General features: G+C 40.7%; 1 protein-coding gene across 1 annotated transcript; it reads left to right on the plus strand.

The window, feature by feature from the left end:
• Positions 1–22,191: 22,191 nt before the first annotated feature.
• Positions 22,192–30,001, plus strand: LOC110700070. The gene is made up of 2 exons (XM_021877572.1): positions 22,192–26,272; positions 26,833–30,001. The coding sequence occupies exons 1-2, from the start codon at positions 22,694–22,696 to the stop codon at positions 29,410–29,412; spliced, it is 6,159 nt and encodes a 2,052-aa protein (XP_021733264.1). The 5' UTR covers positions 22,192–22,693; the 3' UTR covers positions 29,413–30,001.
• The last annotated feature ends 42,088 nt before the right edge of the window (positions 30,002–72,089 follow it).

Here is a 72,089-nt window from a genome sequence, read left to right on the forward strand (position 1 = left end):
ACTTGATAAATGAAACCATGAATCATATAGATGGACTTGATTTTTAGAGAGGATTTAACCTACGTCGGAAACAGACAAAGCTCGAAAATGCGATCTCAAGAAGTTGTCAACAACTCAAGATGTAGCACCCTAGGTCTTATTTTGTTTCTTTCCTTTGTTTTTTATGATAGACTAAGAGATTCATGCTGTCGAATCTACTTATTTTTTACTCTCATTAATTAATGAATAAGAAATATATTTTCAAGTACGTCTATCTTGTTCTCTTTTCAATCTCTTTATTGTTATTGGCTCACATTAAATAAAATGTATACATACAAACAAGCAATACAAAAGGCATACATACTCAACACTTAAGAATCTTGATAAGCTTTGGCTTACTAGATTTATCGAACGAAAAGAGGCCCATCTTTGGCCCACAAAGAAAGGATATGATGATTTCACAAACATAGGAGGCAACTTGAAACTCCATAAATATAATCCCATGTTCTTAACCTTAGAGAAAATCAATCTTTTTGGCAGCCCTTTTGAGCCTTAGTTATTCAACCTACATTATTCCATACCTTGGGATGGGAATGGTGCAAAGATACAAATAGGAAATTGGGGGAACAAAACATAAGAGGGGGACACAAAGTTAGTCTAAACCTAAAAGGAAATATCAAATGAAAAAGAAGAAAGAAAAATCGTTCCAAACCCAAAACAAAACTTGTCAAAAAAAAAAGAAAGGAGAGATGACAAGGAAAAGGCACCTAATGTAGGAGTTGTCACACAAAGCAGAAAGGTTCTAATTTGATAAGCACCAAAAATAAAGGATTTTGGGAGTATACTTGATTCTGTCCATTGTTCATAACCCCAAGCCTAGCCACGTTACGACCTTGGAAAGGCCCTCCTTGAGGTAGACCATAACCATATATCAAAACCATCATTCCATGAAAATATGGCCAATCTTAGGCCTTTGCACATATGGACCTACTATTGAGTAGTCATGCCCATATATAAAATGCATGAAGTGTTGAGATATGATTATAAGATCATATAAAAAAATTCAAATGATTAGGATGATTTGATAGCCATTGGCTTGATTACATCATGTTAGTAAAGCAATCGAATCAAACTAAATTTGATGTTTTCCATATCTTTTGCCAAAGAAAAAAGAGATGATTATCACTTAAAAAAACAATCATCTTATTTTCTTTTAATAATAGGGCTATTTATTACCAAAGTAATTCAGGTTCTATATACATTGCCTAGAAAGAAAAAGAGTTAACACGATAAATTGATTTGATATATCGACAGCCTTGACGTCAACTTTAGATGTCTTTTACAACTCTTGAGCATTGGTCTTCTCACTTATCATGTGTAACTAATATGTCCACCTATGTGGGATATCTCTATCTTCTCTAAGCGAGGAACATTGATTGAACATGATTGCTACATGAAAAAAATGATCATTATCACTATCACACGTATACCTCACTGCCAAGTCATCACGATGATTCAAATATTAAGTCAATAATCCTTGCTTTTCGAAAACATGTCTAATTTTCTTTCTTTATTCTTCTATGGGAAAGTTGGATTCCCCTTCCTTTTTATACAAATCAGTCTTTTTTGTTCATTTCTTTTTTAGGGGGTAAGTCGGGATGATCCCTCCCATTTGGCAACTAAAATACTTAAAAATAGTATAATTTTTCCGCTCTTTGCCTCAAATTGGGGGCTTAAATAAGCCAGGACATCCCCACTTCTCTCTATTTACAGATTTGAACACGCTATTTATGCTGCAAAATCAATGTCATGCAAAGCTTATTACAAACCATCTTAATAACTTTAAATGACAAAGGGAAGAATACCACTTCATATTATTTTACCAAGATAATTAATTATGTTACTTGATCAAATAATTTATGATAAACATATGCAATATTCTGCAAATTGAAAATATAAATCTTGGAGCCTTAAATAACATGACAAACATCCCCTAGCATATGTATACATGAATTTCAAAATCCACCTAAGTCTACACTTGGGGGCTTCAAATTAAAAATATAAGTTTCACCTTAACTTTCATTTTAAAATGAGACTATATTTTGGAAAGTGATTCGAATGATTTTATAAATTATTCTAACACTTCACCAAACCTAGGTTTGATAAACATTCGTTTTCAAACTACGGTGCTTATTTAATTGAAAGAAATTCACTTTCAATTAGCAAAATGTGACAATGATGATAAAAAGTAAAACATAATCAAAATCAGATATACGAAAGCTTGCTCACATTTTCATATCTTTGTTGAAATAAGTTGCAAATTACAACTTACCTTCATCAATCTTGGACAAAAAAAAGTCACACACAATTACGAGCTAGACTTTTCTTTCTATTTTGGGTTCAATTTTGAAAAAAATATTATGTATTTTGCCAACTATAAAAAGTTTCTTTTCAAAACAAACTTTTATTTAAATTATTAGACCCTTTCCAAATTTTCAATTCTAGTTCAAAATAACCTGTCTCTAATAAATAATAGTATTCAAAATTTCCTTTCGGAATTTTGTTTCATTTCCTCAAATAAATAAATTTTCAGATTCTCAATAACCGTTTGGATAATACGTGTATGTACATTTATATTTTCAAAAGGAATGAACTAAGATTCGACTTCTTGGCTCGAACTTATTCTCATTGGCTTAGGGATGGTAAACAAACCACCTGCAAGACCAAAATCAATGATTGATAAGAACAAAGAAAATAATTGATGTTCTAAATCAACTTTGAGAATAAAATCACCACAATGATCTTTACAAACGTTTATACATTAGGTATGATATAATAAACCTTAAACACAATTGTTTTGGTTTATAAACAAGCAAAGAACTAAATTACTTTCTCGAACATGACTTTAACTAAAATGTGAAAGCCATGTCATTATCCTAAACATTTCAAAACAAAAACAGGACATATACATAGGTCCATCTCAATATCATGATTATATGAATGGCCTAAACAATAGAAAGTCATTAGAATTATCCCAAATTGGGGGCTCCAAGACTTGAGAAATAGCAAGAATGCGCATAACCCGAAACATGGGGGCTCCAATATCCACAAAGAAACAAAATGAGATATTCATGCCATTCGAGCTGCTTTCGTGAATCGCCAAAATAGTTGTAGATCTCGAGCCTTATAATTTTCAAATGCATCACAATGATTTAATAATCATTTTGTTCCTTTGAAAACTAAGTTTGCAACTAAACTTGGTCGTTAAACAGGTTACATACTCGAGCCATTTTCAAGTTTAAACTTCAAAAACTAATCTTAGTGCATAATTGTTGTTTCAATACTTCAATTTACTCTAGAGATTAGAGAGTATGACTAGTATAGAGAAAAAGAAACAAAATCATGATACATAGTTGCTCATATGAAAGTTTAGCACTCAATCATTCATCATGAAAATTGTATCAAGACACTTTATTAAAATAAGACAGACAATTTCATGAGTTAGAATGTAAACAAAAGACTCCTAAATTCTAAATTAAGGAGTCTTCATTTAAAATTATTCTCCATTGTTACACACATTGGAATTTTGCAAGGAGGATAACATTTACTTTCTCGAGATTCCAAATAGTGACAAAATTTGAACTTAAAAGAAAGAATTCAAAAGTAGCTAGAATAGACGAAAGATTTGAACAACATTTCATTTTTCCCCTTACTTGTTTTAATGAATGACCAATATTACTGGACTTAGCAAATTTCTTTGTTAAAACTATGAATGGTCAAAAAACGGTTTAAACACACTAGTTTAATCGTTTCCAAGATCCTAGTTGTTATCATAATAAGGTAAAACACGGGATTTATAGACCCATTTTAAGCAACGTGAAAGGGTCTAATTATTGACAACAAGCAAATCATCAAAGTCACCCAACATTGGGGGCTACAACATTCGAAAATGTAAAATGGGGGCTTACGAACCTGAAATATAGCCAAGCTACACCAGTTCGATGATCTCTTCAAGAATTTCCTAAACTAAATAGTTTTGTGCAAATCTTGAAATCACAGTTTTATAAGTGAATAATCATAACCATCGGTTATTTTTATCATTGATAAACCCAATTTTGCAACTTACGCATGAAAAATAAAATATATATGAGTCACAAGAACAAATTCTTGCTATTATAAAAGTTTAAAATTCCATTTATAATTTTAATGCATAATTGTTGTTCTAAACAGTTCAATTTACATTTAAATTAACAAGTATAGTCTATGTGAGCAAAAAAGGAGAGAAATAAAGATCAAGCACAAAGTCAAAATTAGAATGAACAAATAAAAACACATATATGCTTGACATGCTCATACAGGATCAATACTTTATCACTTCACATGAAATTTATTGCAATATATTGCTTAGACATGTCACAACAACAAACAAACAAATTCATGAAAGCAAATCGAATTGAAAACCCTAACTTTTGTTAGGATTCTTCATTCGATTTCTCCATTTTATTGACCAAGATCAAAGTCTGGTAGAATAAAAGGAGAAAGATTTACTTTCCTTCGCTTCAAACAACAACCAAAAATGGAAATAGATCAAGATTGGAGAAAGATGAGAAGAAGAAAGTGAGCTGGAGATCGCGCTTCTCCAAATCTTTTAATAATTCAAATGTTGCGCGCAACTCATTAAGTTGCGCGTGGCATCCTAGCGCAACCCAGTTTCTAACCTCGCTTGGCCACCGCGACCTACTGAGTTGCGCGTGGACACTGGTCACTTAAAAGACCAGTACTCAGATTTTGATCCGTTTTGATTTTTTTCTCAACGGTTTTGTACGTTGTTAGACGTAATAGCGAGTGAATTATCAAAATCTTTTAAAATTGCTTTGCATCTAGTAGTTTCTTTTCTTCTTTGATAGATTTTTGCATCATTTTGCATGCATACCGTGCTTTGTGCCTTCCCTAAGCATAAATTTTGAACGTTTTTTGTAAGAGTGTCTTAAGACGTTCCGTGGTGGTGCTTTACGTAAAAGCACCCATAGACAGGTTTGTCATTTACTGCACTGACGTTATAAATGCCCAGCTTTTCTTCTTTTTTCACATCTGAAGCAAAAAGTAAGGTGTTTTCATGCTGTGTAAAAACGCAAAAGGCGTATCTTACGGCGCAAAATTGTACGGCATAGGTGTTGCGTAAAATTTCACTTCAGTCCAAGATTTGCGAGATTTACCTCTCGGAAGTAAAAGGTAGAGGATTACTTTAGGCGTTAGCTCATGAGTCGACAGGCGCGCCGAACCATCAGAAACAGACACTTCTTGATTGGAAGAAAATACGGTAGTTAGCTTAGTGAACTTACTAGCTTACCGGATAGTTAGGGTGTTCGTCCAACCCCTGTATAAAGAAGCAACGAGACGATGTCGCACCTATGTAGTCATGTGCCCCCAATCTTGAGACATGTGTACTCATCTTGTGGACAAAAATGTTGAGAGAGTTGTTGACTTTCTTTCCTCTCACTAGATTTGGATACATTCCTCCAATTCTGAGACATGTATTTCTATCTTGTGGACATCCGGCTTGAATACCGGACCATTTCGGCTCGAAAACCGAAAACACCTTTTTTCATCTTTTTACTTTGTTAAAGTCAGGGTAAAGTTTCAATGACATATCGAGGGACTTTAAACCAACGATGACACGATTAAGAGGAAATCATCCCCTTTTATTCTTTTTTAAAACTGAGCTCTTCTCATGACTTGACATCACCCTAAACACCGTTACTTGTAAAAGCGTTCTACAATTGCAAAGGTCCAATCTATATTCTTTAGCGCGTTGAGACTAGAGATAACTTTCTCTAGCCTTAATAGCTACTTGTTTCAAACACTTAACGAACCAAAGATCATTTCGACATCCTTAAAATTTCTGAAAGATTCTCTATTCTTTGAGAACTTCGCGGAATGAGTCTCAGATTTATTTCCTTGACTAATTTGATCATCGTCTATTCTAGACTCGATCAAATTGGGGGCTAATTATAGACACCTACTTTTGGCCTCTTGTCCCGAAAGGAAGTGCGATGATGTTACAAAAATTCGTTCTTCATGTTAGATCAAAGTAGAAGTGTTTATGGGCTACGAAAAGCATTATGGAGTAAGTTAAAACCCATATTTGAGACCAATTTATCTTAGAGCCTTGTTCGATTACTAATTAGGCCTAAAACGTGTTCATACATGTTTAAACTTGATTAATAACGGACCCAAATGCGTCAAATGCAATGATTGGATCCAATGGAACCTACATTGTTGAAAACCGAGCCAAACAGATAAACCAACCATAAAATTCCCATGCAAGGACTATATAGATGGACGTTTCTATCAAATAGCTTTCCAACGGTATATTATAATCCCAATTCCGATCCAAAACGAAAAAGTTATGATCAAAACACTAAACCGGGCCCAAAAACCGACACCCTTGCACTCCAACGGCCATAACTTTTGATCCATAACATATTTCAACCTAATTTTAACGGCATTAGAAAGTAGACAATCATATATTTCCAATGATATCTTAAACCCCTTAATCCGAATCCGAAATCAAAAGTTATGGATGATTTAAAATGCGCTTTTGTATAAGGCAAACCGCAAACCAGCGCAACTCAAGTAGTTGTGCGCGCCTGGCGCGCGCGACTTATTGAGATGCGCGTGGCACCTAGTGTGACTCAGAGAGTTGCACGCGCCACCTGATGGCGCGGCTCTAAAACCCTAAACCTAGATCCCTACGCCTATTAATAGGGGTCTTCGTTCAACATTACAAGGACTGGAAAAATCAGAGTTAAAACCCTATTATTCTCAAAACCCTAATCTCTCTACTTCTCTTACTATCATAATACTTTTCCCTCTTTCTTCCCAACTACTCTTCAACCCTAATCTATCCATTGAAGCTCTTGAAGGTACAAAGAAGAAAGAAAGTCCGTAAACACATTAAACGGAGATATAACATAAAAGAAGAACAATTAGTTTCCTGAGCACTATCACTTTTCCTAGGATCTTGCTATTAATATTATGCTTTAACATGATTATTATAATTATGATTATGATTATGATTATTATTGTGTTGAATTATATAATTTAACGTAATTGTTAATTTACGAATTATTTCATGTTATTTGTTAATTGACGGATAACTTATATATAATTGATTATGATTATGTTGCTTGATATATATTTATTGTTATTGCTTGATCACACCTTTTATGCATGTTTAAAGGGAATTGATACTTGTAATCACGCTTAATAAGATAATTAATAATCTTGTTTAGGGTTAATATGATCATAATACAAGTGATCGCCAATAATAGATTTATTTGTAAACAGGTTTAGGATTAACCTATTGATTGCATATTAGTCAGAAAGCGCACATGAATACGATCAGAATAAAGTAGAGGCCTATTATTAGGGCAGGTTCAATCCCTTTTAGGTTGGATTTGTACATTCATCCCTGAACTACCAGTCATGGTTCCAGACCTATTGGAGTTAACGATCTCCTAGATCGTTAAGGGGTGTAACCTTCACCTCGCGAACGGTTTACAAGTTCCTAAAACTTGTTGGCAACTCTTTTGCTCTAGCTTTCTTCCTTTTTGACGCCATCGTACTTTATTAAATGATCACAGTGGGGTTCAAGTTTGGGGTAATGCTTTAAATACGCCCCACAGCTGGTTTACTCTGACCAATCATACCTGTTATATAATGACCATGGGGAAGGAGAATAAATGGAAGGACTGGAGGTCCAAATTTTATAGAGTCTATTCCCCAGATTTCAAAAAGAACAGGCGGTATAACCGCTGGACTAAGTATCCGCCCCTTCTGGCTGGGAAGAAAGCTCTTCCGCCTGTTCCCAGGCGGGAGCATGAGGAGATTTTTGATCGGAGCCTTTTTAATGTGGTCTTTCGAACGAAGAACGAGAAGGGGGTCAAGGAAGTTACCCCACAAAGTTATATTCCCTGATTCGAGTGGCTCTCGGACGGGACGTACTTGGCCGCCTGTGGCTTAAGTACTGAAAAGCTGAGAGGTAGCTAGCCACTTGAATTTATTAGCTATGTTACCCATATTGTTTTTATTTATTTCAATTATAACTCTTATTGTTGTTTGTTGTAGATGTAGCAATGGCAAAGCTTCCTTCTCATAAGAAGCTGGTTGTCTCTGCAGCCTTCTACCGAGTAAACGTCAAGCGCTCGGATGAGTAGTCGCCAAGCGGCACTCCTCAGGTGACAAGTTGTCCAATCTTGAAATTTTGTCAATGAATTAATTTACGTAATTTCCTCCAAGATCTCTCATATGAACTCTTTGCAGGGTGGCTCATCAAAGCCTGCCCCTTCTTCTTAGCCAAATCCCAAATTGCGTAAGCAGTCGGCTGGCAACGTTTCCTTGAGTCGCTGGAAACACATTGCCACCAAGCCAAAGAAGGGAACGGGCGCCTCTTCCCCTGCTCACACTCCATCAAAGCCGGACACTCAACATTGAGTGTCGAAGAGTGGCAAGCAGCCACTCACCACTTCTTGCGGCATAGCAGGCTGCAGTGAAGTCGTAGAGGGAGAGGGAGGTAACTCATCCGACCATCTGACCATACTTTTCTATTTTGAAAAATGCAACTGCCTTCGAAGATCTTAACTTATTTTTCTTGTATTTACAGATTCTCTAGCAAGGCCAACTGTCCTTCAGATGGCCAAGCGGATGCTCAGGACGCTTGATCCAGATGACAAGGCGACCGTTAAAGGAGTCGGCACCCTTGACCTTGACGTCATACTGGCGCTTCTCTGAGAGGTAAGACTTTATCTTATGACTTGATTGATGTCTTTTACCGAATGGTTTCTAATGAGTTCCTTTTCTTTGGGACGACTGCAGGCTATGCTAGGCGTGAGTGGTCTTAAAGGGCCTCTCAACAAAAAGACCAAAGAGGTAAAGGCAGCGAATGCTCGGGCCGCCTCTTCCATGGACAAATTTCAGTTTGAGATTGCTCAAAATGAGATTCTGACACTTGATATGTTATATTCCCAAGCATCGGCAAATCTACAAGTCAAGCAGAACTTGGACGCGGTGAGGTAGTGGGTGCAGGAACTCTAAGACGAGGTCAAAGCCCTTAAAGATAAGCAAGAGCCCCTCAAGGAGGCGGAAACCAAGGCAGCTAACCTTGGGGAGACGGTCAAAAGACTCAGAGGGTGGATGCAAAACCAAGAGACCCAACTTCGAACCAAGTATAGGTCCTTGACGGAGGAGGAAAAACAGGCTCTGGTCAAACAAGTGATGGATGACAACGAAGCCATCATGAGTGCGGCTTGGGCAGCTGTCCAACCGTCAGCCGATTATCAAACCTGGAAGGTTTAGTTTGATAAAGAAAATGATGAGTTCAATGCCCAATTCCTTAGGGAAGCTCAGGAGGCGGCTGAGAGGAAGGCGATTGCCAAAGATGCCCCGGAGGTATCCATCTCGTTAGGTGACTCGTCTTCTGGGGACGAGGAGGATGATCAGGGGGTGGACGAGGAGACAAAAGAGCATGCGCCGGAGGATAGGGCGGATGCCAATGTTGAGAAGCTCCCCTAATCTTTAAGCTTAAGTTCTTTTTCTGCGGCCGAATGGCCAAGTATTATGCTTTTCCGGCCTGCGCGCCGAGTAATCTATTGTTTTACCGATCGAGGGGTCGGGTGATTTAACAATTTCTGGCTATGACAGCTAACAATCGGAGTCGTCTATTTTGACGGCTGTTTTATTTATTTAAGCAGCATCCGGTCGTTTCCCGGTTTTATTCATATTGGCGTTTTTGCTTTAAAAATTTTCAAAGCTTTCAATTTTTATGCATAGAATTTTTGGCTAAGTATTTTAACCTGTATAGTATGCGAATATTCTTGCCCCTAGCCGGATGTCGTTTGGTTACAGTTGCATGGATTACTTGACTTAAAAAATTTTATACTTTAAAGAGTATGAATGGTTTTTGAGTTAATCAATCACTATGGTGATTGCCCCAAACCAAGCGACAGACGGCCATATAGAGCAAATAGTTTCTTAAATGCATCCGGCCAAAGGTCTGCAGTAATATAGAAAAGATGCTAAGTCTTTTAACTTAGCATATTCGTTGAAAACGGATTGGTCCGCCTGCCTTTCCCCATAGCAAGGACAGGCGGTAAAGTAGCTTCTAATCATGAAACAGTAGTCGTCTTCTGCCTGTACTAGAACAGTCGGAAAACTCAATGCTTTTTAAATTTCAAGTTAGATTAAATTTAACGACTGCGAACACTTCCTTATTGCATTCGGTAAGGATACTTGTTGTATTTGTAGAGCAATGTGCCACCTAAATGGGAGATGTTTCTCCTCGATGAATTTGCCCGGATAGATGTCGCCGGTTTTCTGACTCATGTTAGAGCAGACAGTCGTACTCACGTTGTTGCAGACAGTAGTTTTAATAATGTTCATCCGATCATTGGCCTCATTTAACGAATAAATAGTCACTAAGTCATTAACTTAGCTTAAAATAAAGAATAATTAGCTGCTAAGTGATAAACTTGGCTTAAGGATAGGTTTTAGGTCGACTATTTTGGTGCAGTCGGGTCCTTTCTTGGGTGTCTGCTGTTGGGGTAGACGGTCTCTTAATCATATTAAGTTTTAAAGTGTGCTTAGCCGTCTGCATATTGTGCAGGCTGTAGCTCGTAAAATCTCGACGTTGTCCGTCTGCACATTGTGCAGGCAGTGTTCGAACTTCATTATAAGTTAAAAATTAGTCCGTCTGCACGTTGTGCAGGCGGTACTATAGAGGGTAAGTTGGATCCGTCGGCACATAGTGAAGGCGGCGTTCTTCATTGCTGTGAGCATGGTCCTTCTGCACTTCGTGCAGTTGGTACTCAAAATAAAGAAAACATAGACAAGTATGAAATGAAGGCAAATTTTCATTAACAAGTCAAAAACTTTACAAAATTTAAGAAGTAATACTTCTTTAGGTTATCTACATTCCAGGTTCTGGGTAGCCTCCTGCCGTCTGGTGTTTCCAGGTGGTAGGTGCCGCCTCTTACTTCTTCATAGATTCGTTACGGGCCTTCCCAATTTGGGGTTAACTTCCCTTGTTCATTCGCCCTACCGACTGCCTCCATTTTTCGTAACACAAAGTCCCCAACTTTTAAAGGGCGCTTGTGTACTCTTTTGTTGTACGCTCGAGTCATTCTCAGGAGGTAGATCTCATGGAATAAGGCGGCATTGCCCCTGCGTTCTAGGAGTGAGTCTAATGCAAGGTGCATGGCCTCCCACTTTGCATCATCATCATATAGCATAATCCAAAGAGTCGGCTCATAGCGTTCAATGGGCAAGGCAGCTTCTGCCCCATACACCATGAGAAATGGGGTTTCTCTAGTTTCCCCTTTTGCTATTTTTCTGATGGCCCATAGGACGTGTGGTAGTTCATACGCCCACAGGCCGCCAGCTCTTTTAATTTTCTTCTTTATGCCATCTGAGATTAATTTGTTGAAGGCTTCGACTTGGGTGTTTGCTTGGGGTTGGCCGGCTGATGCGAAACAATTGGAGATCCCTTGATCTCCCAGCTAAGTCTTTAGTTGAGGGGTTTCAAACTGAGGACCATTGTCAAAAACCATAGACATAGGCACCCCAAAACGGGTGATGATATTCTTCCAAATGAAGGAAATGACGTCCTTTGTCTTGATGTTTTTGATAGCCTCCGCCTCATCCCATTTGGTAAAGTAGTCCACAGCCACTAAGATGTAACTCCTGCCGCCTGGAGTAGCCGTATATGGGCCCAAAATGTCCATGCCCCATTTAGCAAACGACATAGGACTGGGGATTGTTGTCAGGTCGGTGGCCGGACGATGGATTGGCTTGCCAAATTTTTGACACTTGTCGCATTTTTTAACCATCTCCATAGCATCCGCCTCAAGGGTAGGCTAAACGTAATGCCGCCTGGCCCTGACAGCTAAGGATCTGCCGCCTACATGAGAGGCACAGTATCCAGCATGCAATTTTTCAAGAGTTTTTTGCCCCTTTTCTGGGGTCACACACTTCAAAAGAGGCTTCAGAAATCCTGCTTTGAAGAGCTCTCCTTGCCTTATCTCAAATCTTGCAGCCCGTTTCTTCAGCACGACCGCTTCATGAGGTGAATCTGGGAGGGTGTCGTCTGTTAAATATGCTCGGATGTTATCCATCCAGGTAGAGATTCAATCAAGTACTCCAATGGGGTCTTCATCACATATAATTCTTTTTTCCATGACTTCCCAGAAGACTGATCAAGGCGTTTCACAGGAGGCGGATGACGCCAGTTTGGACAGAGCATCCGCCTAATTGTCTGCTGATCTGGGCACTTGACTTAAATTGAAGTCCTTTACCGCCTGAAAGTATTTGATCATAACCAGATGGGTGGCTTCATAGACACCATTGTACTGGCTAACGACCAATTGCGAGTCAGAGCAAGCGTCTATTCTCGTTGCCCCTGCTGCCTTGCACATCCGGATGCCGGCTAGCAGGGCTTCATACTAGGCCTCATTGTTTGAGGCTTGGAACTTGAACCGTAGTGCATATTCACATTTTTCCTCCTCAGGAGACTGACAAATTACGCCCGCACCTTAGTCGTTCATCGTGGAGCTCCCGTCCACATACACTTTCCAAACCTGATTGATATTGTCCGGCTTAGCCGGCCTTATCATTTCAACAATAAAGTCAATGAATGCTTGCCCCTTTATTGCATTCCTTGGTTCGAAAGTGATTTTCAGTCCCTGCAACTCAATAACCCATTTGAGCATTCAGCCAGAAGACTCCAGGGTTGTCATTGGCCGCTTGATTGGTTGGTCAGTATAGTCCGTGACCGGATGTGCCAAGAAGTAAGGTTTCAACTTCTTGACAGCCATGTAAAGGGCGAGACCAAAATTTTCAACCATGAGATACCGAAGTTCGGCATTTCTAAGAACGTGGCTAATGAAGTAGACCGGGAGCTTGATGTCGTCTCTTTTAGCTAAGAGAACAGCACTGAGGGCATGATCTGAAACAGCCAGATACATATAGAGTACGGGCAAGGGGCTGACCAACCTTGGCAAAGAGTGCAGATGCGTTTTCAGCTTTTGGAAGGCCGCCTTAGCATCATCCCCCCATTTAAATCTAGTCTTCTTCCTGATCGCCTGGAAGAAGTAGAGGCACTTGTCGCCTGACCGACTGAGAAATCTTCCCACAACTGCCAAATAATCGGTTAATGTTTTGACTTCCTTCACAATACGGGGCGACTGCATGTCGATTACCGCATGAATTTTTTTCAGGGTTGGCCTCTATCCCCCTTTGGTCAATCAAGAATCCGAGAAACTTCCCACACTCAACACCAAAGACACACTTTTTAGGATTAAGCATGACCTTGTGCCGCCTGAGTGTGGCGAATGTTTTTCGGAGGTCTGCAAGGTGATCCGCCTGTTGTTTTGATTTGACTATCATATCATCAATGTACGTCTCTACATTCCTCCTAATTTGATTAATGAAGACTGTATTAATCATGCGTTGGAAAGTAGCAGGCGCATTCTTCAAACCAAACGACACCACATTATAACTAATTAACCCCTGTTTAGTGACAAATGTCGTCTTCTCTTGATCTTTTTTCCACAGGGGAATCTGATGAAAGCCTGAATAGGCGTCCATGAAGCTAATCAGGGCATGTCCGGTTGTTGAGTCAACCAGACTGTCGATCTTTGGAAGTGGATATCTATCCTTCGGACATGCTCTGTTTAAGTCAGTGTAATCCACACACATGCGCTAGGTACCATTCGGCTTCTTTACGAGCACAACATTTGCAACCCATTCAGGGAAGTTACATGGCCGAATGAACCGAGCGTCTAACAGCTTTTAACTTCGGCGGCTGCCGCCTGACTTCTTTCCTCGCCATGGTTTCTTTTCTTTTGCCGAATGGCCTTCTTTTTAGGATTCACAGCAAGTTTGTGGACAGCAAGATTCGGGCTGATGCCTGTCATCTCTTCCACTTCAAAGGCAAAGATGTATTTGAATTCTTTCAGCAGTTGGTGCAAGCTTGCGCCCAACTTAGCAAAAGAAGCACTCCCCACCTTAACAATTCGCTCTGGGCGACTGTCGTCCAGAGGAATATCAATGTGTTCACCAACCGGCTGGGGACAGAGGTCGTCTAACCGCTCCCCAGTCAGTGATTGCTATTGCTTTTCTTTTTTGACCACCACCAGCGAATTATGTTTTCTTTTCTTGGCGGCTGGTGGGGTCGGATGGTCTTCCTTGATATCATCAAGGTCTATTGGCTCTTTTCCCTGACCGGCTGCAGCTGCCGCAGGCTTGACGTTCAAGAGGTAGCATTCTCGAGTCGTCTTCTGGTCCCCGTTCAGGGAGCCAACAGTCTCATCATCCTTCTCATACTTGACAAGCATGAGAGCAGGAATGATGAATGCCTTGCACTCGTTAAGAGTGGGTCGGCCAAGGATAAGATTATAGGCGGTTGGCTCTTCGAACACCAGGAACAAGATGGTCATGTGCCGACCGCTACCTTTTTGCCCCAGCTGGATGGGAAAATCAATGCGTTCGACTGGGTGCACAACTCCTCCCCCAAAACCCTTAAGGAGATGGGAGACATCCATCATACTATCCAGCCTGTATTTAAGGTTGGATAGATATTTGCGGCTGATGATGTTGGATCACCACCGGCGAATCCGCCTGCTATCGTATAAATCGGTTTCTCATCCGTTTCAGAGGTGATAAAAGATTAAGGAGTCTTTTTGCTCGACTTCCCAGGATTCGATTTTGAAGCCACTTTGGACTTCACATAGGATTTCAGCGCTTCTTTGTTGGCCAGACGGTCAAGTGTCCTCTTGAGGCTGAAGCAGTCGTTTGTGTCATGGCCGACATCGTCATGGTAGTGACAATGCTTGTTCTTGTTCCGATTTTCAGCGGAACCTTTCATAGGAGTCGGTTTCTCTAGAGTCAATCGATACTTAATCTCCATGAGGATGGAGTAGCTGTCCTTGTGTAACTCATACCTTGGGACGTACGGCTGATCGGAGTTATCAACCGCCTAGATCTGTTTTTTCTTTTGCTCTCTTCTGGCTTTAGAGACGGCTGAGCAGGTCGACTCTCCTTCTATCGGTCAGACTTCTAAGAGTCCGACTATTTATTAGAGGAGCAGAGCTCGGTCGCCTGTAGACCTGGCAATCCTAACCCAGACCCGATGACCTAACCCGAATGACTCGACCCATGACCCGAAATCGACCCAAAACCTAAATCAACCCAACCTGACCCATACCCGACCCGAAGTGGAACTGACCTGACCTTGACCCAAAACCCGAAATGACCCAACCCGAAACGACCCGACCTGAAGTTAACCCGAGACCCGAAACGACCCGACCCAAAGTTGACCCGACCCGAAAATGACCCGACCTTTAACTTCGTTTAGTAAATAATTATATAAGTTATAAAAAGTTTATATTAGGAAATTATACATTAAAATAGACCCAATTAACAACATCTTACATGACTACATTGACTTTCATATAATAGCTAAAAAAGATGGTCAAAGTGAGATGTGTGAATAGTGCAAATGTCAAATTGTTAAGAGTAATTTGGGACGGAGGGAATATAGGAATAATTCAAAGAAATTATTACAAAAATGAAAATGATAATAACTAATAAGAGTACGTATTAAAACTAAGATCAATAAGAGAGTGAGGTATAACTCAATTAATTAGAGCATCCCTCTTAGTTTCAAGAGATCTTTAAAGTGATTCTCAATCTAAACATTAAAAAAAAAAAGGTTAATAAAAGTCCAAACAATTACTATAATCCATGAAAAAAATAGCCTTAATAAATATAGTGAGTTTTTCGTCAAAAAATAAATAAATAAATAAATATATATATACAGAGTTGAATTTAACCCAATGAATCACCTGAATATGACTTGACTAGAAGTTTACCCGAAAATTGGACCAGAAAATTAACCCGACCCGACCCAAAAATTGACCCGATCCAAACTAACCCGACCAAAACTTGACCCGACCCGAACTCGACCGGAAGTGTTGACCCGATACCCGACCCGACCTATATATAAGTCAACCCGAAATCAACCCAAAATGACCCAACTCGACCCGAACTTGACCCGATAACCTTTTAACCCGACCCAAAATGACCCGACCAATACCCGACCCGAATGACCCATTTGCCAGGTCTAGTTGCCTGTATATAAGCGTCCGCCTCCATCAGGGCTCCTTGGAGGGTGATGATTTTCTTGCGGACGAGTTCGAACTTGAAAGTCGACCCGTCCTTCAGACCTTTGAAAAATTCTGTAAAAGCCACTTCGTCAGACAGTCCTTGGATTTGGATTCTCACCAGATTGAACCGCCTGACGTATGATCGCAGCCCCTCTCTATCTCCCTGCTGCACATGGCCTAGATCAAGGCTCGTTTTCTTTGCAGGGATGTTCATAGAGAAGTTAGAAGCAAACAAGAACGCAAGCTTCTAGAAGCTGTTTATGCAGCTAGCCGGCAGATTGCCGAACCACTGCTGGGCTATGCCCTTCAGTGTAGCTAGGATGCATCGACATCAGGCGGCATCATCCAACACTTGTAAGTACATGAGGTCGGTGTATGCCAAGAGGTGGTCTTCTAGGTTGGAGGTACCATCATAGGTTCCAACCATGACATTTTTCACCTTGGCCGGCAGTTCAGCCTCACCTATTTCCCTGGAGAATGCAGAGGGTTATTCCCCAAGGTTTTGTAGCCGAAGCTGCCAGTCTAAAGGCTGGTAGTTGTATGCCGCCTGTCCTCCGAAGAAGGCAAGCTGGATGTAGGGCAAAGCAGGCGGTCTATATAATGGTTGTGCCATATACTGCGCTGAGTTGATTACATGAGGCCCCGATTGTACGAGGGGGTCGCTTGAAGGATTCCCCGGTACTGAAGGAGTCCCCGGTACTAAAGGAGAGTTCCTCACCGAGGTATTCTAAAATCTATCGTGATAAGTCGACGTAGAAGTCGACTCCGACATCTGCTGATTCCTTAGTTGGTTGATGTACTAACGAGTATCAAGAAATGATTTTTTGCTACCATCTGGCTGTACATGCCGAATGACCTTTCTTATCACCGTTTTAGGGAAACGGAGTCTAGATAGATCAAACTAGGGTCGAGCCTTCTCCTTTGGAGCAGGATGAGGAGTCGGCTGTCAGTCCTAGACTGACTTCTGCATTCCAGATTTAGCAGGCTTGGTGGCCACTGTTCCTTTCTAGGAGCATTCGTCCGTTTTTTGATTAGTCCCTTAATTTCACCCTTGAGGATACTCATGAACTTCATGCGCTCATCAAGAGTGACTAGGGATGATCCTGCCGCTTAGGAGGCATTAGTCGGCTGCCCCGAGGGCTTACTTGAGGGTACAGGGGGCCTGTTAGGACCCGCCTGGTTAGCATTGCGCTCTTGCTTGTCTTTGTGACGAAGTCGCTTAGAGATGAGTGACCCGCCTTGGGCCACATAGGTTTCGACGTCTCCATCGTCACCTGAGTCATGGTCCGTCTGGACCTCTATTTCTTCCAGAGGCCAAGTGGTATCTGGAGGCGGCAAAGTTTGTTCTTGAGAAGCCATCTTTGAGGTACTTTCCCCACAGACGGCGCCAAATGTTTTGGGGTTTTTTGTGTCCCTCGAGAGAGTTACTGTTCTAGACTGGATTTAGCAAGGACGCCTGTACCTACAAAGCAAACGGAGCATCGAATGGTCGGTGGTCCGCCTTCGAAGATTAAGTTAGTACGGTATTCGGAATAAAATGTGCGGAAATTAAGTTATTTGCTCGGATTCCAAGCTTAGGTGCTGTCTGTTTCTTGAGAACGACATCTCAGTAATAATTGCAATAATTAACGTAACGTGTCCCCATAAATGAGGGGAATGTCCCTATTTATAGGGACCTTGGGAAGTGTGTCCTCCCTAGGGTTTGATGACATAGGGATTAGGGCACGCCGTTTTGCGGCGCCCTCAAAGTTTGGGCCTTGAAGGCCGCCTTTTCAGAAGGGATATCTGAGTGACACGTGTCACGCATCTGCCTCCTAGGGAGACACGTGTTGCTCTCTCATTGGTCCACTTGGTAGGGTATAAAATACCCAAAACATAGTATATACCATCTACTATAATTTATATTATAAAATCCTCATATTAGTCCCCCACTAACCCACTCTATTTCCCAATTTCAGTAAGCTTAGCTAGTTCAAGGACGCAAGGCCATACAAAGACTATCACAAAATGATGTAACTTGGTGGGCTAGTTGTACGAAATTTCATGTGTACCTCTTCGTCCATCCAAATGTGGGCCGATGAAGTTTGAGGTAATTCCATCCCGATTTTCTCTCAAAAAGGTTGTAAATTTGAGCGATGTAAGTGGGAGAAATTTTATAGTGCAAGATCTATTCGACGATCGTAATTTATATGAAGGAATTCTCAGTGTCGGTCCTGTGATATGGGCCCTATGCAAAACATTGGATAAGGGGCCCTTATTAAAAAATACTCGTAGTTAAAAATATGGAGTATATTTCCATTATCTTTTTTAATTTGCATATAATTGATCCAACATTTTTGTTTTAATCAATCGATCAATAATTTTTCATTTGCATGTAATTGATCCAACATTAATATTATATTGTTAAATTAATTTACATATAGGTCATGTTTATTATCTATAAATTCTTCTCACTTATTCATTTTCAAATAAGATTTTTTTTAGGAAAATTTTGTCAGAAAAAACCTTTTAAAACACTCTTTTTGTTGGAAAAATCCTTTTAAATTTTATTGGAAATCTAAAACCTAATTCCAAATTTTTTTTGTTGAAGACAAGCAAAAACTCTAATTACCCTAAATATCCTCTAATTTTCCTTAATTAGCCTTTTAAGTCTCAATATTTAAAAATTATACTAATTAAAAAAAATAAAACACCCAAACCCCCATCACACCACCAACCAGCCACCCCCTCTGGCCCTCCCCTTAGCAGTCGCGGCGGCTAGAACCCCCCACCCCACGCCGGTGCCGATCGATGCCGCCTCTACCCCCCGCTGTCACCCTCCCCCCTTAACTACCACTCCTAATATGCCTCTCCTTTGGGCATGAACTCATCCCCGAAACCCCCTTTTCAAAAAATCCCCTAATTCTCAATCATTCCTCCCAAAAAAAAATCAGAATAAGATTCTTAAGAGAGGCGAAGAATTAAAGGCCAGATTATTGTTTGCATGATGGAAAAAAAATCTTGATTTAGGGTTAAATTCTTAAAGATGTGCTCCACCAATCGATTAGGTTAGGATCTGGATGTTGTTTAGAACTAAACTTCGTCTGTGGCCTTGGTGGCGTCTTGCGTCAGATTTAGGGGTTTTTGTGGCGGTGAATTTGAGGAGAGAGAGTTTGGTTTTGGGGAGTTGTATTGGGTGGGGCATCAGAGAGAGGATGGGAGTTGCCGGCGAGGATGGGGGAAGCTGTTGAGCGTCGCCGACAGGGTGCCGCCAAGGGTGGCTAGGTTGGGGGTAAGGGGCTTGCTAGATCAATTTTATGTTTTTCTAATTAATATAACTTTTTAATAATTAATTGAGAGTTAAAAGGAAAATTAGGAAAAATTAGAGGATAATTAGGGTAATTGGAGTTTTTGGTTGTCTTCAACAAAATAATTTTAGAATTAGGTTTTAGATTGCCAAAAAAATTTTAAAAGGCTTTTTCCAACAAAAAGAGTGCTTTAAAAGGTTTTTTCTGACAAATTTTCCTTTTTTTAGGTGATATTATCTTATGTTAGCAAAAGGCAAAATCCATGATAAAAGAGGATAAAAATACATAATCTAATAGCCAATTAACATTTTACAAGTTTCAAACATGGTTTCTTTACAAAGCAACCTTAACATAATATCACCATCAAAACATTGTACTACGTAAATAAAAATCCCCTAATCAGTACAATATGATAATAGAGGAGTGAAATATTATTTGAAACCTTGAATTACTTAGCTTCCGTTTTTGGTGTTTATCAATAACTCAAAATTATGGAGTTAGTGCCTTAGTGGGACATGTGAGTTGTGAGACTTGTGACTATATCAAACTTGTTGAGAAAATATGATGTGAAATAATGAAAGCAGCCGTTCAAGTTCTAATTCTTTTTCGTCAAAAAAAGTTCTAATTCTTATATTGTACTCACTAGTAGTAGTTTTGATGGGAGTGCAATTGTGTTTATTGGTTTTATTTTTGTATTGGAATTTGATATCAGCTTTAAATCTTCTTGGAAACTAATACAAAACATTGAGAGCAAACCAGTATAATACATGATAATATTCTTGGAAATTGTAAGAATTAAATGCTCTTTTTATTTTCCCTTAAACACTAGAGGATGGAGTAGGGGTGAAAGTTCGGTTTTCGGTTTGGTTTGTTGCCCAAACCGAAACCGAACCACTTTAATTCGGTTTCTGTATTTTTTAAAACCACACCGCACCACTTTACTTTAGAATCCGAACCAAACCAAACCATATTCATTTCGGTTTCATAATAAGAAACCGAACCAAACCGAATTTTTTGGGCCTAATTTATTTGGGCCAATAATCTGCAATTTTTTTGGCCTCATTCATCAACAAAGCAGTACTGTAGTAGCATAATATCATTAACAAGTTCTAAAACTTCTAATTCAACAAGTTTCAACTTTTAACAAAATCAAATCAAAACCAATCCATACACATAATTACACAATTTTTAACAACAAAGTAACAAAATCAAACCAACCAATTCATACAAACAAGTTTTCACAACATAATTGAACAAGTTTTTAACAAGAACAGCAGCAGAATTGCAAAAGAGAAATCATACCAAACCCCTACACAACGGCCCTTTCCTCAAATTTGGGTTTCAAAGTCTAATTAGACCATGAAAACACTAGATCTAGTGTTTTCATGGTCGAATTTGACATGAAAGCCCTTTAGTTGATGCCCTTGATGGAGTTCGAAAATCCTCGAAAGGTTAGTCGATGGTGATGCGAATGGAAGGTGGAGAAGTGAGAAGAGAAAAGGAGAGAGAGTGAAGGGGGAGAAGTGAGAACTAAGAACTGAGAACTTGAGAAGAGGAAAGGAGAGTGAGTGAGAAGACTGAGAAGATCAGAAGAGGAGAGAAGGGTGAAGCGTGGAGCCGCGGAGAAGAGAGAAGAGGAAATGAGAGAATTAGGATTTTTTTTTTCATTTATATACTTAGGGTAAATCTGTTGGGCTAGGGTTATTTTTTGGGTTTGGGCCTATATTTCGGTTTGGCTCGGTTTTTTTGGTTTTTCACTTTCTCAAACCGAAACCGAACCAAAAACCGATTTTTTTTTTTTCAAAACCGAAACCAAACCACCTTAAAAAAAACCAAACCATATTTGTTATTCGGTTTGGTTTTCGGTTCGGTTTGGTTTTAAACCGAATTTGTTTCACCCCTAGGATGGAGAGGTTTTTGGGCCCTTTCAATCGATGGGCCCTAGGCCATCGCACCCTCGGCCTACCCTCAGGGCCGGGCCTGGGAATTCTTTTTTTGATTCAATATGTTATGTACTTGTTAAATTCAAATATATTTTGTAATAGTCGTAAAACTATTTATTAGTGGATTGATTTTATTATTAAAGTAAAAGGAAAAATAGTGATTGATTTTATCACGTTGAATATCAGTTAACCCGTTGTACAAAATGCTCCGCAAGTTTTTTTTTTAGCATCTAAATGCATTCATACTTATCATTCTTGTATTGTTACTGGAAAATAATCAAAACATACATCACCATGATCATTATCCTAATAAATTTTCAATGTTGACATTTTCCTTGCATAGACTTTTAGTAATAAATTCATAGTGTTAAGAAATAAAAAAATTGTATGTTTTGTGCTTCTTTAGGTTAAATCGTTGAAATAAATATTTAAACAAGAAGAATTTAAAGAAAACAACTAAAGTAGATTTCTAAAATAGAGAAAAAATAAATTAATTACATTGGGTTCAAACTAGTTAATTTTAATTCATTTGTTGTATAAGAAAGATTATTTCATACACTCGGATCTACATAGGGTTTAAGGTAAACATTTTTTTTTTTTGGCTCAATTAGTAAATTTCTATATTAAAAAATGAGTAAAAATCTAATAAATAAATAAATAAAATAAAATGAACACAAATTTTGTTAATGTGCACTTACCTTTTTATCAGCATGGTTTGGGAGGGCGACATTCCAATGGAATATTAGCAAAAATAACGGAAGAACAGCAACAGCTAATAATTTAAGCTGTCATTGCGCCAATTTCTCAAAATCAGGATATTGGTTTGCTAAAAAGCAGGGGAAATTAAAAGTACCATTTTATAACATTTTTAATCATCAATTTAATTAAGCTTTTTGGTCTCACAGCCTACCTTTTTTCTTTTGATTTATTGGGATTTAGATCTGTAATTTAGCGCATTTTTCCACCTTCAAACTAGTCAGTCAAGTTCCCACTTTCTTCCCACTTCTTCTTTTCTCTTCTTGTTTACTATCAACATTTCCCAAAGTTGTTTGATCATCATCTTCTACATATTCAACTACATGTAAGTAAACCCACCTATTTTTTACTTATTTGTGCCGATTTTTTGATGAATTTTGGACCTTTTTTGAGTTCTGAGTACTGGGAATTGATTGAATTGCTGTAAATTGAACTGGGTTTTGCTTAAATATTTCTGGGTTCGTAGTTTTATGCAGATTTGAGCTTGTTTGTTTGAACATTTGTTGAGATGAGTAATGATGGGGTAAAAGTTGGTATTCAAATCAGGAAATTTGTGATCATAACAATAAAATTGTGTTATAGATCAGTTTGTAATCATCCATTTGTTGTGGGTTTATTGTTGTTCTTGTTATTTCTGTATAGATCATTCCCATTTTTGTTTTCTATATTGGTGTCTACCTCTCCTGTACTTGTTGGTACTGCTGTTTTACTTGGAACCCTTTTGAGTTTTGGTGAACCAAATGTTGTCCCTGAGTGTGACGAAGAAGAGAAACCGGCTCACGAAGTTGTGCAGTCGAAAACGGGTGGGTTTGAGAGCACTACAGTTGTTGAGGAAGATGAGTTTTTTGGTAAAGATAGTAGGTACACCGAATTGAGCAGAGAGTTTGTAAAGACAACTGATGAAGAACCTTTGCTAGATAATACTGATAGAATAGATAAATCGGATATAGATCGTGATGATGATGATGTTGCTTATAGTACAATATCTACTGATCATAATTCGAGGGAGGTCAGATTTGAGAAAGGATGGATTGATGAATCAAAGAGTGAGCAAGAGAATGCTGAGATTGAGCAGACTGCGAACTTGGGTGATCAAATGTTTAAGATGGGAATTGTAGTCGGTTTTAGTGATGGCGAAATCCTGGAAACCAGGTTTTCTTCAGTTGAGAAGGTACAGGGTGAGCACTTTGAGGATTATATTTCAGCAGAAGGATCAATTGATGCTCAGATGGGGGATTATTTAGTGTCTTCCTTGGAATCACAGAAACAATCGAATGAAGTTCTAGCTGATAGTATATTATCAGCTAAGGAAGTTCAACATGAGAATTTTGAAGATTATAAGTCTGCTGAAGGATCACTTGATGTTCAGGTAGGGGATCAATTAGAACCTTCACTGGCATCATGGAAACAGTTTGATGCTCTTGATGATCGGTTATCCACTGCTCAAGAAGTTGAAGAGAGGATATTTGAGGGTTATAATATAGCGGAAGGATCATCAGAGGCTCAAATGAGGGATTACTTAGAATCATCTATGAGATCATGGAGACAAATGGGTTCTGATCATGATGAACATGGTGAGTCTGATACCGGGTCTGATGGAGCTGAGAGTTCCTCTCCAGATGCTTCAATGGCGGACATTATCCCTATGCTTGATGAACTAGATCCACTTCTAAACGATGAAATATTACAGGCTATTAACCTATCCCGTCAAAGCTCTGCTGCAACGATGGAAGAGTCTGTGATTTCGCCAGATAGCAGCATTCATTCTGAAGATGAAAGTGATCATAAGGATCACGAAGCTGATGAAGGTAAAAGTGATAATGATGATGATGACAACGAAGAGGAAACTCAAGTTGGTATAGAAGATTCTGCGAAGTCTGCGATCACGTGGACAGAAGATGACCAGAAGAATCTTATGGATCTAGGGACATCTGAATTAGAAAGGAACCAGCGCCTGGAGAGCCTTATTGCTAGGAGAAGAGCAAGGAAGATAACAGGAGATAGGAATTTGATTGACTTGGATGGGATGGACCTACCTTTTCCAGTTGCACCTATTTCAACGAGAAGAAACAATCCTTTTGATCTACCTCAGGACAACTCTTATGCTCACTTGGGGCTACCACCAATTCCTGGCTCTGCACCATCTATTATGCTGTCTAGGAGAAATCCTTTTGATCTTCCTTATGACTCTAGTGAAGAAAAGCCTGATCTTTCTGAAGATACTTTCCAGCAGGAATTTACTGAAGTTACTCATAGGGAGGCATTATTTCGAAGAAATGAGACATTCAATATGGGATCCACTGGTTTTGATATAGGAAGACCTAGTCGATTTAGACCTTATTTTGTGCCAGAAAGGACAGATTCTGATATGATGAGCTATTCTTCTCTTTCAAGACAGGTAAGTGAGCTTAGCGAGTCCAAGGCAAGTTCTGTTTCTGAAACTGAGTCAACTTCTGCAGGAGCAGACCAGGAAGAAAAGAAGCTAATAGAAGATGACTCTGTTCAAGAAGTTGAACCCAGTTCTGAGATTGATTATGCTTCTGTCCTTGTTGAACATGGAAGTCAGTCTTCAGCAGATTTGGATTCATTGTCAGGTGAAGAACAAGAGAATAAAGATTTTGTTCCTCGTGAGCATGAAGTTGAGCTCGGTAGGGAAAGGTCTTCTCTTACTGTTGATTCTGATGTGATGGGATATCCTTCTCTTCAGAGACAACTAAGTGAACATAGTGAGTCCAAAGAAAGTACTGCTGCTGAAAAAGAATCAACTTCTGCAGGAGCAGATCTTGAAGAAAAGATAATGGAATACAACTCTGCTCAAGAAGTTGAAGCCCGTTTTAAGATTGATCATGCTTCTGCCCTTTCGGTGCATGGAAGCCAATCTTCTGAAGATTTGGATTCATTGTCAGATGATGAAATAGATCGGAAAGATTTTGTTCTCAGTGTGCTTGAAGTTGAGTTGGGTAGGGCTAAGTCTTCTTCTGCTGCAGCTTCCTACACCTCTGAAACTATTGAATCAGCTGATAATAGAATTGATTACAGGGAAATTAATCCTGCAGTAGATCCAATGCTGTCTCATAGCAAAGTTAGCCATAGTGACATCCAACCGATGACAGAATTAATCGAAGTAAATCACAATATCACCTCTAGCCCATTATCTGTATCAAAAGTTTTTAATGATAAGACAATGGAAGATGTTGACAGTGGTTTGGCAAACAAGGAGAAACGCCAAGTCAAGAATCTTTTTAATGTTCACATTCCAGAGAAGTGTTCACTGGAGCCCTCATCGTCAGGTGTAACACCTGGGTTGTCACTAGAGACATCAGAATACAGTCATGCAGATGAGGTGGATGATAATCATCCAAAGGAACCTATTTATGACTTCATCCCACTCAAGAAGAACCATTCCTTGTCCTCCTCTTCTTCTGATATGCAGAGAGAGACATCAGGGATTGATTTATACCATTTATCAAGTGATTTATTTGTGGTTGATGAAACGAATGTTCACAATCAAGATGTAGAGTTCATTTCCCAGCAAACTAAAAACGATGCAGATGGAGATGACTTGACAATGAACGATATTGGTGAACAAAGTGGAGTTTACAGCACTGACTTCTCAGAGTTTAATAAACTCCCTAGTAATTCACCAACATCTGTAGTGGCAGAAGATGAGGTTCATTTGGCGAAGGACAAAATATTAGATGGTGAAGTTGCTCCTCATGAAGTACAGAATTTTTTTGCACAGAAAGACGGTTCTGAAATTCATATTGAAAACAAACTAGATGATATGCCTTCTGCTGATAGACACAAGTTTGCAGAAGATTCTATTTTAGCTCAAGAGAAAAACGAAGTTACTACATTGGCAGGCAGTTATTCGCCTGTCCACTCCACATTGTCTTCTTCACAGGTCGAGTCAAAGGACGAAAATCAGGAGGAAGTGAATATAAACCAGCAGTTTCAGGTGTTCAATTCCAGTTTGAAGAGTCGTGAAAATGATGGGAATGAAACGCTGGAATTTTCACTGGATGAAAATCATTTCTTTCCACATAATTCTGACATCAGCGACCCCTGGGCTGATTCCGCAGATCAGGTAAATCATGTTGCTTGTTCGATCATATGCCTTCGAATTTCTAATGACATTATACAGAGGATTTTGTGATCTTATTGACTGAATTATTGATAATTCTATTTGAGCTTATTGTTCTAGTATGCTCATAACTAAGCGCAATTTAATTTAACCAACTAAGCACAGGTTGATGTATAAAATGATTCTACTTCCTTCCTTCTACCTATGTGGGACAAAAGTTCCCACAAGAACTTCACCATCGAAGGCTATGACATGAGATATGTGTATGCTTTGAATAGAGTCAAACATCTTCAATTTTTAGCAACTTCAAACATGGATTTGAAAACAATTAGTGGGACTTTCATTAAGCATTATTTTTTCCTGTTTCCATGGCCAGGTTGCTATAAATTCCCCATGACAATATCATTAATGTGGAAATATTCACTCTTATGCTGTGTATATGTTGAACTTATTTTTTTGGCTCACTGACATATGATTGTCTAATTGAATGAGTTGAACACTAAATGGCCTGGAGCCCTGGACTGCTGATTATATAATACTGATACTACTAGATATGTACACAGGAACAATCCGTCATTCTTAGAAAGCTTGAGGTTGATCAGGCAAACAAAGTTGATGAACCTGATAATGTTCTCATGGCTCAAGAGCCTCAACACGAGATATCTTCTGATCCAAGTCAAAGCAATGTATCTTCTTCCCAGCCTGAGGATTCTGAAACAACAGTTGCAGAATTATCATTTAAGAAGCATGTTCAAGATGTACCTGTCACTGGACTGGTAGAGGAAAATCACAAGGTCTTTGAAGGATTTGAAGAACCAATAGCTGATGAGCATATCACGTATGCAGAGAAAAATGATGTCAATGAGATGGATGAAGAGTTGCTGTCTGAGCTGGATGCAGTTGGTGACTTCAGAGTGTCAAATACTGTACCAATCTTGGAGAATAGTATGATAGATCTCAATGCTGCAATTGACTCTAATATACCTGTAGAAGCTTTTGGTAAAGTATATACAAGTACTGAAATGCCAATCAGCCATGAAACATTGCTTGGAGATAGCACTCATGTAGAAACCAATCCTTCCAGGATTAAGGAATCAAACTTAGATTCACAGACAGTAAATTTCAATACTGATTTGCTAAACCTAGAAGCTCATTCTTTTGAAAATGTCGATGCTGTATTTGCGAAAGCGAGTGAAGAAGCTCACAAATCTGTGGTTGCTGAGTCTGTCCAGGCTGAATTTATGAGAGAGGTGGAAGGTCTTTTTCCAGAAACTGATCTATTGTTAGGAGATACAGAACCACGGGGCAGTACCTCTGAAGTAGTAACAAACACTGCTGATGCTGCCTTCAATAGTAGGGAATCAGTTCCAGAAAGAATTGAATCCGACCTTGCTTTACTGGAGGGCCATGATCTGGATCCTCACTGGAATGAAACTGTTTCAGAAATGCCAATCGTGGATGCTAAGATTATCAAACAGTCTGCTGCAGATGTTGAGAGAGTTGAAGAAGAAATCATTGATAGATCTAATTCTGTTGAAGCTTTACCAAAAGTAAGTGAAACAGGAGTTGATTCTCCGGAATCCATGCCATTGCAAATACATAGAGACATTAAAGAGATAGATGTCTCATCTTTCATTGAGACAAGTACTGCACCAGATCTTGAGCCCATAGATCAAACAGAAAGTGTTGGTTCTATGGAATCCGAGTCATCATTAATAGATGGGGACATCAAAGAGATACAAGAACCATTAGTACTTGATGAAAGTGATTCACTTGTTCATGAGTTTAAGGATAAGGCACCAGAGATGCATGTTCTTGGAAAAACACATGAGCCATTGCTACTGGGGAAAGAAGATAAAGAGTTAAAAGAATCACTTCTTGTTGGAGTTAGTGTCGGATCTGCTCTCGACACTGAAGATCAAATGGAAAAGTTTGATACCACAAGATCTGAGTCATTGCGTATAGATGAAGAGATTAAAGAGACAGAGGAATTGCTGGCTCATGAAAAAAGTATCACTCCTGCATCTGAGTCTGACGATCAGAGAGATAAAGCTGGTTCATCTGAGCCATTGCAGCTGGATAGGGACATTATACCAGAATCTCCTGCTGTTGAAGCAAATATTCCATCTGCTCTTCAGCCAGAAGAGAGGGAAGTGGTTGGTTCCGAGGAATCCGAGGCATTGCAGTTGGATAGAGATATTCATGAGGTACAAGAATCTCCTGCTGTTGAAGCAAGTATTCCATCTGCTCTTAAACCTGAAGAGAGGGAAGTGGTTGAGGAATCCGAGCCACTGCAGTTGGATAGAGACATTCATGAGGTACAAGAATCACCTGCTGTTGAAGCAAGTATTCCATCTGCTCTTCTACCTGAAGAAAGGGAAGTGGTTGGTTCTGAGGAATCTGAGCCATTGCAGTTGGATAGAGACATTCAGGAGGTACAAGAATCTCCTGCTATTGAAGCAAGTATTCCATCTGCTCTCCAGCCTGAAGAAAGGGAAGTGGTTGGTTATGAGAATTATGAGCCATTGCAAAGCGACAATATTGTGGAAGAATTACGCGATTGGCATGTTGTTGAAGAAATAGCTCCTATAGAATCCAAGCCAATGCAAACAGAAACAGATATTAAAGACGTGCCAGAATCTCCTACTGCACAAGCCAGTGTTTCTGTTCCCGAGTCTTCTGATCAAATACTGACAGCTGATTCTGGGGAATCTGATAGAAACATTGGGGAGTTGCAAGAATTGCCTGCTGTTGATAAAAATGCGCTTGAAAATGAGTCAGGTCAACTAGAAAAGGTCAACTTTGTAAAATCTGAATCATTGCAAATGGATGGTGATTTTGAAGAGATTCAAGAGCCTCCTATTCTACACAACAATTATGCATCTTCTGTTCAGTTCAAAGATCAAATGGAAATCAATTCACCGATGGAAGTTGTAGAGATTCAGGCTTTGCAGGAACATCACCCAGTTTCTCAGCAGGAACCTGAATTTGATTTTTCAAATATGGATGATTCAAGAGGGCTCATTGTTGACTCATCAACCACTGACATTCAATCAATCAAAAATAAAGTCGGTGATCAAGGACATGACAAGAATGCTACTGAAAACTTTTCTTCGCAAGTTGAGGAGGAAAAATCCAGCTAGTCTCATAATTCAAGCTCCTCCAGCTCTAGTTCAAGTGTATCTGTTGAAGATTAATATTGTACGAGATACGTTGTTGGGTGAGTGTGGCTATCACCAACATTTTGGTTCCAAATATAATTTTGAATGCCTACAGCTTTCTAAGAGCTTGGTTGGCTGGTTATTAGTGTCTGTTTAAGTTAATTTGGGCTGCTTCGTTTTTGGTGAGTAGCAGGTTCGTTGTTATCCCCGCTTTGTTGTAGCCGGGTTTTTTGTGATATTTTTTTCGTTTGTGGAAAGATTGAGGTTTTCTTTGATGCTTGGAGTCATAGTTCCTTTACTGTAACTGAGGCATCAAACCTTATGTTGTGTTTTAAATGTTGTAAATTTTATACATTTATGTCACTAGTCTGTGACCATTGCGTTGTTCGGGATTTGGGAGGGGTATTTTCAGTATAGAGCTGAAAATTGTACTTTGGCTTTGTGTATAGAGAGTTTCTGTTGAGAGGCTAAATTTGTAAGCCTCCTGTTTTGTAATGTACATTGTTTCTTTTGAATGCGTACTAGTTTTGATGTGTACTATGAAAATTATTACTGACATCTGAAATTTTTATCTTTATCTTAGTTTAATTGTTTACCAGACTACTGACATACTGAAATTTGTTCCGGTTAGTAGCTTTTGTACCAAAAACCAAAATGATCCTTTTTTCAGTATAATTTTCCTTATTGAATAAGAAAGATTGGAGTTCACCAAATAGGTAATGAAACAAATTGCTCTTTTATATTCACTTTCGCTGATTTTAAGATTGGTACTTAAATCATACGGACGTAGAGGTTCAAAAAGGGACTACATGACGGAACTGTGAAATTGTATGGACTGGAGACCGGTCCAGATAAATTCTAGTCCACATCAGACTGGACCCTTTTTCATGGTAGTAGTTTGGGCTCAATTTATTGTCAAGTCAAAGTTAAACTGTTGTCAGTTAATTTTCGGGCTGCTGAGGCTCAATTTTAAGTCACTGAATAACAGTTCTAACCAGTTGTCGATTAATTTTGGATTTTGTTTGGGTTATGGGTTACTAGTACCACCCATAGTTTGGGTGCAAGTCGCGTTTGGGACATTGCCAGTTCATGTCAGTTTTTGAGTCTATAGCTCTACTTGCAAATGATGTTACAGCAAATAGAGACAGTTAAAAGTAAAGATTATATGGACTTGTGCATTTCATTAGAAACTGCAACGATTTCTGATCTGCTAACAACTCAAAAAAAAAAAAAAAAAATAAAATAAAAATGGATATTCATAAATAAAAATGATGAATGACAAGTATACAATTAGTTGATTCAATAGATCTTCACAGACTGTTGAATAGTGTGGTCATGCCAGTCGTAGAAAAACAAGTTTGTATTATGGTTCCATTGAAAGTGTCAAGCTTGACATCAGTGTACTTTCAAGACCAGTGAGAATTTATATAAACTGGTTGATTTCTTATTATCTGTGATATTTGAATTGGGATGTGGTTGGTTTATCAGATAAGAGAAAGAAAAGATGATTGATGATCATTGGTGACTGAAAACGGGGAAAATCACCTCTATTTATAAAGAAAAACGACCGAAAACAATCAAAAAAGAATCGGAATTTGAATCGGAATAAAACTCTTTGATCGTGTGGCGATAAATTTATCGCATCGCTCCAGATCCATCGCGGCGCGATAAATCATCATAGCGATATTTGTTTACAAAACAATTATATGTTCTTTTCGCGAGTTTTGTCTGTATCAAGTATAGTATAGCCGCCTATACCTTAAAATTTTCTTTTTTCAGATGGTGTATCAGATATACCTCAACAATTGGTTATGTATAGGGATGCCTGTAGTTGCTTCAAGTGCAACAGATTTCTAATGTACTGAAAAAATATCTGCAAGTGTTTAGCTGTTTGCTCTCCATATTTTGTAAGCGTGCTGTATGAATAAGTTTGACTACAGAAACAATGAAACCTTAAGAGATATTATGCAAAGTTGAATATTAAAATGTACATTAGCGAACCAGCGTTCAATACATATTTCACCCATAACCCTTATTGAGAGCCTAATGTAACAAGCTGACAATTTCCCCGATATCCATCCTATGCAGATGCTGATGCATGTGTCTTGCTGCAAGCTGGTGTCATTACGTGTTGTTTAATCTATTTTAGACATTCTTAATGCTTGTTGCGCATATGGGTAAGGCTGGCCTGAATTAAGCCTCGGGATTTAGTTCATAGACGGACAATCTGCGCTCGTCTTGTGACATTAAGCTCAACAAGCTAAGAGACGCACACAATGCGTGCGTGTGTAACATAAGTAATCTATCAAGCTCCGTTCTTTGTTTTTTTTCCCCACAATATTATCTCTCTAAATATTTTAGTAAAAAATTAGTAGGTTTAATAATTAAAACATAAAATAAAAATTATGTTGATGATGTCATGTAGGATAAATAATAAAATTTGGCTTCTCTAAAAAAAATTTAAAAAAGAAAAGATGGAAGTTATAATTTTTTTTTTGAACTAAAATGGTAGTTTTTTTAGATGGTAGTTATATTTTTTTTTTAAAAAAGGAAAAATAAAAGATAAGAGGGGTATTTTGGAAAAAGTAAAATTTATAACACAAAATCCCCCTTTCACTTTATATATTACAAGCTAAAAGTCACACGCTACGCGTGGAGTGTATAAGAAACTGATTATTTTCATTTACTCATAATTTTATAATTCTGTCTCTTTAAATTATAGTGCCTATGTACAAAGAGATTAATAATTTTTTGATGATTAAAATCATTAATAAAAAGTCATATAACAATTATAAAAGAAATTCGAATTTAATGAGTACATGATTGACATGCTCAAGTCGTATTCACCTAATAAAAAATAAAACCTAAATCCACTAACTATGTAGATAGGGAAGAAGGGCCTAACCACAGGGAAACAGGTCAATTTAATCCTAATTAATTAGAAGCAATCTAAATTATCAAGTAACTAAATTTGTTGTAAAAGGGTAATGAAACTACTAAAGGTAAGAGTAGAAAGGGAGTAAAATAAGATGTAAATCAATGAAGGAAGAACCTAGGGCATAGGTTCACTAATAAACAATATTCCAGGGTAAATCATAATAAGCAATCATCAAAGCATCAATTAATCAGATTATAAAGGGCTTTCACTACGCATTACAGTCACAGAGTTAATTTACCGGTATTAAATCTCATCTCTCGAATCTCGACTTAAACATTTATAAATTAGTCCGCCTATTGAAACTAAGCCTAAACATCAATTCTCATCTCTCGAATCTCGAATCAATATTGCTAAACTCATACAATTAAATCTGGCCAAACCTAATTGTATAGCATTAAATCAATCAATAGGAAAATAATCAAGCATTGATAATCAACAATCACAAATTACCCCTTCATATTATTTATTAGATCCCCATAAACCCTAGAAAAAAAACTACTCAAGCATGATTAAATCTAAACTAATCAAAACAATAAAATAAGACATGATGAAAGTGAAGGAGTTATGTCTTCGTCGTGTGCAATTACTAGATATATAATTGGATCAAATTATGGAGATAATTAAGTTCGTACATTTGGGTCGTCGTTTTGCCATAGCTAGAGGTACTAACGATCTTTGGACTAGTAAAATAGCCCAAAGCCCAATTGGACGGATCCTATAAGGTCACACAAAGGGGCTAGATCGAGCATTAGAGGACGAGGCCCATCACGGGCCTCATCACTCTAGGTGGCCGGCCATATGGAGTGGACAAGGGAGTTTTGGGCTTCATGCCCTAGTCTAATTATAATGAGATTATAAATAGACTAGGTGCCTAGGTTTGCAGTAAGTAAGCAATTAACTGATCAGTGTGATCAAACCCTAATTAGCAAACACGAAACCCAACCCCTCTCAAAGTCCTCTCTCTCACACGACTCTCTCCTCCCAAGCGCCGGTGGTGTGTCGTGGTGGTGGTGGTTCGTGCGGTGGTCGGTTGTCCGTAAAGGAGGTGATCGCGGTTCTCCTCAATCACTCGACCAATCTAGTATTGTTGGACGGCTCGTTCGAATCTCGTGGACTAAGTAGACGAGCAACGCTTGGGGCTCTATTCTCTCCCTGATTTGCATGTCGAATAGCTTCGTGGAATTCACGCGTCAAAGGTATGATTATGTGTCTTGTGTGTTATGCATGTGATTCTTGGGGTTGGTACTTGATTGAATATGATTCATATTTTTCCGCTGCGTAGTACCTATAAACTCCTACAGTGGTATCAATTAGCCTCTTGCATGAACGCGCTAGATCATAATAATACGATTATTTGATGTCCACGTTAATTTTATAATCAATTAAGAGGGAGAAATTAGTTTAATTATGGTTCAATTATTATATTTAATGTGATTAAACTTTTGGAATCGATTAAATGTGATTTAATTATGCTCAAAATAGCCATGAAGAGACCGAAATTTAGCCCTAAATTGTTCGAAAATTTTCGAACACCCTAACCCTAAAATTTGAATTTTTCGAAATTTATAGCTCTAAAATATGATTTTTGTGCTTGATTTTGATTTAATTCAATTTATTTTATGATTCATAATTTTAATCGGATGGATTTATGCATAAAAGTGTTTTATGTATGATGATCAATTTAATTTTAAAAGTTAGAATTAAATTGGGATTAATTTTATGAAGAACCCTAATTTTAAGATTGAATGTTGATTTAAATTTAAATTTTTGGACTGATTTAATTAAATTATGATAAGTGTTATTTTGATTAAATTAAAACACAAAAAAAAAAAAAATTAAATTATCTTATTTTAAATTTATTTCATGATAATTGTGAATTATTTTGGGATAAAATCAGTTTTATTTTGGATAAGATAGAATATTTTGAAAATATGATCTTTTATTTTAAAAGATAAAATTGGTTTCATTTGGATGAAATATTTTATTTTAGGATAAAATCAAATATTCAAAAGTTGTTATATTTGATATTTTTCATATTTAAAGTTGTTAAATCGGTAATTATCCTAATTAAAGTGGTTAATTTTTGATAAGATTGAATAGGATATTCTGAGCATATTCCAAAAGGATAATAATTGATTTAAATAATGTGATTATCTCATAATTGATTTTAAAATTATTTGATTGGCTAGTAATTAGGATAGAATCTCCTAAATTTGTTAGGATTATCATGAAAGATTAAATATGATTTATCTTTCTAGATTAAAATATGATTTGATTCTATCTCATGACTAAATTAAATATATGATATTTAATAAACGATCATGAATAATATATGATATTATCTAATTATGATTAAAATATAAGATATTTTAGGAAATGTGTTGACTTTATTATGAACATTAGATGTTGTAATTTAGACAAGCATGTTGAATGATTTATTATATGGCACTTTTATAATATATGATATTATGTTGCTATATATAGACTAGTATGACCCATAGATTCTTAAATGCGATATGCGCATCGTGAAGTATTTTTGTAATCTAAATACGGTATGTGTACCGTTAAGTATTTTTATAACTTTTATTTAAAGTAAATAGAATAGTTATTTAAATAGTGTTAGTCCAAAGAAGCCCATGAAGTGAACGCCCAAATGAGCAAGGTGGATGGAGATCCATGACGATTCAAGTGGGAGCTTTTTCATTTCTAGTTTTCTTAGGACTAAGGGGCCATACTATGTCATGATTTATTGCATTAGTAGATTATGCATGTTAGATTTTATTTATGTTGATTGATGATGCGCTAGAGTTCACTAAATAATCACAACATAATAAATCTAGGTCCCAGTAATATTGAGGTAGCTTTTCTAATTAAAAACCCGATGAAACCTTTGATATTTTATGATGGGTCATGCCTCATCTGGGTGTCATATTATATCTTAGGGGAGTGGGGGTAAATCAAGTTTTACACTTTTAATTGGTTATACTCAACAAGGTTACCTAAAGAGTTTAGAACCTTGAAGCTAAGGGTAATAATTAAGCATGTGATGATTAATTATTCAACCAAGAGTTACAAAAATTGTAATCAGTAAAGAGTTTACTCACCTTGAAAATGTAATGGTTGATGGTAGGGCCTCATTCTGGTCAATTATTGCACAAATAAAGGATCTTGGAATCACTTAAATTCAATTGGGATTAATTAATTATTGAATAAAGTGTTTTAAAGTTACCAAATGAATGCGTTTATGGTACTTTAATTTTAAATTAAACATAATTATTAAACTTTGCCTTATTTTGACATAGATGGGTAGCCGTAATCACATTGACAACAACGTGTACAACCCTTGACCATTCCTTGAGAAGGATAGGTTGACAGGTGTAGACACCTAAAAATGTCTCCCTAAAACCAAACCCGATGATGAACAACCTTTCACCGCCACTATTGGTCAGGTTCAGTATTTAATCCTGTAGGGAATAGTTTCAAGCCTTTAAAAAATCCCACTAGCTTGAACCCCACTGTGATCATACACTAAAGTACGGTGACGTCTAAAAGGGAAGAAGATAGAGCAAAAGAGTCGCCAACAAGTTTTTAAGGAACTTGTAAACCGTTCACGAGGTGAAGGTTACACCCACTAACGATCCAAGAGATCGTCAACTCCATAAGGTCATGAACCAAATAAGGGTCCGGGAATGAAGGTACAAATCCAACCTAAAAGAGATTGAACCTGCCCTAATAATAGGCCTCTACTTTATTCTGCTCGTATTCATGTGCGCTTTCTGACTAACATATAATCAATAGGTTAACCCTAAACCTGTTTATTCTATGTTGGTTGAACATTAATGCACAAATAAATCTATTATTGGCGATCACTTGAAATTATAATCACAATTAACCCGAAACAAGATTATTAAATATCTTATTAAGCGTGGTTACAAATACCAAGTTCCTTTTAACCTGCAATAAAGGTGATCAAGCAATAACAATATAAAATAATATGCATATCAAGCAACATAATAAATAATCATAATAATAATAAATAATCATAATAAACATAAATATTAGAAAGAACATAGGAAGCATCATACTTTTAAATTATACTTGATATTAAAGATACCCTAGACATGATACTAGGAACCATAAATAACAACCTAAGCATGATATCTACATCATAACTCAATAAAATACTTACTTGGATGCCTCGTACCTCTTTCTAATTGCAAAATACACGCGTTAGTAACTTCAAGGAAAATAGTAATCAAAACAATTAAATTAAATAATTGAAAGAGAGATTTGGGACCAAACCCTCAGAAATTAAAACCTTTCACGTCTAGGGCGAAGGAAACTTCGAATATGGCTAGGTGTATCAAGATCTTGTGAATGCGGAATTTTGTATTAAAGAGAAAAGTTTAGAAAGAATGCTAAAAGATCAATGTTATCGAAAACTAATGAATGAATGATGAAGATGAATGAAGAGGATTGAAGATTAGGAAAATTGATGATGATTGTAGATGAAAAGGGAGTTTATTAAAACTTAAGAATAAAAAGAAGTGGTGAATGATAGATGTAGATGATGAATGGTGAATGAATATTGACGATCCGTGCATGAAAACGGAGTTTTTGTTACGATATTTATAGAGAAAAACATCCAAAAAAGATAATTTATCAAAACAGAGTCTGAAGATCGAAAAAACCAACTTGGCGCCAGCCCTGGCTCATTGGCGCCAGGACCAGTGGTTAGCGCCAGGCGCCAATGGCTGGCGTCTGGCGCCAATCCTGGTTCCAGGCGCCAAGGCCTGGGGTTGGACGCCAAACCGAATTTTAACACGTTTTCGAAAATCTGATAATTTTACCGTACTGGAAGATAAAATAATATAATTTCAGTCGAAAATGCTATTTGATCTAATTAAAACTCTGAAGAATCCTAATTGAATTAAGAATGATAAAACCTTCTAGAATGTTATAGAAGACCAAAACCATTCCTAATTATATTAGGAATGATAAATCATATTAGGCCCTCCCCTAGATCATTGGGCCGTACTTAAAGCTCAAACCGGGCCCAGTTTAGTAAATTGGCCATAAATTCCTCAATATTCATCGGAATTGGGCTTATAATATATTGTTGGAAAGGTCTTTGAAAGCCCCATCCAAATACACCACTATTGGACCCATATCATGGACCAATAAAACTGGATTGGCTGTTTTCTTAAAATAAAGTTTTTAAAAACAGAGAGAAGAGAAAAGAAAAGAAAAGAAAAGAAATAAAACTTTCCGCAACACTAGACCTTTCCACACTTTCGTTTCATTCGATTATGATTCGACGTGAAAGGTACTCATCACTGGGTTTGGTTTTGGGGAGACACAAATGGGTGTCTACAGAAGCCCCCACTTTGACTGAGTTTGGAGAAACGCAAGTTTCCAAAACAAAAGTCAAAGTATCGATAGGGACGGAGAATGATTCAGAACGTTCCGCGATCCTAAATCAATCTTATAACGCCGATACCTGCAAAACTAGCATTAGTTAAATAGATAAAAGAGTTAAGAAATGCGTATCTTGCACCGTCGAGCACACGTCTCTGAAAGTAACTGATCTGTTTTGATGACCTCCTGCAAGCTAGAGAATGCCATCCCTCTTGAAAACCGCTACACCCGTAACTGCTTCCAAATTAGAAGATTGCTTTGCCCGAAACTATCCTCCTCTGCATTGATAATATTCCACGTCCAAGGGAATACCATCAAAGATTATTTCTCTTGAAACAATCCTCATCCGCATTGATAATATTCCACGTCCAAGGGAATACCATCAAAGATTATTTCTCTTGAAACAATCCTTAGTTTTTTGTGACAATCCTCCACAATCTAGGGAACGCCATCTTGCTGTTTGTTTTGACGATCTTCCGCAATCTAGGGAACGCCGTCGATCAATGTTGCTACATCTTGAGCCTTTTCTTGAATCATAGTGACAACCTTTCCAATCATAGCAAAAGTCGTCGAAGACTGCCCATCTCGTGCTATCTTCTCAAATCTTGGGTGACAACCTCCACAATCTTAGCCAATGCCATCGAAGACCGCCCATCTCGTGCTATCTTCTCAAATCTTGGGTGACAACCTCCACAATCTTAGCAAATGTCGTCGAAAATAACTTTACTTGAATTCATCCTCAGTTGTTGCGATAATATTCCGAAGAAAATTACCGAAGACCAACACTTGTCGATCTTTAAAGCTCGCTCGAACTTTGCTTCCGCTATGCCTGTACGTCGGCGCTTTCGTTGCTCTTGAACCTGTATGTCGGTGTCTTTTCTGCTTTTGAGCCAATGCCTAGGCGCTTTAAGCTAAGTGAGACGATCTTTCATCTGGTCGATCACTTATTGCAATTGTAATCAAACTGACTACTTAATCATGTCAAATTGCTTATAGGGGCTAACTAGCGTACCAAGGAACCCGAAATTATATTGCAAAAGGCTAGCACAACCCCAACATGTGGCTGGCTGCTTTGGCGTCGTTGAAAATCAATCAGCGCCAAGCATATGGCATTAGCGCCAGGCACTGCAATTGGCGTCTGGCGCCAAGCACAGAATGTAACGTCAATGCCTAGAGACTGGCGCCAGCACGGATTCTTCTTTAAATTCAGTTTTCCGTTTTATTTCTTGCTCTGTTCGTCACGAACGCTGCGATAGGGTCTTCCCTGTTCTGCTGCACCTGTATTTATTTTTACCATAGAACTTTGCTAATCTCTTTAATCATCTTAGGGTTGACCTAAGGCCTAACGTTGCTTGACTCATTGACTTGACACGACTCAAGGTATAAACTTGACTCGATGTGATTGACCGACTCGAGGTTGACTCAACTCAAAGTGTTTGACACATGTGTTAGACTCAAATCAAAGTGATATGACACGACATGACTCAATGTGTACATGACTCATTTTTATGGAGGGTACCGACTTTCTCCCGAAAAAGAAAGACGCGAAAAAGAATCGAAAGTGAAGTTTGAAGGTGCATGTTGAATGAGCTTAGTCAAATGTTGTTTGATACTATCTCTCAAGGTTCAAGGATTAATCCATCCTAGCTATCTCAATGGTTGACTCAATGATGAAAGTATTTGGGTAACTTAGGCACGGAAGCTAAGCACTTCATACTTCGATGCAATGATGATTATGATTGATGAGTGATGTGACAAGGCATGCTTCAGCGTTATGTTAAGATTTCATGACAAAGGGTTCCTAAGGGAAGTATATTTGGTCATGTGTATGTGCAGTGTGTGAAAGTGACACTAAAGCTAGGCCGCAAGAGCTAAGTGTGTGGAAAAATATATTTTAAAGAGTCAAATGGTTGTGACTCTTAGGCTAGGTAAGCTAATGATGTAGGGACCAAGCCCCCAAGTCTAGCTCTAAGTGAAAAGGGATGAGCATTGGAGATCCCTTGATATGATCATGGTGTAAGTGTGTGGATGTGAATATGAATGCATTTTTATTACGGCCGCACCTCGATGTGAGGTTGCCTACGTATCCGTTAGGAATCAGGCCGAACGTAGCTCTAGCCAAACCTCGCACAAGTGTGTATACCTCAAAAAGGTCTTTTTAAGGGTTGTAACGTGGTTAGGCTAAAGGTTATAGAAGAAGAAGGGGATAAAAAGGCTCAAGACCCTGGATAAGCCCCCAAGGTGTGAAACCTTGCTTTTGAATATTTGTATTTTCATGCTTGAGTTTCTACTCTTTTTAGCTCTTTCTGCTCTAGCATTTATTTTATTTTTATAAGTGTGGACAATCCCGATCATGCGGTCTATCACTCACTTGGAATTCATGTTTCTCAGGCACGGTACCGAGCACTCGATAAGAGACGCAATCTGAGACGTGTTCTTATCGAAGATATTTTCACATCAAAGACATTGGAACACTTGCCCTTTTGTACACTTGTTTTCGTTTTTTATTATTGCTTATTTTTTGCTATTGCTTTCTTTTGAATTTGCTCAAGCTTTCTTTAGAATTGCATAAGTTGCACGCCATCCCATCCGAAGGTTAGGTAGATGTAGGTTGAAAAAAGAAGGGTCTATCTTAGACGAGGCTCAAAGTGGTTTATGAAGAAAGGATTGTATAATTGAAGGGCGAAAGGAGATATGATGTGGCTACAAGGGGTGCCTCAAATCATTGGTATACCTTGTGCTTAATTCGACATGGTATTTTATTTTATTTTTTATTTATTTATTTTTTTTTTGAATGCAATGCAATGTGTTGATCATATGCAAGGAAATAAATGCTCATTTTATTAAGGGAAAAAGGAAAAATCTACAAAATTAATCTAAAGGAAAAGAAAAGGGTGCATATGCTAGACTTATTGGGGAAAGAAAAGATGAAAAAGAAATAGAAAAAGAGGCCATGAATCCTGTCGTTGCAGCTCGCCTCTTGTCTTGTGTCATTTGCTTTATCATCACTCACTCTTCTTGTTAACTGGAGGCATGGGAAGCTTGTTATTATCAATCAAATGTTGGATAGCCTCCTTTAGTTTCCAACAGCTCTCAGTAGTATGACCCCTACCTTGATGGTACTTGCAGTGTTCGTCTGGATTCCAACTAGGCAATCTCTTTTCAGGTGCGGGATCTTGAATAGGTCCAATGGGAGTAATAAGTCCTTTGGCATGGAGTCGATCGAAGGCAGTATCGTAACTCATCCCAATGGGGGTGAAGTCTTTCCTTAGTTGCTTCTTAGATCCTTGGTTATCTATGGCTAAAACTTCACTAAGATCAAAGGTACTAACATTGTTACTAGAGTGGGCGTTTTCGGAAGAAGAAGGATTGTCATTCTTCTTTCCTTTCCAGCCACCGTGGTTACTATTGTTAGTAGCTTTTTGCTTTGCCAGGTCATCTTCGATTTCAATTCCGATGTCATAAACGGCCTTGAAAGTATTCAAATTGTGTTGATATTTTAGGTGCTTTGAATACTTTTCTTGGAGATTCTTGATAAACATCCTCACAGATTCCTTTTCGGTGGGGACCTCAATCATCTTAGCGGAAATTTCCCTTCACTTATTAAAGAAAGAAGTAAAGCCTTCATTTTCTTTTTGTCTTAGCATCTCAAGTTGTCTATGATCGGTTTCAACTTGGATATTGTACTTGTACCTATCAACGAAAGCGTTTGCTATCGATTCGCAGGTAGAGGTTTTCTCCTTGTCAAGGGAGAAGAACCATTGTTGGCAAACGGTTTCAAGAGATAGTGAGAACAGAGAGGGGAAAACCTTCTTATCGATACCCTTAATGGTCATTATAGTTTCAAAAGCTCTTAGATGGAAGTAAGGGTTATCTGTTGCCTTGAATTTTGGGATGTCGTTGGCATTGAACTTCTGCGGAAGAAGATCTTTGTCCACCGAGACCCCTTGTGATGTAATCTCTTGAAACTTGTAATCGCTAGACAACTTGCTTAGGCTCTCTTGCATGAGGTCCATCTGTTGTAGCTTCACGGGATCATCAACCTTGAGGGTGAGTAGCTTCAGTGTTTCAGTCATGGTAACCAATTGGTTCCTAAGCTCATTGACTTCTTATTGAGTTGCCATTATCTTCTTAGCCTTCCTCTTTTGACGAATCGGTTTATCAAAAAGTGAGACTTGAATAAAGAGGCTGTCCTTGATTAATCGCCCTTCTCTCCTCGACCAAGTACTGTGGAAAAGGAATTTGGGGATACTTATTGTTAATTATTTGACTCAAACTTTATTCAACATGTAATGGATGGAGGAGGTGAAGAAAGATGGAAGAATGTGAAGAAAGATTTAGATGGAGGGATATGACGGATTAGGAGTAGAATGTACCCCAACTCAAATGACGGAAAATACCGACTTATGCATGAACCTAATACATGGCCATGGTGATGTGTACTCAAAGTGTGTGCTAAGACTAGTGAGTGTGGGTGACATGTTAAGACTCGTGTCATGACCATGTGGCTAGACTATGTGACCAAGACTCGATTAATGACTCGACAGGGTGTTATTGACAGCGAAAATAACCGAATTAATTAGCAAACTGGTTAATTAGACATTAGGTGATGACTCGACAAATAATCCGAACTGTCGGCCAAGCGACTGGACTGGCGTCACAATATGGTGGTTGGCGCCAGACTTTTTAGTAAATGTTTGGCGCTACACACCATACAGTGGCGCTACAGCTCAGATTTTTGCACCAATATTGGAGCCTCGGTCTGGGACTGTTTTCGGTATTATTAGTCAACTGGGGTATGCCTAAAGTCGTACTAGGTCAATTCCGATTAAAAAGAAACTTTATTGACTCAAATTAATTAATTAATTAGGCAAAGTTCTTTAAGTCATTAATTTTAATCTCAACACAAAACAGCAAACGGTTAAGAGAAACATAGAATATATATGCACAAAAATTAATGCACAATTAGTCAAGTAGGCACAATATGATGCAAGGAGTTCGCAACCTAACATGGCTCTAGTTCTCTAAAGTTCAGGATATGGTTTAGTCAAATAGGGTCCATGGTTAATTGTCCAGATGCACCGCGTAGAAGCCTAACCGTGAAGGGTTAACGCGTGTGGATAGAACATCGCGACTTTTTAGAAAAAACTCACTTCCATGGTTTGGTGAACTCAACCTCTCAGATGTACCCTTTGTTGCTAGGAGCGTTCAATCGGGTAGATAGAGTATGAATTCCCAGAGGGTTATGTCCATATGTAGAACACATATGGGTTTCAGAAAAGTGAGAAATAATTCAATCAAGAAGTAGGATCGAGCAAACAATACGAAAAACCGGTCGAAATTAGAACGCATATTTCTGGCTCGGTATTGGGGGAAATTGGCGCCAGCAAACAGAGACTGGCGCCAACTTTTAACTGTAGCGCTTGGCGCCAATATTGGCGTCTGGCGCTATGGCTAAAAGTTTGGCGCCAAGCTCTGGCCCCTGACGCTACTTCCCACATGCCTCAGCAGCTTTCTGTGCTCGATAAAATCATCTAGTTTCGCGCGGTGTTATTGCAGTCGTAGTTGTGAAAGACGTTTCTCAAATTTCCTACGTGTAAAATCCTATGTTTTTGACTCATTACGGATGGTCTTTCCAATGAGAACCTTTTTATGCATATGACAATAATGTTAATCAAAATTACGCACATGAAATACTTAGAACTTTTCGAGTCTCATCCACTCATTCTAAATCATTGCCGAAACAAATTCAGGAATTAAAATAGAAATCCTCCCCAGTGGAGTCGCCAAAAACTGTAGGGAATAGTTTTAAGCCTTTAAAAAATCCCACTAGCTTGAACCCCACTGTGATCATACACTAAAGTACGGTGGCGTCCAAAAGGGAAGAAGATAGAGCAAAAGAGTCGCCAACAAGTTTTTAAGGAACTTGTAAACCGTTCACGAGGTGAAGGTTACACCCACTAACGATCCAAGAGATTTTCGACTCCATAAGGTCATGAACCAAATAAGGGTCCGGGGATGATGGTACAAATCCAACCTAAAAGAGATTGAACCTGCCCTAATAATAGGCCTCTACTTTATTCTGCTCGTATTCATGTGCGCTTTCTGACTAACATACAATCAATAGGTTAACCCTAAACCTGTTTAATCTATGTTGGTTGAACATTAATGCACAAATAAATCTGTTATTGGTGATCACTTGAAATTATAATCACAATTAACCCTAAACAAGATTATTAAATATCTTATTAAGCGTGGTTACAAATACCAAGTTCCCTTTAACCTGCAATAAAGTTTATCAAGCAATAACAATATAAAATAATATGCATATCAAGCAACATAATAAATAATCATAATAATAATAAATAATCATAATAAGCATAAATATTAGAAAGAACATAGGAAGCATCATACTTTTAAATCATACTTGATATTAAAGATACCCTAGACATGATACTAGGAACCATAAATAACAACCTAAGCATGATATCTACATCATAAATCAATAAAATACTTACTTGGATGCCTCGTACCTCTTTCTAATTACAAAATACACGCGTTAGTAACTTCAAGGAAAATAGTAATCAAAACAATTAAATTAAATAATTAAAAGAGAGATTTGGGACCAAACCCTCAGAAATTAAAACCTTTCACGTCAAGGGCGAAGGCAACTTCGAATATGGCTAGGTGTATCAAGATCTTGTGAATGCGGAATTTTGTATTAAAGAGCAAAGTTTAGAAAGAATGCTAAAAGATCAATGTTATTGAAAACTAATGAATGAATGATGAAGATGAATGAAGAGGATTGAAGATTAGGAAAATTGATGATGATTGTAGATGAAAACAGAGTTTATTGAAACTTAAGAATAAAAAGAAGTGGTGAATGATAGATGTAGATGATGAATGGTGAATGAATATTGACAATCCGTGCATGAAAACGGAGTTTTTGATTCGATATTTATAGAGAAAAACATCCAAAAAAGATAATTTATCAAAACAGAGTCTGAAGATCGAAAAACCAACTTGGCGCCAACCCTGGCTCATTGGCGCTAGGACCAGTGGTTAGCGCCAGGCGCCAATGGCTGGCGTCTGGCGCCAATCCTGGTTCCAGGCGCCAAGGCCTGGGGTTGGACGCCAAACCGAATTTTAACACGTTTTCGAAAATCTGATAATTTTACCGTAGTAGAAGATAAAATAATATAATTTCAGTCGAAAAGGCTATTTGATCTAATTAAAACTCTGAAGAATCCTAATTGAATTAAGAATGATAAAACCTTCTAGAATGTTCTAGAAGACCAAAACCATTCCCTTATTGTATTAGGAATGATAAATCATATTAGGCCCTCCCCTAGATCATTGGGCCGTACTTAAAGCTCAAACCGGGCCCAGTTTAGTAAATTGGCCATAAATCCCTCAATATTCATCGGAATTGGGCTTATAATATATCGTTGGAAAGGTCTTTGCAAGCCCCATCCAACTACACAACTATTGGACCCATATCATGGACCAACCAAACTGGATTGGCTGTTTTCTTAAAATAAAGTTTTCAAAAACAGGGAGAAGAGAAAAGAAAAGAAAAGAAATAAAACTTTCCGTAACACTAGACCTTTCCACACTTTCGTTTCATTCGATTATGATTCGACGTGAAAGGTACTCATCACTGGGTTTGGTTTTGGGGAGACACAAATGGGTGTCTACAAATCCCGAGAGTGCTTAAAAAATCGTATTTGATTAAATTCATATTTTTGAACAGTCCATGGATTAGTCTAGGATGTTTGGTAAAAGCATAGTTTTAATTTCAGCCCAAACTTATTATTTAATTTTAACCCAAACCTTTTTTATTTTATTGTTTTATTATTTATTTTTGGCCCAAACCTTTTATTTATTTTGTTTAATTATTTCCTTATTTCAGCCCAAATAATAATAAATCAGAAAATGGCCCGAAATTATCAATCGGCACTTAAAATGCTGAACGAAATTAGGGTTAAAAATGTATTTAGATGGAAAAGCAGGCTGGGAATTCCCGCGCCACGGCAAGTACCCACCGTATCACGAAAATCATTCCCGTCTGACGGTGGGATTTCCCGTGACACGGGAAATCTGCCGTGACACGGGAATTTCCGTGTCTTTTCCACGTAAACCCTTAACGCGTTTTCTTCCCCGTTTACAGAAAATTTCCCGCGTCACACCAAAAATGCACTGTGTCACGGGAATGTTTCCGGTCTGACGGTGGGATTTCCCGTGTCACGGTACAGTTTGCCATGTCGCGGGATACGTTTTTAGGGTTTTTATCATTTTAGGGTTCCGTGTGCTCCCTCAGCACATTTTCTCTATAAATACCCCCTCATTTCTAATGTACGGGGCTTGAATTAATTCTAGAATTGATTTTTTCTCTCTTCTATGCTCTAGCCTAAACACTAGCCTACCCTTCTTATTTCAAAATTCCTTCTTCAAGTGCTCAAAGGAGTCCATACGTCACTCGTGGTTCTGTCCTTAAGCCAAGGTGTGAAAGGTAGAACTGTTTGAGGATTTGGCCCCAAATCAACTCTACTTTATTTAATTTAATTTAATTGTTGTCTTATTATTATTTCCTTGAAGTTACTAACTCGTTTATTATTTTGTAGTTGCAAACAAACAGAATCAAAGTAAGAATTATGTTCCTATTATTTCTATTATTTTTCTAACGATTTTATATTGTTGGAATTATGGTTAAATTGCTTCCAATATTAATGTTTATTCTATTATTATTATTTATGATCACCATATTGCATGTTTAAAGGGAATATGTAATTGAAAATCACGCCTAATAAGATAGTTAAGACAACCGGTTTAGGATCCTTTTTAATCTTGTTATTAATTGAAGTGATCACCAATATTTTAGAATAATGTGTGCATTAATATTCAACAAATTTAGCTAAATAATAGTTTGGAGCGAATTAAATATTTTGTTTGTATGCCTTTGAGATCACATGAATTCTTTTCAAAATAAGAATCGAGTAGAGGCCAATACGGGCGAATGTGACTCCATGACTCACTTCGTACCATCATCCCCGATCCTCCTTTCGTGGTTCCGAACCATATGGAGTTAGTAATCTCATGGATTATGAATGGGGTGTAACCTTCACGGGTCACTCGTTATTTCCTATCGTTGTCCCTTTTCGTGGTTGTCTTATAATGATCAGTGAACGGTTTACAAGTTCCTTAAAAACTTGTTGGCGACTCCCTACTTTATTTGTCCCTAATCGTTGTCCCTAATCGTATATGTCAATTCCCACTTCCTATGAGTGCCAAGCATATTCACAACATGCTTCTAACGTAGGCGCACTTCGAGCGACGCATACAATTTGGCGACTCCACTGGGGAGGATTCTTGGTTATTTATCGATTTGAGTGATCGGTATTTAATTAAGATGAGTGGATGAGACTTGAAAGATTCTTGAAAAAAAAAATTCCTGTGATTAATTTCGCATTTTTGCATATGCATAGACGTTTTAACGTCGCATTTAGGTCTGTCCCGTAGAAAAAATTGAATAACTTGGTTGCGCAAGAAGGAAAACAGGGCACCAGTCAGATCATTCTGACTACCGTGCCACGACAAAATATGTCGTGTCACGGTACAGTGCACCGTCTGACGGTGCACAATACCGTGGCAAGGGAATTTTTCCGTGTCACGGCAGTCTTAAAATCAGGCCGGTAGCTTATTTTCTCTTCTCACAGTCAACTTCCTTCAATTTTTCTGAAAAAACGTATGTGTTCTACATGCGTCTTAGCCCCAGGGGATTTAAGCTCTATCAACCCAAAAACGCTCATGGCAATAAGGGTTCATCCGAGTTATTAAATTCACCCAAACCATGGAGTCGATTTTGATTTCATCACGAACTCGCGAAGCCGCCCGTTGGCATACACCCTCAAGTGAGGCTGCCTTGCTAACGCGTCCAAAATCTTAAACATGGTACCCTTTTGACACCCAAAGCTTGATCAATAGTTGAACATAGATCTTGACTCTAGGTTGCGAACTTCTTTTACATCATCGTGCCTAAATGCTATATGGTTGTTTGGTGCTAACCTTCATGTGTTTACTCTTTTGTTAAACCCATTACCGAGGGTTTTTATTCTCACATAGTAATTAGTACGGACCTAAAATCGATTAAAATCTGGAAAAATCACAAAACTGACCTGGAACTACGCACCGTGTCACGGCATGTTCTGCCGTGCCACGGTGAACAGTGCCGTGACGCGGGGCTTTCTACCATCTAACGGTAGACTGCACCGTGTCACGACAGTCAGCACCGTGACACGGTGCCCAGGAAAAGTGTCTTGTCAGTATTTTTTCGGTTTTTGTGCAAACGTATGTGGTTGATGTGTCCAGTTTGGTGTCATGTCTAGCTGTACGGTCAAAACACGCGTCCATAACCTCACTTAGTCACTTACATATCGTGTTCACACACTTTTTTCCCTTAGTCGTGCACTACTTTTCGACTGTATTTTATGGTAGTCTTGTTTTTGTGTCGTTTTTTTTTTGGAGTAAGTCGGATGGTATCCTCTCATATTTTTAAAAAATAACAAAATAGAATTTCAAAATTATAGATTTTTTTTTAAAAAAAAAGTTCAATTTTCTTTTTTGTTTTTTTTTAATCCGGATGGGTTAAGGTTAAGTTTGGTCATTAAAGGTGTGTTTGTTTCGGTGTCACAACACTTGGTCAAGAAGCCGGGGTAGATTGTTACGGTTCGAGTCAATACCTCAACAACCTCTTATACCAAAGAGGCGTACAAGGAAACCACCACAATCATCTTCACAAGATCCATCTCCAGTCTACTTTCAACCAATGGCTACTAAGGAAGATATCGAGAACATCAACAAGACAATTGAAATGTTGTCTAACATGATGCAAATACTCACCACTAGAGTCGGCACGGTAGAGAAAGACAATCAAAACAATGTCACTACCGCTGCAATGGATAAGATTAAGGAACAGATGAGAAAAATTTCTGAAGAATTCACTTATGTGGAACAGCCTGTCACCTCTTCGTCCATAAGAGACAAGCTTCCTAAGAAGTTTTCCACTGCTGATATTACCAAATTCAAGCCTACTGATAATCCACTTTTCCATTTGAAGGTTTTTTCTGCAATCATGTCTCTTAAGGGAGTAGATGTGACACTCTTCCCCACAGTGTTTCCTCTTTCCTTGGAGCACGCCTGTCAACAGTGGTTCTATTCTTTGGAATCCAAACATGTCGCGACCTGGGAGGATGTTGCTGAAAGCTTTATGAATCGTTACAAGTGTAACATTCAGGCCAAGACTTCTGAAAGTGAACTCTCCATTCTCAAACAGAAAGAGAATAAAGGCTTCACCACTTACTTAAGCAGGTGGAGGGAAACAGCCGCGCTTTTGGTGGATCCCCCCAAGGAAAAGGAGATGGTTTGCTTGTTCATCGCCAATATGAATCATAAGTACAAGCAACACTTGAAGCTTCTGCCTCTGAGTACCTTTGAAGCTGTATACGATATTGGAATCAATATCGAGGACGAACTAATGAAGACTGCTGGTAGCAACAATAATAACAACACTTGGAAAAACAAGAAGAACGACACTCCTTCTTCTTCGTCTTCTAAGCCCAATAATGCTACCAATAATATCAATATCAATGATGTGCTGGCCCTTAATGCTCCTCCTCAAAGATTCCAAAGGCAAAGGAGGGTTTACACGCCTTTGGGAATGACTTATGATGCTGCTTATGACCGTTTGCATGGTTAAGGGCTGATTATGCCAATTGGACCATTTCCAGAACCTCGACCATAGAATAGGACCGCTAGCTATGATCCCAATGCTTATTGCAAGTTTTATCAAGGCAAGGGTCATAATACTGAGAAATTTTGGAGGTTGAAGGATGCAATCCAAGACCTAATTGATGCTAATCAACTTCCTGTCCCTCCAGGGGGAAAGAAGCCTAACATTCAAACATGTCCTCTTTCTGATGCTTTGGCTATCATGGGAGATGAAGTCTCCTTTGATCCGTCAATACTCATTCAACCTGTGAATGAACCTCTGCCGGAAGTTATATTTGTCTCGAGTTCTGAAGAAGTGAATGAAATTTGGGATAGTGACGATGAAGACGTCTTTCTCAAGGATATAGCCTGTTCATCTCTTAGAACAAGTGAAGATGTTTGGGGAGACTTTGAGGTCAAGGTTCTCACCAGAAGTGGACGGTTTCAACAACCTATTCCACCTCCACCTCCACCACAATCGCATCCGATAGTTGATCCCATCGACCCTGTGAACAGCGATGTGGTCAAACAATTGCAAAAGACCAAGGTGGAGATAAGTGTATGGAAGCTTTTGGCCACCTCCCACGAGCATAGAAAGGCTGTGATGAATGCTCTGGTGAAAATAGGAGTTGATGATGACATGACTCCTCAAGGACTGGTCAACTTTCTCACTACTGAATTACCAAGTACTAGCAATCTGATTTCGTTTTCTGACAAGGATCTGCCCCCGGAAGGGGACCAACATAATAAGGCCTTACACCTCACTGTGGTGTGTAGGAAGATGAATGTTCCTATGAGCCTGGTTGATAATGGCTCTGAAATCAATGTGTGCCCACTCCGTACTGCAAAGAAGTTGGGCATAAAGAATGACAAATTGACTCCCTCCACTCAAAGGATTCGCGCTTATGATAATACTCGCCGTCAAGCCGTGGGTACTATCATACTGAACATAACTACTGGGGCCATTGAACGTCGCACTAAGTTTCAGGTGGTAGACATTAAGGCCTCCTTCAATCTGTTGTTAGGACTCCCTTGGCTTCATGAGCTAAAGGCGATTCCATCATCGCTGCACCAAAAAGTGAAAGCCATAGTTGGAGGGGTTCCAATTACCATTGATGCCTCTCCTATGCACATTCAAGTTATCGGCACTCCTATCATCCATGTCGAGCACGAAGAAGAAGACGAAGATCTTTGGGGTTTTTCACTCGATGATGTTCTCGTAATTGAAGAAGAGGAAAAGTGTCATCTCGACTTCGATCCCTATTCAAACACCAACATCAATGCCATTCTGAAGAAGCAAGGTCATTTCCCTGGAATGACCCTCGGACTTAAAAAAGAAAATGGCTGAATCTTGGGGCCATCCTGGTGCACTCTAGAAGGATACTTTTGGCTTGGGATTCAAGCCAACAAAAGAAGATGTGAAACAAGCTCTATTGAAGATGAAGGCTCGCCATAACGCTCGAATCATGAAGAAGGAAATGGCCATGGATCCATATCCATTAACACTCAATGGCCAGTACATCATGGAAGGGGAAGACTTTCCGTGCTATGAATTCCCTGAGCCATTCGTCCACGATGGGATGCGTGAACTAGGATTCAAGATGTTCCTCGATTGTGACTTTCTTTATGAAGATGAAGAGCTCTTCACAACAGAGAAACTAGCTAGCCCAAGCTCTGATGATCTAGGCATTAACCTTCTTTTTGGAATGGAGAAGAATGAATCTAAGCCCGTCTGCAATGATAATTCCAAGCTCGTTCAAGCTGTTATAGCAAACAAGGATTTTGACCCCTCCCAGTTAATCGTCCAAGCTGATAATATTTCAAGGGGATGGCGCAAGACATTGAGGATCACTATGCCAAATGGAGAGAAGTTGGAAATAACCGCTGGCGAAGGTCCTATGTTTGATGAGTCTGAGTCGTCTGGGTCCGAGTCCGTGTCTGAGTCTAAGTCTGTAGACGAGTCCTTAGAGTCTGAGGCCGACCCTCTTTCTGTTATAGAGTTCAATCCTGAGTCTCTTGTTGAGTCCTCTCTTTCTAGTCCAAATAATCCCGGTGAGGTCGCAGCTGACCTTGCCCCTCTTGATGTATTAGCCAATGAATTCAATAAAATGAGTACCTATGCTTACAATGCGTGTCATTCCTCTAATCCTGATCAATATTGCTTTGCTAATGATAAAAATGACAAAGAAATAATAAAAGAAATGGAAGAACACGAAAATAAAACAGCAGTTATTGAAGATACAAAAACAGTTAACATTTCTAATGATAGGACTGTTAAAGAAGTAAAAAGTGGATTAACACTAAGTCAAGATGAACGCAAAGAGCTAATTAACTTGCTTAGTGAATTTGTTGTTGTATTTGCTTGGTCATACCAAGATATGCCAGGAATTGACAGGGATATAGCTCAGCATACAATACCACTCATTCCAGGTTGGAAGCCTGTCAAACAAAAGCTGCGCCGTATGAAACCAGATGTGGCCCTCAAAATCAAAGAAGAAATCAGAAAGCAGTTGGCCGCAGGTTTCATCAAAGTATCCAAGTATCCAGAATGGATAGAAAATGTGGTTCCAGTTCCAAAGAAGGATGGAAGGGTCAGAATGTGTGTTGATTACAGGGACCTCAATAAAGCAAGTCCAAAAGATGGGTTCCCTCTACCTCACATTGACATTCTGGTCGATAACACAGCAAACCATGCACTCCTATCATTCATGGACGGTTACGCCGGATATAATCAAGTATTGATGGCTGAGGAAGATATAGAGAAAACAACATTCATCACACAATGGGGTACATATTGCTATACAGTAATGCCATTCGGGTTGAAAAATGCGGGTGCCACCTACCAAAGAGCAGCTACAGCATTGTTACATGACATGATGCACAAAGAGGTGGAGGTCTATGTCGATGATATAATCGTTAAGTCTAAAGATCGCCCAGGCCATATTATTGCACTTTGCAAGTTCTTTGAAAGACTCCGCAAGTACAACATGAGATTAAATCCGGCAAAATGTGCATTCGGAGTCACGTCAAGAAAATTACTTGGATATTTGATCAGTTCTCGAGGGATTGAAATAGATCCCACAAAAGTAAAAGCGATCATGACAATGCCACCGCCTAAGAATGAGAAAGAGATTCGAGGTTTCATTGGAAGGCTGCAGTATATAAGTAGGTTCATATCAAAGCTCACAGCGATATGTGAACCTATATTCAAGAAGCTTAAGAAAAATGTCCCAGTCACATGGGATGACGATTGCCAAAAATCTTTCGACAAAATCAAAGAGTACCTGGCAAACCCACCCATGCTAGCGCCAGCAATACCTGACTTTCCTCTTCGACTATACCTTACGGTCACAAGAGAAACAATGGGGGCAAAAATACCACAAGAGATTGAAAGCAAGGAGAATGCAATCTACTACTTGAGTAAGAAGCTTCAATTCAAGGATATGAGACACGATACACACCACTTGAAAAATTGTGTCTCGCACTTGTGTGGGCCGCACAGAAACTAAGACATTACATGCTCACTCATACAGTGCATGTCGTGTCCAAGATTATCAAGGTGGATAGTCAATCTTGCTCAGTTTGACTTGAAATTTGTACCACAAAAATCCATCAAAGGTTCTGCGTTTTCTGACTTCTTAGCGGACTTTCCGCTAGAAGAAGTTGAGAAAGAAGAAGATGAGTACGATTTCCCTAACGAAGATTTACTCATGACCGAAGATGACAGCTGGACACTCTATTTTGATAGAGCTTCAAACCAAAAAGGATGTGGTGTAGGAGTCTTGCTCGTATCACTCAATGAAGAGCACATCCCAATTTCCATGAAGCTCGACTTTGATGTCACCAATAATGCCGCAGAATATGAAGCATGTATTTTGGGGTTAGAAACAGCTGTCGCCTTGGGAATTAAGAAACTCAGAATCTACGGTGATTCTTCACTAATCATTAACCAAATCTCCAAGAGATGGAAGGTCAGAAGTGAAAGTCTCGCTGCGTATCAAGCTCATTTAGAAACTCTCACGGAGCAACTAGATGAAGAAGAATATACGTATTTGCCAAGAGAAGAAAATCAATTCGCCGATGCACTAGCTAAATTAGCGTCAATTGTGCGAATTCCAACGGATACATTCAGAATGCCGTTGACCATAGAAAGAAGATATGAGTTGGCTTATGTTCACGCACTCGACGATGAACAAGAATCACGAGAAGAAGATGAAGAGCCATGGTATAGAGATATCCTTAAATACGTGACAAGAGGAGAATACCCTCCCAATACTGAAAAAAGGGCACGCCGTGCTTTGAGGCTCCTGGCCTCACAGTATGTGCTCACCAGGGGAGAACTCCACAAGAGAACTGCAATGGGGAGAAATCTCTTATGCATAGCCAAGAAAAAAGCACACAGAACCATGGAAAACCTTCATGTCGGTATATGTGGAACGCACGTGAATGCAAAGATGTTAGTCCAAAAGATTCAACGACAAGGTTATTATTAGACTACTATGGAGAGAGGTTGTCACGAATACGTCAAGAAATGTATGAAGTGTCAAGTCTACGCAAATTTACAGCATGTTCTGATTAGGGGACTTTGCTCCCACCAATCGGAATGCGCCACATGGGCCAATCAGGTCCTGCCAAGTGTCCCCCAGTTGGAACTGTCAGGGCTTGCCACGTGGCACACGCTTATTCATCCACCTTGGACCTATTATGTCATGACACGTGGCATACTCCATGCCTAATGGAGAAACCGGCCACCCAGGCCCAACTTTCGAGGGAAGCCCAATCAGCCCTAGGTTAACCTAAACCTAGGATTGGCACGTTTCCCAAGGTTATAAATACCTCCTTTAATCCTCATTAAGGGGGGATTACAGGAATAACAGGCTGATCACGCTAAAAAAGCAGATTACCTACATTAAACACTCTCACCTAGAGAGACCCAATCACTTTAATTTCCGCATTAATTACTCCTTAATCAAGTACTAACTTGACCGTTGGAGGCGGAGCTCCCACCACCAGGAGTCTCCGTTGTTTTGCAGGTACAGGCGTCCGGTTCCAGTCTCGGAATTGTAACTCTCCCGCAGGACATCAGAAAACCCCGAAACATTTGGCGCCGTCTGTGGGGAGAGCACTTCTAAGATGGCATCCAAGTCTGTACCGACTCCTGAAGAGAGGCGTCCCCTAGACGACCCTCAAGTTCAGTCGGACCACGATACTGAGAGTGAATTTGAAGTTGAAGCTCACACAGCTTCAGACGGGACCCTAAGGGCCCGACGTACCCGTCATACCAAAAGGAGGGAACGGGAACATCTTCAAACTGGAAGCGAGCCAGCAGGCGCACCGCCTGTTTTGCAGCAGCCGACTGATGGGTCTGCTCCCATCACAAGGAACGAACTCATGACCTTCATGAGGGACTTCAAGGGAGAAATTTCAAGAGTTGATCAACAAGAAGCCGCCTGCTCTTGACAAGGAGCAGTCGGCTAAGAAACCTTCCACTTCACTGAATAGAAAGCCAGTTCAAGGGCGAGAGGCGACTCCTCATCCTAAATCTAGGAAGCGGGAGCCGACTGCCCTTGATTTCACAAAATACCGTTTTCCTACTCCAGGAAATAGGAAACCTGTTCGTCATATTCAGGCGGACGGGTCGAGGAAATCATACACAGACGCTCGGCTACTGCTAGAGCAGAAGAAGAGTGAGCGATTGTCAGAGTCGGCCTCTACTTCAAACTTCCAAGACAGTCTGCGAAATACCTCAATGAGGCATACGCAGTCGTATCATGAGAGTCAGTCAGGCGACACCTCCCGTCAGTCTGGCTTTCATAGCGACCAGGCGGTACCAAACTTACCGTTTGTGCCGCAACAACAGTATTTTTTACAGCCACCTCCGTTTGGTGGACATGTAGCAAAAAACGTCCAACATATCGACTGGCAGCTACGGTTGCTTAGACTTGGTGAACAGTCGTCGGCCTTCTCCAAGGAAATTACTGAAGCCGCTCAGCCGGCCAAAGTGAAAAATGTATTAGTAGGAGCCTATGACGGCACTACTAACCCAGAAGACCATCTTATGGCCTTCACCAACCTGATGTACCTTCAAGGGTTGGATGATCCCACTTGGTGCAAGTGTTTCCCAGCGACTCTCAAAGGAATCGCACAACAATGGTTTGGCAACCTGCCGACTGGTTGTGTAAATAGCTTCAGGACGCTTGCTTACTTATTCACCTCCAACTTTGCCATGAACATCCCTGCGAAGAAGACGACCCTTGATTTAGGAACAATTCAGAAGGGCGAGAAGGAGGGGCTTCGTTCTTACATCAGGCGGTTTAACCCTGATGAGAATACAGATTCAAGGGCTACCGGATGAAGTAGCCTATACTGACTTTTTCAGAGGTCTCAAGGACGGGTCGACCTTCAAATTTGATTTGGTCCGAAAGAGGGTGGCGACTCTTCAAGAGGCCTTGATTGAAGCGGAAGCCTATATACAGGCGACTGATCTTTGTACGGTAAAACAGTCGGACGGGAAAAGGTCCGACAAAAGAGAAGGACGACAGAAACAGTCGTCAAACAAAGACAAGAAGAGAAAAGAGGTCTGGGCGGCTGATTCCTCTAAACAGCCGGCCCAGAAAAAGAAAAAAGAATTCAAACCATACTCCCCAAAGTAACAAGGATAACCATTTTATCCTAAAAGAAATCAAGGGACGGATCTCAATTGAGAAGCCGGTCCCCATGAAGGGTTCTGCAAACAACCGGAACCAAGAAAAATTATGTGCTTATCATGAAGATGTTGGTCATCACACCAATGACTGCATCATTCTCATGCGGTATCTGGACCGCCTGGCTGAGCAAGGTGATCTTGACACTTATGTCAAGAAATCTACGGGGAACACTTCCTCAAAAAAGCAGTCGGCTAAAAAGAATCAACAGACCGACAGCTCCGATACAGATGATGCAGTCGTCTACACCATTGCAGGCGGCTTCTCAGGAGGCGGCCCCACTATTAGGGGCAACAAAGACAATATCAGGCGGTAAGATGTAAATTCCGTTCACCAAGAACGGCCCTCCAAATATTCATTTCCTGAGATTTCCATTACTAAAGAAGATCTAGGAGGGGTAAGAGGGCCGCATGAAGACCCTATCGTTATTGAATATAAAGTGGCCAACCAGAGAGTTGGCCGAATCCTCATAGATACCGGAAGCTCCTCAGATCTCATCAGTAGCAAATGTCTGTCGAAACTAAAATATCAGACTGATTGCATACATCCGGCATCCCACCCTTTAGTAGGGTTTGGAGGAGGAGTCGTCCACCCAGTGGGACGAGTGGATTTACCCATCCGCCTGGGCGAAAAAGGGGAAGGACGACACATGGTAGTCCGGTTCCTGGTAGTAGAAGAACTCTCGGCCTACAACATGATTCTGGGACGACCAACCCTGAATAATTCCAAGGCTGTTATAATCCCATCTCTTATGTTGCTCAAGTTTGAGAGGGATAATGGGACAGTCGGGTCCCTAAGGGGAGATCAGAGGATGGCCCGAGAGTGCTATCTCTCGGATGTCAAGCCCACTGTTAAAGCCACTGGGTCGAGTGGTGGAAAAATAGACCTTGACAATGTCAAGGAGAGTGCGCCTGTTCAAAAAGCAGGCGGCAAGAAGAGAAAGGCATCCCAGACATGGGCCGCAAGAAAAGACAGAAAATAGCAATCATTGGCAGAGGAGCGGTCGGATGAATTCCGCCCTCAGCCAGCTGGTGAGCATACGGACCTGATCCTAGACGACTCACGTCCTGACCGAACAGTCAAAGTTGGGCCGACTGCTCTGAGAGTCCTAGGTGACGACTTTCAGAAACTATTGAAAGAATACAAGGACATCTTTGCATTCGAAGTCCATGAAATGCCAGGCATTAGTCCTGATCTGGCGGTACATAAACTGGCCGTGGATCCAAAAAAGAAGCCGGTACGGCAGAAGAAGCGGAACCATGGCGAAGAAAGAAGTCAGGCGGCAGCCGCCGAAGTTAAAAAATTACTTGATGCAGGGTTCATTCGGCAATGTTACTTCCCAGACTGGGTTGCAAATGTGGTGCTTGTTAAAAAGCCGAATGGCACCTGGCGAATGTGTGTAGACTACACAGACTTAAACAAGGCGTGCCCCAAAGACAGTTACCCTCTGCCTAAAATTGATAACCTGGTCGACTCAACAGTCGGCCATGCTTTGATGAGCTTTATGGACGCCTACTCTGGTTTCCATCAAATTCCTTTATGGAAGAAAGATCAGGAGAAGACGGCCTTCGTCACTGATCAGGGGTTATACTGTTACACGGTTATGCCGTTTGGTCTTAAGAATGCCCCGGCTACCTTCCAGCGAATGATAAACACTGTGTTCTTTGATCAGATTGGGAGAAACGTCGAGGCATACATTGATGATATGATTGTCAAGACAAAACTTCAGAAAGATCATCTGTCGGACCTCCGAGAAACTTTTTCCACACTCAGGCGGCACCATGTCATGCTCAATCCCAAGAAACGTGTCTTTGGAGTTGAGTCTGGGAAATTTCTCGGATTCCTTATCAATCAGAGAGGAATAGAGGCAAATCCTGAGAAGGTGCAGGCGGTCATTGACATGCAGTCGCCTCGTACCATCCGAGAGGTTCAAAAGTTAACAGGTTGTCTGGCGGCCTTGGGAAGATTTCTTAGCCGATCAGGCGACAAATGCTTATACTTTTTCCAGGCAATTAAGAAAAAGGCAAGGTTTGAATGGGGGCCGGATGCTGAGGCCGCCTTCAAGAAATTGAAAGTTCACTTGCATTCCTTGCCGAGGCTGGTCAGCCCTTTGCCCAAAGAAGTACTCTACATGTACCTGGCCGTCTCTGATCATGCGTTAAGCGTTGTTCTCCTTGCTGAAAGAGACGGCTGTCAGCTCCCGGTCTACTTTGTCAGTCACGTACTGAAAAATGCCGAGTTGAGGTATCCCTTAGTGGAGAAATTTGGTCTTGCACTCTTCATGGCTGTTAAAAAATTGAAGCCCTACTTTTTGGCACATGCAGTCGTCGTGTATACAGACCAACCTATCAAGCGGCCACTGACCATCATGGAGTCGTCAGGCCGAATGATCAAATGGGCCATAGAAATTCAGAGCCTCGAAGTTACTTTCGAGCCTAGAAAAGCAGTAAAGGGGCAAGCCTTTGTTGACTTTATTGTTGAGATGACTCGTCCCCCTGACTCTCAAGTTCCAGACCAAGTCTGGAAGGTATATGTGGACGGAAGCTCTACTTCAAATGGTTGTGGAGCAGGCGTCATATGTCAGTCGCCGGAGGGCGACAGGTACGAGTATGCTCTACGCTTCAGTTTTCAGGCCTCAAACAATGAGGCAGAATATGAAGCTTTACTAGCCGGAATCCGCATGTGCAAGGCGGCAGGGGCAAGAAAAATAGACGCCTGTTCCGATTCACAATTGATAGTGAGTCAGTACAATGGCGAATATGAAGCAACCCATCCGGCCATGATCAAGTATTTACAGGCGGTCCGACAAGCAGTCGGCTCCCTTGAGGATTTCCATCTGATCCAAGTGCCGAGATCAGAAAACAACCAGGCGGATGCACTGTCAAAATTAGCATCATCCGCCTCCTCCGATACTCCTTGAACTGTTTTTTGGGAAGTAATGGAGAAGAGAAGCATCGAGGAAGACCCTATTGGAATCCTAGACAGAAGCTCAACCTGGATGGATCCAATCAGGGCATATCTGGCAAATGGTACCCTGCCGGATGATCATCAACAGGCGGCAGCACTGAAAAAACGAGCAACCAGTTTTGAAATAATAAAGGGAGAACTTCACAAAAGGGGGTACCTTCAACCCTTCTTAAAGTGTGTTACTCCAGAAAAGGGACGTGAGATACTAGACGATCTTCACTCTGGTTACTGTGCTTCCCATATAGGCGGTAGGACGCTTGCTCAACGGGCAAGGCGGCAGGGCTACTTTTGGCCTACCTTAGAAGCAGATGCGATGGTGATGGTGAAAAAGTGTGACAAGTGCCAAAGGTTTGGCAAACTAATTCACCGTCCGTCTACTGACCTCACTACCATTCATAGCCCACTACCGTTTGCTAAGTGGGGCATGGACATTCTGGGTCCATATACGCCTGCTACAGGCGGAAGGAGGTACATACTTGTTGCCGTCGACTACTTCACTAAATGGGTAGAGGCGGAGGCTGTAAAGGGAATCTAGACGAAGGATGTAATTTCATTCATTTGGAAAAATGTCATCACTCGGTTCGGGGTTCCCATGTCTATGGTTTTTGATAATGGTCCCCAATTTGAGACGCCTGTTCTCAAAAGCTGGTTGGGTGACCAAGGAATTGCACACTACTTTGCATCTGTCGGCCGTCCACAAGCAAACGGCCAGGTAGAAGCCTTTAATAAAATCATCTCAGACGGTCTCAAGAAAAAGATTGAACGAGCAGGCGGCCTATGGGCGGATGAATTACCACATGTTCTCTGGGCCATTAGGACGACTGAAAAAGGGGCAACTGGAGAAACTCCATTCCTCCTAACTTATGGTGCGGAAGCTGTTCTTCCAATAGAACACTACGAGCCGACTCTTCGAGTAATGCTATATGACAAAGAGGCAAACTGGGAAGCCATGCGCCTGGCATTAGACTCACTTCCTGAAAGGAGGGGCAATGCTGTCTTGCGCCATGAAATTTACCGCCTGAGAATGACTAGATCATACGACAAAAAAGTACACAGGCGTCCACTCAAAGTGGGGGACTTTGTACTTAGAAAAATGGAAGCAGTTGGTAGGGCTAATGAGTCTGGCAAACTAACTCCCAACTGGGAAGGACCCTACCGAATCTGTGAAGAGGTCAGGGACGGTACCTACCGGCTGGAAACACCATACGGACAACCGTTGCCTCGAACTTGGAATGTAGATAATCTTAAGAAATATTTCTTTTGAATGATGTAAATAATCAAGGGCTACTTAATAAAAGTTTGCACTTAATATTCAATTTTGTACTAAGAGGGGCACGCCTACTAACAAATAGTCGGCTACTCTCCATGTTTAATTTTTATTCTTACTTAAGAGGGGCATGCCGTCAGTACCTTTACAGTCGACTACTCTCCATTGAGAATTTTACTCTCTTCAGAGGGGCATGCCGCCTGTACCTTTACAGTCGGCTACTCTCCATTGAATATTTTACTCTTTCAGAGGGGCATGCCGCATGTACCTTTACAGTCGGTTACTCTCCATCGAGTATTTTACTCTATCTTCAGAGGGGCATGCCGCCTGTACCTTAACAGTCGGCTACTCTCCATCGAGTATTTTACTCACCATAAGGGCATGCCGTCTGGACATATAGTCGGCTACTCTCCATAGAAGAGGGCTGACTGGTTCCAAACACACAGCCACCCCCCTTATACTTAGCTAAAAAAGATTAGGGCCTGGCCGACCCTGTGCCTAACAGGCGGCTACCCTCCTTTTACTTAGCACCTACGTTCACCAAGAACTAACCAAGGCCACAGGCCGAATGATCAGACCAGGCGCCAAGCCAACTGATCAAATCTTCAAAACTAATACGACCTGTCCCAACATAATAGCAGGCGTCAGGCGGCATCCCTCCGGATGAAATTCGTCGCAGAGAGCAGCTCCCTTTTGGGTGGAACATTGCTCTATAAACTAATTACACGGCACCTATACGACTGCCCCCAAGGGCAACCACGTAGCCGTTTTTGAGACAAGGATAACTGTATCACTAACCAAACCAGTGGTAGCAGTTGACATCTGAGTCAGATGACGGCCTGTATTACTTGGGACAAATGCAGGGGGTACCTCTTGAGTTAATAGCCAACAAACATTGGCGAATCAAGGGGTCTAGCCGGCCTCCGCCGCCTGGTACCTCTACTTCTCAAGCAAGAGTGACGGCGACTGAGTAACACCAACGTTAACTCATAGTCACTCCCTCAAACTTAGTATGGAACCTAAAAGGTTTGAGTAGACCGCCTGTTTTTTGGCAAACAGGGGCACTCAAACCCCTATTCCTACTACGTAACCACTCGGGTTAATAGCCAACAAACATTGGCGAATCAAAAGGTTCAACCGGTCTCCGCCGCCTGGTGCCTTTACTACTCAAGCTACAGTGTGACGGAGACTAAGTAACTCCTATGTTTACTTTAGTCACTCCCTCAAACTTAGTATGGAGCTTAAAAGGTATGAGTCGTCCGCCTGTTTTTAGCAAACAAGGGCTCTCAACCACTACTCCTGCTAGGTTAACAACCTGAGTTAAAAGCCAACAAACATTGGCGAATAAAGGGGAACAACCGGTACCAACCGCTTGATACCTTTACTACTCAGTTACTTGGCAACTAGGTAACAATCATGTTTACTTGGTCAAACCACTTTCCTACTTGGTAAATTTTACAAATGACAGGACCGCCTGCCTAAAGATATCCAGTCTTTAAAATGGTTCGAATACCGATTGGATAAATGGCCGACTGATCGTCTATCCTGGAAACAGACAACCAGTCGTCCAGGGGCATAGGCGGCGTGACTAACTATTCGTACCTGTCTGCAACTATCGGCCATGTAAAACAGTCGGTATAATGTACAATTGGATATCAGAATATTCAATACTTAAACAAATTTGAAGCAAAACAAAAAATTCATTAAAAAGAAGCCGGTCATCAAAGACCGGCAAAATATTCAGAGCCCCGGCCCCCTGGCCGGGTAAATACAAAACAAACGGCACGCAGGCCGTGGAAAGAAGACATAAAGCTTAAGAAGGGGGCAAATCTTCAATATTAGTAGCTGCCGCCTGGTCAGCACTCTTCTTGCTGGACTCGGCTTCAGCTGCATCCTTCTTTGATGCATTACCCCCAAGCGGCACAAGCGCCACTACCGGCTCCTCCTCCTCCAACGCTTCCTCCAACGCCTCTTCCTCAGCAGCCGCCAGGATCTCTTGATTATATGTGTTAGAACACTAGCGGTACGTTTTTTCCCATGAGGCAAAGTCGGCATTGGGGAAGAGGAGGCCCCAAGTCATGCGCTGGATTTGAGCAGAGTCTTCCATCATCTCCCGGACCAGCTCTTTCTTTTCTTGCTCGGCCTTTTCCGAGAGCTCCTGAGTAAGACTCTTCTCCTGGGTCACCAGGCGTTCCTTTACGTTGGCCAAGGATTTCTCCAAGGCTTCGTATGAGGACATCTTGTGGCGAAGAGGTCTCGGCTCGGCCTTGAGGTTGTTGATGGTCGCCTCCAGCTCGCCATTCCTCTTCTGGGCCGCCTCTAACTGAGCCCGAATAGTGGCGGTAGCCTGCGCCTGATAATAAAGAATATCAATGGTCAGAACTTCATTTTGGGCAATTTGAAACATTGCCTTATCACAGTCAGAGGCGGCCATAGCTTTTGCAGCCTTTACCTCTTTGTTCTTCCGGTCAAGCGGCTTGCGAAGGCCGTTCACTCGGAGCAGGGCCTAAGTAAAAAGGAACAGGCGTCAGTTTCCAAACAAAAAGAAAACAGGCGTCCTGGAATTCAAATACTCAAAAATATGCTAAGTATACCTCAGCAAGGACCCCTGCAATCCCGTCTAGGTCAAGGGTGCCGACACCCCTGACCGCCTCCCTTTCAGCTGGAGGAACGGCCTTGATCATAGACTTGGCAACCTCTACCAAGTCAGGCTCCTGAGGGCCGGCTGCATCAAGCATAAACAAACGGATTAGACCTAGTAAAAAAGGGAGCAAGTCTAAAATTTACTAGGACAACTTCATACTTCTAGGCGGCCCAGCTGGAGTTTTAGAAGAAGTGGTCGGCTGTTTCTCAGCCGCCGCATGTTTCCTGGCAGAACCAGGAGAGCTCGCAACAGTCGTCCTCCGGGCCTTGGGGTCCGGCTGTTGGGAAGAAGAAGCTCTTGGAGCGCCCGTCTAAAAAAGAAGAAAAAAGTCAGTATATGCATAAACACAACTCCAAAAAGAGGGTGAAAGGTTCGAAGCCCACCAAGGGTGCCCCCTTGTTGGGGGAGTCGGTTGAAGCTTGTTGCATGATGGAGGCCCGCAACATGGCCGCCGCAGTCTTGGAGGCGGTAATTTTGCTCATGGCGTCTGCTGCAAAAACAAATAGCAAAGTTAATAAAAGTTATAACAAAATGCACGGAACAGCAGAGTATTCGACAGACCGACTACCTCTTGAGCACTGACTGCTAAGGCCACAGGCGGCCAAAAAGTACTCGTCGTAGAGCAATTTGAAGCTCGGGACGCAGTGCAGGGGTACTTGCTCTCGTACCCCTGAAGTAGAGTTCACCTTCGACTCTACTTTAAAGAGTCCTTTATCAAGGATCTCTTTCTTAGCCTTGGGGGGAACATGCGGCATGCTACGGCCGCCTGCAAGAAGGGGCGGATTCCTGTTCCACCTGTTGAAGCGCTTGTTCAGCTCTATGTCTGAACTCTCAATGATGAAGAAGGTGCACCGCCAGTCCTTCCATTTGTTTGCTTTACCTCTCGTCATGAGGTAGCCTTAGGGGTCCGGCTGAGGTAGTTCATGTGGGCGAAAGCCTCGAAGCTCGGCTCCACCCCGTGCAGTTCGCACCCGGCCACATAGCCGAGTACGTTGACCCAGGAGTTCGGGGCTAACTGCCATAACCCCAACTCATACCCATCCAAGATCCGCTGAACAGCCGGATGTAATGGGAAGCGCAGCCCAGCCTTGATGGCCGCCTCGTAGCAGCCAAAGCAGGCGCTATCATAACTGGTACCAGCCGGCCAGACGACTGTGTCTTCTGGATCCGGCACGAACACTAAAAAGCCGAGGCCCATTGTGTGGTTTGCGATAAAACTCTCCACTTTCTCTTGCATGGCTGTGATCCGGCCCCGAGGTACCGTGCAAAAGTAGGGGGTATTTTGCTCTCGGTAAGAGGCGGATGGCTCCGCCCAATTGTCCCCCTTCTCAACTGCGTGAGAAAGCCTCGCCTCTTGCAGGCGACTGTTTTTCTCTTCTGTGTCCAGAGAAGCATGGCCAGAAGAGCTAGGCTCGGAATCGTCCTCTGACGAGTCCGAAGAGGATGACTCTTCCCCTCTCCCGGAGGGGCCCGCCTCCTCTCCTTTAAAAGGAGCAGGAGAGAATGAAGAATTGTCAACTGTAAAATGGGAAGGGGTCACTTTGATTCCTCCCTCAGAACAGTCGGCTTTCAAGCCGCTTTGTTTCACTTCCACATCTGACGCCTAGTCAGATGTTTCACTAATCGGCACCCTGCGGGAGGAGCCGTCTGAATTTGAGATCCTGGCAGTCTTTTTTGTTCTGGCCATCATGCTCTGCATAGACACAGATACAGTCGGACTTTGTATAAAGGGCAAAGATGGGTCCGGAAAAGGGCAGGCGGCACTCCTAGTCCTAGATTCAGCCGTCCCCGGTGACCGACTGATCACTAACCTAGGTTGTGTCGTGTGCTTCCGTGGTGCCATTTCAAAAAAGAATAAAATAAAGAGACAATTAAGAGTAAGAGAACCGACGGTTACCTGAACGAGTGACGTTGATTGAGTTCTGAAAATCTTGTGCAGTCGGCTTGTCAGAGCAGGCAGTAGGCAGAAAGGGTTCCAAATGTCAGAGCAAGTTCAGGGGTCCGAATGTTCTCTCACAAAGTTCTCAAGTGTGAAAATGACTGAAGTCAACACTCCTTTATATAGGCGAAGTGAGAAGGCGAAGGGTCACTTCCAGAATTCAAAATCTGGGCGGGAGAATCTCTCGGCCTTTCGCCGAGTGACACCTGTAGCAGGCCGTCGCCTGATACAGTGCGGCACCTGTCACAGGTAACACGTGACCAGTCACGTGCCACCTGTGAGGGGCAAATGATTAGGGGATTTTGCTCCCACCAATCGGAATGCGCCACGTGGGCCAATAAGGTCCTGCCAAGTGTCCCCCAATTGGAACTGTCAGGGCTTTCATTCTCGTAGCGATCGACTATTTCACCAAATGGGTCGAAGATGCTTCATATGCTAAGCTGACGGCGAAACACGTAGCTCAATTCATTGACAAAAATATCATATGCCGCTATGGGGTACCACCTAAGATGAACACCGATAATGGAACGCATTTCCAAGCCGAATGCGCGGAAATATTATAGAAGTATCATATCAAGCATCACAGATCATCACCTTACAGACCACAAACAAATGGTGCGGTCGAATCGGCCAACAAAAATGTGAAAACTATCATCGAAATGATGATTGAAAATTACAAGGATTGGCCAAGTAAGCTACATTTCTCCCTTTGGGGTTATCGAACCTCTGTTTGTACATCAACGGGGGCTACTCCTTTCTCTCTGATTTATGGAGTTGAAGTTGTACAACCAATAGAACTCGAAATCCCTTCTCTTCGAATCGCATTGGAAAGACAACTAGATGAAGTCGACTGGATTAGAGCAAGATATGATGAACCCTTCTCTTCGAATCGCATTGGAAAGCCAACTAGATGAAGTCGACTGGATTAGAGCAAGATTTGATGAACTAGTCTTACTTGATGAAAAACGCTTGCCAGCTTTGCATCATGTCCAAACCTACCAACAGCGTATGGCGCGACATTTTAATAAAAAAAATTCAAGCCTAGGAACATCAAAGAGGGTGACCTGGTGCTTAAGGCACTTCGTAAAAATGTGTTAGATCCAAGAAGAAAATTCAGACCGAATTGGTCAGGCCCGTACATTGTTAAAGCCATCTTGTCTGGCGGAGCGGCACAATTGGTAGACATGGACGGTAACAATTTCCACAATTTAACCAACTTGGATCAACTCAAGAAATTCAATGCCTAGTCGCATGGGTTCATGACCCAATAGAGCTACGTTTGGCCTGATTCCTTTTTTAAGGATACGTAGGCAACCCCTCAAGGGGGCCCGGCCACTTTAAAAAAAATAAAAATCCTCCCTTCGTCGATCAAGTATACGCGTCAGCATTGCGTCATGACAAAAAAAAAGGGATTCCTGCCGCGACACGGGACGTTCCACCGTGTCACGGTACAGTCCACCGTGGCACGGTGGACCTGGGCGCAAAAAAAAAATTTGCCGTGACACGGTGGAATTTCAGGTTTTTTTATTTTTTTTAAGTGACGCATTCTTTGCGAATTCATTATTTGTTCAAGGTTTTTATTTGCATTCTTCCATTGCGTCCGACTCCTTGACTCGGATAAATAAATAAAAAAAAAAGTCATTGTAATTTTTTATTTAAGGCTAAAATATATATTCTATTATGACTACAATTATTGGCATCATACGCCTTATTTTAAATAAAAATAATAAATCATAAAAGCAAAGCAATACTGATCTAATCCCGCTTCACTTTAGGAACCTCATTCTCTTTTTCAATGAGGTCGGCCTTCACCATTAATGTGTCTTTTGTAGCCCGAACTGTCACACCCCTAGTCGAACTTTCACCCCTTTCACCTTTCTTAAAATTCGTTGGTTGCTTCTCTGTATAGACCATCTTCTCTTACCCTTCCCTTTCACATAATTCTTCCTTTTTGGCATTATAGGAGTCTTAAACTCAATCCCTTGTGCTCTTGGACCTAGACGATCTTTAGGAGGTGCTTTCTTATTTCCAAGACGACTCTTCACATCAAATTTGCGTGATCCGAATCGTTCCCTCCTACTTCTAGGGTTCAACCATGCCTTGTATGCACTAGATAAAGGAGGAGGAGCTTGGTCACTTGCAGAAACAGTCCACAAAGGTCTTCCAATCCAATAAGTCTCGTACTTGTGAACGTTACTTTCATGCAACGATACTTCACGAGGACTATCGTTATAGCGTGGAACTACTTGTTCAAGTCCATACTGCCGCATCGGTCGAGAAGGGACATAAAAAGTCAGTTTTGAGATACTAGGACCACGACAATATGGAGTATCATTCGTACCAACCACCCTAGTAAGCCTCCACCAAGGCACCACCCAACGAATGGAAAATTCCCTCTTTGCAAAGAAATTTTTCCAGTCTTCATACGACATCTTCACAGAGTAATTCTTTTTCCTGCGGACTAGATCGTTAGGGCCATATTTTGCAATATCGTCAGGGGTTTCGAATAGTTCTAAACGCGTTTTATTTTTTTTATCTTTTCCCGTATCTATCCAGATTTTTTTTAGTATTTTATCTTCACCGTTTATTTTTCAGTTTTCTGAGAGTTTCATTCCTAATAAAATTCTCAAATTTTTTATTTTTATTATTATTATCTTTATCATTTCATTTATTTTATTTATTTATTCATCACTTTAGTATTTTATTTTTTTTATTTCCATTTCTCTTTATCATTTTTATATTTACTTATTTATTCTATTTATTTTTTTCTTGTCTTTTTATTTCTTTTTCTTTTGGGGAAGGTCGGTACCTTCCACTTACTCCACTTACATTTTTTGTCGCGTCATTAATAAATACACGATCACACACAATGAGTCTCAAGCACACACTAACACACACTAATAAATACATAAACTGTGAATAATATACAAAATGAGTCATAATAAATAAACAACGTCAATTGTCATCACAGTATGTAAAGACCCTCGGTCAAAAGTCTGCAGAACCAGAATCAGTATCATCTCCAGCCTGTGAATACAGGAACGGTGAGCCAAAGAGTCCGCCATCAACCGAGTACGGGGAGTAGTGTCCCTACTAGTCCCTGTGACTCCAGCAGTAGTCAAACTCAAGGCAGGACCCGTCCAACTGGCAAATGGTGTAGACTGACTCAAAGACACGGGAATCGTCGGTGGAGGCATCGTCCCATACATCGGAACTGAGAACAAGCCCGACACCGGTGGAGGAATCCCAGACGATGGAGCTGAAAATAAAACAGGATCCACGGGAGTCAAAACAGGCCTAAACTCAGGCTGTGAAAACGACTCCCGCTGCCCCTGACTCTGACCCGAAAAGCGCTGGGAAGACTAAGGCTACTGCCACTGAGCCTCCTAAAACGGCTAAGTAATCTGAGGCTCTCGCTGAGACTGAGAATGCCGATGAACCGCAGGAGATCGTCTACCACGACCAAGCTCCTCCTCGTCCGAGCCTCTATGCCTCGAGTGCGAGCGGGACCTCCGTTGCTCCTAAAAGATACAAAATTAAATGCGTCAACAAATGCAAAATAAAACAAATGGTAGAAGTGGAAAAAATGAGGCTACCTCAAGAACATCGCTAGAACTGCTCCGACAACTTGCACCACGCCGAAGCTTGATGATGCAGTACTTCAGGGAGTCAACAGGCTTCATGAATCCCATCATCTCCGAGCGGTTAGGCTGAGGATAAAACAAAGAAAAATCGGTATCAAGCGGTGATAAAAGGATGAATAATGCATCAAAAAAACTTACCGGCTCAAAGACCTCGGGCAGAGACTCCTGCGCCTGTTTATAACCCTCTGGCGCGTCAGCAATATGGTCCTCGGTAATACCAATCGGCTCCGGGTAGCGGACAGACAAAGGCGGAATCTTGATCCTCCCCACAGGGCGAACAGTCGTCTGAAAATATGATCGAATAATCAAGTTATTCGACTATTTAAACAGAGACTAGTAACAAAAATCCTCAAAAGAAATCATACCTCAGGAAGGCGAGGTGGAGGATCCAAAAAGGGAAGAAAGTCCTGCGCATAATCACCCTCCATGTGCACAAGCTCCTGCCAAGGAAAAGTGTAGCGCTCTCCCTTGTTTGTCAACTCCCTAAGCAGGCGCGAGTCCAGCATCGACTCCGGTGGAGATGAGGGCACCACAAAGCGATCACCGCTATGCTGACGAACGACACGCTCCCCCAAATACCAGACAAAGCGTCCGGTACCAACCAAAATGGTGTTGTGCGCTGAAAGACGCAAGGCCTCAGGAAGATCAGTCATCCCGGCCCAAGGACAATACTGGACATCAATGGCAACCTGAAAACCATAAAAAGTTGGCATGAAACACCGGAAATAACGTCAGAGAGAAAATAACAGGCAACAAAACTAATTCTTACGCCAACAGAAGAGGTGCCTCGGCGTAGCACCTCGCGCAGAGTAGAGACACACTCCACCCGTGACTCTCCTCGGTCACGCCAGCTGGCCCCGACAGGGAAATCATGAACCGCTCCACGACGCCGTCGAGGAGCCAAGCCTGGGTGTACTCGTAGAACCATAGCTGCAATAAAAAGTAATCTTTGAGCACATGAGTAGAACAAATTAAAATAAAACAAGAAGAGGAAAGGATCATCACCTCTACGACTCTCCACAGACCATAGACAGTGATGGGAGACTCGTCGTTCAGCTGCCGACAGCCATGACGTAACGGCAAGAGAAGATCGGCGTATCCGAGGTTGGCTCAGCTAAAGGATCCTATCTCACTGATCCTCACTAAAGAAGGGAGGTAGCAAAGGAGTGCGCGTGAACTCCTATCAGGATAAAGAGTCATGGAGATCAGAATCAGAATGAAGATCCGTAGTCGCTGCTCAGCCGATGTCTCCTCCATGTTGAAGCCACGAGCTAGAACTGAAGCCAGCTCCGATCGCCCGCTCCTAGGACCACCTCGAGATACTGGTCGGGTCTTGATATGCTGAACGACTGAACCTAACAAATCGGCTGCCTCAGCCGCTCCCCAAGAAAGATCAGACATTTGAGCTACGGCCCGGTCAGTGAAGCACAGCCCGCTAATCATGCTGAAGTCCAGAGGGGTCACTATCATCTCCCCCCAAGCAAAATGAAAGGTGTTGGTAGTATCCCAAAAATACTCCAACAATGCGCGAACAACCGTCGCACCGCAACCCCGGGGGCTGCGAAACCCTACGACCCCCGAATAAAAATCCACTAAACCAGCCGATTCCCATAAGGCGTTCGTAGCAGGATCCCTCGTGATAATCTGGTTAAGTCGAGGAATCAAATCTCCGGCTCCAGAACCGTGGTGGCGAAGCGTGCCGTCAACTATGCCGACAAGTGGGTGATGAGAAACGTGGTTCTCACGACAGAAAACCAACTGGTCTGGAGTCCACAGAGGTGGAACCCACCTACCTCTACTCGTAGAAGCCCGAGGCTCGGACTCTAACACATCGTCGTCCATACCCTCGGGAATAGTGGGAGTGTCCTCCCGAAAAGCCTGACGCCGTCCATGGGTGGAAAGATCGCGATCCCGTCGCCTAGGCATGCTATTATAAAAATAAAGATCTAAATGCTTAGCATCATTTCCTAAGACATTTAATTCAAGTTGCATTTTAATAAAAAATCTAAATGCTTAGCATCACTTCCTAAGTCATTTAGTTGTTTATCGCATTATACGCTAAACTTTTACCTCAAGGCTAAAAATTGGCAAAATAATGGAATTATTTATAGTATTTAGTTTCTCCATGACAAACTAATACTATAATTCTCCTAGCCGCATGATACCATGTTCTCCATGACGATATAGTACATACACAAAATATATTTGGAAATGAATGAATCAACACATCATGACATATTTTACAAGATCCACCAACAATATTTCACCATTTCAAGTGCAAAGAAGTAACATGAACAACAAGAACATCATTTCACAAAAAGTAGTACCCAAAAATGGTGATTTGCTCAATTCTCCATCAAATCATGCAATTTTTGTCTCAACTTTCTCACAAACACGCATACATACATATACAAGTAAATTCATGGCAAGAATTTCAACATAAAACCTCAAAATCAAAAATCCCCAAATTAATTTTTTGAAGGTTTTTACATGAAATTACTCATTTGAAGCAAATTCGAGACAAAAATCAAAGGAAACTTACATGGATCCTTGTGGAGAATCGAAAATGAGGGAAGTAGCAAAAAAATTAGAGCAAAAGTGATGAGAATTTGAGCCCCGAAGCTCGAAAAAAACCGTGAAGACAGCAGCGCAGACCACCGCGACACGGTCAGTCAATGTCGTGACACGGTGAGCGGGTCCCGTGTCACGGTGAACCTGGGACGCGACGGAGCTCCGACGACACCAGCGGCGACAGCAGCAACGAACTGTGAACAGCAACAGTAATAAAGCAGTAGCAAAAAAATAAAAATAAAAAGAAATAAAAAAACAGCAGCGCCGCCGTGTCACGGTGACTGTGTTCGTGACACAGTAAAAACGACAACACGCCGGTGAAGCCTTGCCGTGGCACGGTAGTATGTGAGCAAAAAAAAAAGTTGAAAATGGGGAGAAGAGAGAGGAAATGAATAAAGAGAATGGTGAAAAAGGTGAAGCAGAAGCTTGAATTTAAAGCCAAAAGGTAACCGTTACGCACCCCGTTCACCGTGCCACGGTGACCGTTACCGTGTAACAGTACTCTGATGGCGTGGCGCGATGGGATTTGTGGGTCAAAAGCATGAAAATCCACGCCGTTGACCAGTTCAAACAACAAAGATTTGCCCCGTGACACGGGGTTATATCCCGTCTGACGGGGGTTGATACCGTGTCACGGCATAATGCCACGTGGCACGGTGGTTCTGCGCGTTGTCAGCGAATATTCCTGGCGTTTTTGACCAGTTTGAATGATTTTTCGAGGCTTTTGGGAAGTTATTTTTTCGCTGGAATTACTCGGAAAAGTTCTAACTGATATTTAAAGGGGACTAAAATTACCATTTT

This window comes from Chenopodium quinoa, unplaced genomic scaffold, assembly GCF_001683475.1.
Source record: "Chenopodium quinoa cultivar QQ74 unplaced genomic scaffold, ASM168347v1, whole genome shotgun sequence".
Lineage (NCBI taxonomy): Eukaryota > Viridiplantae > Streptophyta > Magnoliopsida > Caryophyllales > Amaranthaceae > Chenopodium > Chenopodium quinoa.

Excerpts from the sequence above, each read along its gene's own strand:
- LOC110700070 (XM_021877572.1), top strand. The coding sequence starts at position 22,694 with ATGAGTAATGATGGGGTAAAAGTTGGTATTCAAATCAGGAAATTTGTG. Across the intron at positions 26,273-26,832 it reads GGGCTGATTCCGCAGATCAG|GAACAATCCGTCATTCTTAG; the intron begins GTAAATCATGTT and ends ATATGTACACAG.